Source organism: Emys orbicularis, chromosome 13, assembly GCF_028017835.1.
Source record: "Emys orbicularis isolate rEmyOrb1 chromosome 13, rEmyOrb1.hap1, whole genome shotgun sequence".
NCBI lineage: Eukaryota > Metazoa > Chordata > Testudines > Emydidae > Emys > Emys orbicularis.
The window spans coordinates 37,225,466-37,286,413 of NC_088695.1; the positions used below are offsets into that span (position 1 = coordinate 37,225,466).

The 60,948-nt window shown below is 50.4% G+C and overlaps 2 protein-coding genes across 2 annotated transcripts; both read left to right on the top strand.

Moving 5' to 3' along the window:
* The first annotated feature begins 4,864 nt into the window (after window positions 1–4,864).
* LOC135888389 (CMRF35-like molecule 5) lies at window positions 4,865–21,796 on the top strand. The gene is made up of 6 exons (XM_065416197.1): window positions 4,865–4,904; window positions 7,224–7,559; window positions 9,634–9,838; window positions 11,963–12,078; window positions 18,920–18,963; window positions 21,641–21,796. Exons 1-6 carry the CDS (start codon window positions 4,865–4,867, stop codon window positions 21,794–21,796), a joined length of 897 nt encoding a protein of 298 aa, XP_065272269.1.
* Window positions 21,797–42,533: 20,737 nt separating this feature from the next.
* On the top strand, window positions 42,534–50,071 carry LOC135888391 (CMRF35-like molecule 1). Its single transcript, XM_065416199.1, has 6 exons — window positions 42,534–42,573; window positions 43,498–43,833; window positions 45,627–45,774; window positions 47,511–47,632; window positions 49,202–49,245; window positions 49,916–50,071. Exons 1-6 carry the CDS (start codon window positions 42,534–42,536, stop codon window positions 50,069–50,071), a joined length of 846 nt encoding a protein of 281 aa, XP_065272271.1.
* Window positions 50,072–60,948: the final 10,877 nt, after the last annotated feature.

Genomic DNA, 60,948 nt, shown 5'->3' on the forward strand with positions numbered 1-60,948 from the left:
ACTGGCAACGATGCAGAGCTCTCCAGCAGAGATGGCCATGCAATCCCAGAATAGAAAGAGGGCCCCAGCATAGACTGATCGGGAAGTCTTGGATCTGATCGCTGTGTGGGGCGATGAGTCCGTGCTTTCCGAGCTGCGCTCCAAAAGACGGAATGCAAAGATCTACGAGAAGATCTCTAAAGCCATGGCAGAGAGAGGATACAGCCGGGATGCAACGCAGTGCCGCGTGAAAATCAAGGAGCTGAGACAAGGCTACCAGAAGACCAAAGTGGCAAACGGACGCTCCGGATCCCAGCCCCAGATATCCCGTTTCTACGAGGCACTGCATTCCATCCTAGGTGCGGCCGCCACCACTACCCCACCACTGACCGTGGACTCTGAGGATGGGATATTGTCAACGGCCGGTTCCTCGGACATGTTAGCGGACAGGGAAGATGAGGAAGGAGATGAGGAGGACGAGGCAGTCGACAGCGCTTACAACGCTGATTTCCCCGACAGCCAGGATCTCTTCATCACCCTTACAGAGATCCCCTACCAACCGTCCCCAGCCGTTAACCCGGACACAGAATCAGGGGAAGGATCAGCCAGTAAGTGTTTTAAACATCTAAACATTTATTTTTAACAGAACAGGAATATTAACAATAACAACAATGGGTTTCTCATGATTAGTGTGCCCTAGGCGCTTAACGTTTCAGTCCTGGGCAGTGCAACTATTGAAAAAAAATCTAACAATGTCCGGTTTAGCATGATTGTTCTGCCCAAGCCGCTCTACTGTTTAGTCCCTGCCAGTGCAGCTACAGTAAAATGCGGTCTATATGTCCGGGAATAGAGCTGAAATCCTCAATGGACATCTCCACGAAGCTCTCCTGGAGGTAATTGGAAAGCCTTTGCTTCAGGTTCCTGGGGAGAGCGGCCTTATTGGGTCCTCCGTAATAGCAGACATTTCCGCGCCAGGAGACAAGCAAGTACTCCGGGATCATTGCCCTGCAGAGCATGGCGGCATACGGCCCTGGTCTTTGCAGGCTTTCCCGAAGCATTCTTTCTTTTTCCGTGTCTGAGATCCTCATCAGGGTGATGTCGCTCATGGTGACCTGCTTTGAATTAGGTAGGGGAATGTTAGTATTGGGACTGCTTGCCCGTTCCTTTACAGAACTGTAACCGGCGGTTTACAGCCAGGCGGTGGAGGCGGGAGAGGAGCAGCATACAGGGATCTTTCCCTGGGACAGCCGCGAGGGGGTGGGACAGGGGCAGAGTTCATGCTTGCCGGATTGCTGGCAGCAGGGACTGGCATTGCTTTCAATGTGAAAGGAGGCCAGTGCAACTATTAAAGTTTTAAGCAGCCACAAGTCTACGGCTTACCATGTCGGCCTGCTACACAAATTCCGGTGTCCTGCCCCGCTTCTCTGATCTGCACTGCAAGACCCCAGGCACTGAATGCGAAGGCCGAAAATTCGACCTTGTCCTGAGTGCGCATGTGATAGGTGCTGTGCATGGTCTTCTTTACAGAGAAAGACTATGTTCTTTGTTCACAACTAAATTTATCTTTGAGGAATTCACTCCCTTTTTCCCATTCCCACAGCTGTGACTGTCTCCCAACGTAGCCTGGCATCACACTCCCAGAGGCTAGCGCAGATTAGGCGTAGGAAGAAGAGGACACGGGAGGACATGTTCTCGGAACTTATGGGCTGCTCCCGAGCCCAGGCAGCACAGCAGACCCAGTGGAGGGAGAACTTGTCCCAAATGCACCGTTCACACATGGAACGGGAGAAGAGGTGGCGGCAGGAAGACCAGCAGGCGACTCAAACGCTGCTTGGACTAATGAGGGAGCAAACGGACACGCTCCGGCGCCTTGTGGATGTTCTGCAGGACCGGAGGCAGGAGGACAGAGCCCCGCTGCAGTCTATCTGTAACCGCCCTCCCCCGCCACCAAGTCCCATACCCCCCTCACCCAAAGTCCAAAGAAGGGGGGGCGGCAGAGTCCGTGAAAACTCTCACTCCACCCCTGCAGACTGCTCTACTCCTAGAAGGCTCTCATTCCCCAAAATTTGACAAGTCCTTTCCTTCCTGCCTCACCCAAGCCCCCGTCCAAGTTTCACCCCCCAGTTTCATGTGTAGTTGCTAATAAAAAATACGTTTCTGTTCATTACTGTTTCCATCATGTTCTTTAGAGGAGAGTCTGTCTGAAGGGGGGGAAGGGGGTTGGTAATTGGACAGGACAGTCACCTTTACCAGGGTACAGAGGCGGGGGCAGGTTCAGCAGCAGGGCACACATACATTGCAGTCACTAGTTACCCTGGTCAGTCTGGGAGGTGGTTTTAGTGTTCTGTGGGGGGTGGGGAGTGCTCTGTGACTTTGTGGCAGGGGAGGGCAGTTACAGATCTTATGCAGCGGTCCTTATCCTGGATCACAGAGCCACGCAGCAGGGGATCTGTAACGGTCCTCCCCCTGCCACAAAGTCACATAGCCCCCACACACACAGAGTCCCGAACAGGAGGGGTGGCAGGGTCCATTGAAACCACCAGTCCACCACTGCGGAGCCTGTCATTCCTGGAGTTTGGAAGCATCATTTGCATCACTACACTACACCCGCTCCCCACCACAGTCTGCGTCCCAGGTTCAACACTTTCCCACGAAAACAGTAATAAAGAAAACGGTGTTCATTAACAAAATTCAAGTGATTTTATTTTTAAACGTGTGTTGGAAGGGGGGGAACGGGGTATGTAACTGGAGAGGATACTGAACATTTAGTGGGTAAAGAAACGGGGGCAGGTTCAGCTTCTCTGTACACAAACTGAAAAGTCACTGGTTACCCTGCTCACTCAGGAACCTAGCTTTCAAAGCCTCCCGGATGCACAGCGCGTCCCGCTGGGCTCTTCTAATCGCCCGGCTGTCTGGCTGGGCGTAATCAGAAGCCAGGCTACTTGCCTCAACCTCCCACCCCGCCATAAAGGTCTCCCCCTTGCTCTCACAGAGATTGTGGAGCACACAGCAAGCTGCAATAACAATGGGGATATTGGTTTCGCTGAGATCACAGCGAGTCAGTAAGCTTCTCCATCTCCCCTTGAGACGGCCAAAAGCACACTCCACCACCATTCTGCACTTGCTCAGCCGGTAGTTGAAGAGTTCTTTTTCAGTGTCCAGGGCGCCAGTATAGGGCTTCATGAGCCAGGGCATTAGCGGGTAGGCTGGGTCCCCGAGGATGACTATAGGCATCTCCACATCCCCAAGAGTTATTTTGTGGTCCGGGAAGTAAATACCTTCCTGCAGCCGTCTAAAGTAAGACCTGAGTTCCTGAAAACACGAGCGTCATGAACCTTGCCCGGCCATCCAACGTTGATGTTTGTAAAACGTCCCCTATGGTCCACCAGTGCTTGCAGCACCATTGAAAAGTAGCCCTTTCGGTTGATGTACTGGCTGGCCTGGTGGTCCGGTCCCAGGATAGGGATGTGAGTTCCATCTATAGCCCCACCGCAGTTTGGGAATCCCATCGTGGCGAAGCCATCTATGATGGCCTGCGCGTTTCCCAGGGTCACTACCTTTGAGAGCAGTACCTCAACGATTGCGTTGGCTACTTGCATCACAACAACCCCCACGGTAGATTTGCCCACGCCAAAGTGGTTCGCGACTGACCGGTAGCTGTCTGGCGTTGCAAGCTTCCAGAGGGCTATGGCCACTCGCTTCTGGACAGTAAGGGCTGCTCGCATCCGGGTGTCATTGCGCTTCAGGGCAGGGGACAGCAACTCACAAAGTTCAAGGAAAGTCCCCTTCCGCATGCGAAAGTTTCGCAGCCACTGGGATTCATCCCAGACCTGCAGCACTATGGGGTCCCACCAGTCCGTGCTTGTTTCCTGGGCCCAGAATCGCCGTTCCACAACATCCACATGACCCATTGCCACCGTGATGTCCTCGGCGCTGGGTCCCGTGCTTTCTGACAGGTCTGTGCTACTCTCAGACTTCAGGCCCTCACCGCGGTGCCGTAGCCTCCTCGCCTGATTTATCTGCATCTGCCTCTGGGAAAGGTGGATGATAAGCTGTGAGGCGTTGACAACGGCCACAACTGCAGCGATGGTCGCAGCGGGCTCCATGCTCGCAGTGCTGTGGCGTCCGCGCTGTCACTGACCAGAAAAGTGCGCGAACTGATTTCCCGCCGGTGCTTTCAGGGAGGGAGGGCGGGAGTGACGGTTGGATGACAACAGTTACCCAAAACCACCCTCGACACATTTTTTTCCCCAGAAGGCACTGGGGGCTCGACCCAGAATTCCAATGGGCAGCCGGGACTGCGGGAACTGTGGGATAGCTGCCCACAGTGCACCGCTTCCAATGTCGACGCTTGCCCCGTTAGTGTGGACTCACAAAGTCGAATTACTGTCCTTAGTGTGGACACACACGTTCGACTTTGCAATATCGATTCCACATATTCGATTTAAGTAAAATCGAAATACCCTCGTAGTGTAGACAGACCCTGAGAATATTTGCGTGTTTAAAATGAAGGGTTTGATGGTGGAAATCCACAGAAATGTCAGGAACCCCTTGCTACTGCAGGTTCAATTTCCCACCAGACCCTGTAATAGGCCATGGTGCTTGCAAACAAAATCACCAAACAAAAACAGAAACACCCACAGCAATCAAACCACCATGGACTGAGTCAGACACCAGGCACTTCCCCCTTAGCGTTTCCCGAGGGAAGTGAGGTAGCGTAGATAAGAGGAACCCTTGCAGTGAAAGAACTAGTTAGAGAGGCTGTTTCATTGCAAACGCCTACAGGAGAAACCCGGGGCTTCCTAGGAACACAAAGGAAGGATTTTCCTGGAGAGAGACTCCCCTGGAATCGACGTCCCACCCAGCTGTGGGGAGAGGCAGAACAATGAGGATTTTCCCCATTCTGGGTTGGATGCTTTTCCCAGGTAAGGCAGCAGTGAGCGGCGTATGCCCCAGCAGAACCAGCCAGCGTTGTTCCTCGGGCCCGTCGCACACCCACGTGTGTGTTATCGGCTAGCAGCTGCTGAGAAGAGATTCCAGGAACGGCCCCTGAGCCTGCAGGACCCCAGAGCACCGCTCCCGGAGACTGGGATTTTGTGCCTTTGCTAAAGTACCTGCCTCTCGCTCGGGGCCTGTATCATTTGAACGGCTCCTCGCGGTTTGTGTAGCTGCTCAGTCAATGGGAGCTTGTTTGCAAAGCTCCCCGGTGGTAAAGCTACTGCAGGTTGGTGCTTTACATTTGTAAGTGACCAAAAACTTCCCAGCCGAGAAGGGGACAACGGGACTGTCCCAGAGTCTCTCTCTGTGGCCATGAAGAGTCTGTGTAAGGTACATTTGCCCCCACATTTTCCCGTGACACTCTGTCAGGGGGTTACGGGGGGTCCAGACTTGCAGCAGCCCCTATGATCCTGCAAACACGTTTTCTGCTGTGGTTTATTCTGAGCGCCAGCCGCCCTCTGCGCTTCCTGCAGAGCGGATCCTTTTCCCTGCCCCGGCTCAGGAACTGGGGGAGGGGAAACTCCCCTGGGGGGGGGGGTGTCTCCCCGGGAGTTAGTGATGACAGGCACAGCACGAAGGCAGGGGACCAGGGATCCCGCTGACCCAGTTTCACGTCATGGACTCTGAGAGGAGGGGGAGTTAGCGGAAACCTGCCCCTGTCTGGGGGGGAGGGGGGATTGTTTGTGTAAGCGGGGGAATGGTCCCGCTATTGTGGGGAACTTTCCTGGCTTCTGCACTACCCCGGTGAAGTGGGCTAGCGAAAGGATCCGAGTCCTCGCTCCCACTTCCTTTACCCAGAGGCCTCCCTGCCCTTGAGGACTCCCCTTCCACTCTCCTGTCTGGCAGAGTCCTCGTAAACCCCGACAAGGCTGGGCCCAGGATTCCTGGGGGGCTTGACCCCCAACCCTGCTGTGGTCACCTAGGACAGGGGCTAGGGTGTCCCCACTCCAGGGTACTCTCTCTGCACTGGGCACCTCCCTGACCCACTGATCATTTTATACAATTTAAAGCAAATACAAGTTGTTTAATTAACAATTACTTTTAAAAAAGAATAAGGAAAAATGGGAAAGGTTAAAGGAAAACCCATCACCCTGCTCTGTGGCAGGGATCATCACAAGCAGTGTCTCTGGAATGTCAGGGCAGGTCACAGTCTGTTCCTTGTAGGTCCCAGGCCTCCTTCTCAGGCCCTGGCTGTGTTGCAGAGACGCTGCGGGTTGGACACTTGCTCTGGTGATGGCCACACGCTCTCAGGCTCTAGGTGGCAGGACCCTTCTTCCCAGCGTCGCCCCCGCCCTGTCAGGGTTACGATCCCCCTCCAAGTCTGGCCTGCAAGGCCTCTTGGCTGAGGTATCTCCCTGTGCTGGGCCCACTGCCAGGGTCCCCCTCACTCTCCCCAGCTGCTCACCGCACCCGGCTCCGGACTGCTCCAGCCCCAGCTCCAGCCCCAGCTCCACTCTGCCTCAGCACGGCTGCTGCTGCTGCTCTGCCTTCAGCTCCCTGGGCTGCTTCTCTGGCCCCTCTGGCTCTGGTTGCTACAGCTCTGCCCCCAGGACAGGTCTGCTCTGCAGGCTGCTTCTGTGACTCTGCTCCCAGCTCTGACCTGCTTCCTGGCTGCTTGTCTGGCCCCTCTGGCTCTGGTTGCTGCAGCTCTCCTCCCAGGGCAGGTCTGCTCTGCAGGCTGCTTCTGTAACTCTGCTTTGGGGCTGCAGCTCTGCTCCCAGCAACTTAGCTCAGGCCCCTGCTCTCTCTGGGCTGTGCTCTGGCTTTGGGGCTGCAGCTCTGCTCCCAGCAACTTAGCTCGGGCCCCTGCTCTCTCCTTAGCTCGGCCCCACTCTGTCTGACTCAAGCCATTCCAGCTCACACGGAGGACGGGACCCCCCTCGCCTCCTGACTCCCTGATTAGCCTGCCCGCCCTGTCAATCAGGCTGATCTGGAGCATTGGCCTCTCCCCATTGTTCCTGGGGACTGTCAGTCTCAGGCTCCTGATTTGCCATCGACCCTTCCCCTTTTAGTGCTGGGAGCTAGCCAACCAAAACACCCCCACTGAATGTTAGTAAGGGGGCAACAGTCCCCTTACATTTGGGGGTTATTGCCCGGCCGGCCATGAGGCGGGTCCCTCCATCTCTCAGCAGTGCCCGGCTCCTCTCCTCGGGTCACGTGTCAGAGACTCAGGTGGCGCTGGGGGCATTTTGTGTTTGTTCAGACGGAAACGGTGCCCCGGGTCTCACTGGCTCTGTCTCTCGCAGGCTGCTGGGCGGTGACGGGCCCCGGGGCAGTGCGCGGCCCCCCGGGCGGCTCGGTGGCTGTGCGGTGCCGGTATGAGACGGGCTATGAGCGTTATCAGAAGTTCTGGTGCCGGGCAGGAGGTCGGTTCTGTTCCAACTGGCGTCACATCGTTGAGACCGATGGGTCGGAGGCCAAGGTGAAGCGGGGCGGAGTCTCCATCCGAGACAATCACACCCAGCGCGTGTTCACTGTGACCCTGGAGCACCTGACACGGGCAGACGCCGGCACGTACCACTGCGGGGTAGGGAGGACTGGACTTGATCTCAGGGCCACTGTGGAAGTCACCGTCTCCCCAGGTAAATCCCGGCGCCGCTCTTCAAGGTAACGCGGGAGTGCGGGGCCCGCAGCCAGGCAGGCCGGTGTCCGGCGCCCTGGGCTCTGCGGGGCTGCAGCACTGGACACGTGTGTGCGGAGCGGAGTGGGGGAGCACCGGGGTGTCAACCAAGGCGCTGCCCTGGAGAGTCAATTTTAGATCCAGGCCAGTTTCCTAGTGCCCCGCCCAGCGCTCGCCCCAGGGAACACGGTGAGCGCCCCTCACCCAGACCTCCTGGTAACACCTGTAAATAACACAGCAGGGCAGTTTCTCCGTGCACTGGGTCGTGTCCCGCGTTGGAGGGGGGGTTGCAGCGGGGGGAGGGGCTCTGCTTTCACCCTGGGCTGTTCTCATCATAGATTGTGTGTGTCCGGCCCTCGTCTGGAGCCTGCAGATTAGTGTTACTCACTGAGTTCCCAGTCACTCGCTCGGGTTTAAGGGGGAACCTTGATGGGTGATGTGGCTTTGGTTCCCGAGGGTGGGGCTGTTAGTGCCCTGTGGGACTCCTCCTGAACCCGGAGAGGACAGGAGCTGGCAGCGGTGGGGTCTGGGTATCACTGTTGCTGACAGGAATGGGGATGTTCCAAGTGAATAAAAGACTTGCAGCGTCGACCTGTGGAACTCCTTGACAGAGGATATTGTGAAGGTCAACACCATAACAGGGTTAAAAAAAGAATTAGATAAGTTCATGGAGGACAGGTCCATCAATGGCTATTAGCCAGCATGGGCAGGGATGCAACCCCATGCTCTGAATGTCCCTAGCTTCTGTTTGCCAGAAGCTGGGAATGTGTGACGGGATGGATCACTTGATAATTACCAGTTCTGTTCATTCCCTCTGAAGCACCAGGTATTGGTCACTGTCAGAAGACAGGATACTAGGCTAGATGGACCATTGGTCTGACCCAGTATGGCCGTTCTTATGTTCTTAGGAGAAGGTTGATGTTTTGTGGGGACCAGCCCCCCCTCTTTATGCCCTACCCCACTGGTTAAGGGGAAATATAAATATTGGCGCTGCCATTTAACCCCCCCCCCCCCCCCATACACAAATCTCACATTCAAAAAGAATTCCCATTGGTGGAGTCCAGTTCCAGCCCTGAAATCTACATGGATTGACTTGTGATCCTCGATCCTGCCAGGTTGCACCCCCCCCCAGTGCAGACAGTCCCCCCAGGAAGGAGCATAGCTAGGTGCATTGTTTACTTACTGTGGCAGGGAAATCAGTAACCAGTGTCTCTTCCAGGCAGGAGGCTCTGCCCTGATTCAGCATCTGGACGCAGAGACTCCTCACTGCACTTAAACCAGATAAAGGGGCGTGAGCGAAAACCAGAGACAGTTTACACATTTTCTAAAAAGCTGTCGATTCTGGCAGCTTTTGCCAGCCGACGCCCTGTTCCCTGGCTTCTTTCATCTTGCAGCCGCTGCTGTGGGGTACCAGCCAGAGAGAGAGGGGCAAAGAGAACAGCGAGGGTGGATGTACTAACTCTGTTGCTGGAGTGCTAATTCAGCAAAGCATGGGCTGGCCAGAGGTGAAGAATCTGTGGATAAAATTCTGTACTCTGCGTCTGGGTGGCGCACCCTGGAGGAGGGGGACAAAGTTGGCTTTAAGTCACCCTGGCATCTTCCCAGTTCTGAGCTGTCACATGCAGTAGGCAGAGGAGTGGCTGCTCTAATTTCCCACAACCTGCCCCCATGGGCTCCCCCAGGAGCAGAGAGTTTCTATGGCCCTGAGTGACAGAGCGAGACATGCCCCCCCCACCCCCCACCCCAGTCTGGCATACCCCATGCCAATGTTTTCAGTGAAGGGAGGCAGCATAGGCCCATTTGCAGCCTGATGCAGTTCTTATGCTGGGGCAATTCTGCCCTGGTGACTGCAGGGCTTTCAGGGCCCCTCTACTCGATGGGAGCAGCCTGCAGGGGCCTCCGCAGAGAGGAGAATCCCTCCCCTGTGTCTCTTGAAGCCTAAACCTTGTTTTTAGGAACAAGAATGTTTAGTGCCATTGAGAAAATGGCATTTCGTCCCGGGGGATCTGATTTACTGAGTCTGTTTTTATCCACAGCTACTTCTTCCCCACCCCCAACAGAAAGGTCATCATCAGCAACATCATCAGCGACAGCTAATTCTTCCCCTAATTCAACAGAAAGGTCATCATCAATGACAGTGCAACCAGCTTCTTCTTCCACGTCAAAATCTACTTCCATCTCCACAACTGCTGAGAAAGGGAAATCCAGCTTCTCCACTAACCAGGACAACACTTCCCCTGTGTGAGTACCAGTGCTCCAGCCAGAGTCACTTATGGGTGCGTCTACACTGCAGCTGGGTGCGAGCGCCCAGCCTGGGTGCACAGACTTGTGATCGTGGGGCTTGCGATAATGTGCTAAAAATAGCTGTGAAGACATTGGGGCCTGGGCTCTCAAGCTCACCCCTGACCCCTAGGCGTGATGACAGCACAAACCACAAAGTCGAAGCAACAGCTACGCAACTACATTTAGGACACTAGGGTGAGCCCCCACTACACAAGGAGATCTGCCCTGGCTGGAAGGATCACTCCCTATGGGCTGCCAGCTCACTGGAACCAGTGCAACGTCAGGGTGAATATACCCCCTTATTCTTCCTTCACAGTTCAGTATTGCGTTTCACCCGGCATCATGTCTGAGCCCGGAAAAATCACAACTTGTGTCTGCCTCTGCACAGGAGCTCTCTGATCTGTGAGGCCAGGACACTAAACCCTGCTCCTCTGTCTTCTCTCATTTCCCCCCTACAGCCTAAACCATGAGCTGTCTCCATAGGATGTGGTGCTGCCTGGGCTAAATCCTACAGAACGGTCAATTCTGCCTGGGCTACAGCTCGGAGGAACAAGTGAAGCTGTTCTGGGGTATAACCGTGATCCCTCCTCCTTCTCTGCAGTTCAGTGGGACTGCTCATGTGCTTAAAATGATGCACGTGCTTAGCTCTGTCAGGTCACATCTGATTACAACCCTCCCCCATTAAACCACTAAGATGTGCCGATCCCTGCTGAGTGAGCCATGTGGTCATACTACTGTAACCGTCCCCCTTCCTCATTCATTTCCCTCCTTACAGCTTGTTTCTCCCACTTCTTGCACCACGCCTGAGAGTCTGCCCCTGCCAGCACATAGGCACATGAGCCATTTGAGTCACATGACTAGTCCCATGGACATCTACATCCTGGTCTATACGATCTATTCCTGACAAGGAGAGTCAGCAAAGGGTGCGGCCGAATCAGCGCTGAACAAGCTCCAACTAGACAAGCTGCAAGATCTAGAGCCAAAATATTTCAAACTAAGAATTTTAAAAATCGAATGATCTTTTCCCCCGTATATTTTGTTCGCTTTTTGAGCTCTGTGCATCTTCCAGAATGAAAGCCGACTGGTCAGTTTCACTTTTGCTTCTAATTAGTTCCACTCCAGCCCATGCACTGACTAGCATAATCCTGCCAGGTTTGGGTTGCCAGATGCCAGCGCTGCAAGTGGCATCCTTACTTACTTACATTGGAATTTAAAACAACGCATGGAAACATCTCTGTTGGTCTTTGGTATGATCTGACGCTGTCCCTTTAAACAAAATAAGATTTCTATCGGCTAAAATTAGAAGTGGATTAAAACTCCAGAATCCCTGGCACCAGGAAAAAACCTAAAGGAAACCAAAATGTCGAAGGTCTTTATCCTGCAAACCCTTCCACATGCTTGCTTAACTTTAAGCATGTTTAGAACATTAAGTATCTGCTTAAAATGTTTGTAGGATTGGAGCTGAAAATACCAAAGAATTAACAAACGTCACCACAAGTGAGTTAAAGCTCATATTTATCAGCTGTACCAGAGAGGCTGCTGCTCATTTCTGCTCATCTCAAAGACAAGACTTAAAAAAGGGGCAGAGGAAGTTAGTTAAGTAGCTGGCTATGCACATTCCCATGCAGCGTGAGATAGTGTCCAGATAAAACACTGTGCATGAGAAATGAGCCATGAGATGGGGGAAATCACCAGACTAACACAGCTTTGGACATCCTTAAACTTGCCCCACCCAGCATCAGCTACAACATTAGTGTCAGCTGGGCAGGAGGGGGTGGCTGGGTGTGACCAACCCACCGGCGGGGATCCAGACAAAGCTTCACCCTCAAAGTTTCTATGACCTGGGCAGACAACACGTGCACAGGGCACAGACCGTGCCTGCTGCATCAGACTCTTCCTACAGACTGCACCATCTTGCTGGCTACTCACGTTTGTATTTGGTGCAGGTGACCTGAGTTAGCCCGGACTAGGATATTAATCTGCTGGACCCCGTGGGCCTGGTGCACAACACACAGTTGCTCCTGGCTGAATTAGCAGTAGAAGGAGAAAGTGGGAAACAGACATTCTCTCTTTTTCCAACAGGCCCCGAGACTCAGAGATTTTCTTCTACATCCTGATACCATGCGTCCTGCTGGTTCTCATTTTGTTTCTGCTCGCTGCTGTGATGTTGGTGAGACTGTCCAAGAAGAGGAAAAAAAGTAAGTGAAATCCTGCATGTGTCCTCCAATGAGTCATGTTTCTGATCCTTGCTTCTTCTCTCCCTCCCTCCCTCTTCCCAAACAGGGAAGTCCAGAACTCCACTAAGCACAGGAGCTGGAAATAGGGGCGCTGCCACACCCCTGGCTTGAAGTGGTTTCCATCATATATGGGGTTTACAGTTTGGTTCAATGGCTCTCAGCACCCCCACTATACACATTGTTCCAGCGCCCCTGCCACTAAGGCCTGGTCTACACTACGAGTTTAGGTCGACTTTAGCTGCGTTAAGTCGACTTAAGCCTGGACACGTTTACACGACGAAGCCCTTTCTTTCGACTTAAAGGGCCCTTTAAACCCGTTTCTTTACACCACCTCGACGAGGGGATTAGCGATAAAATCGGCCTTATGGGGGTCGGAATTGGGTAGTGAGGACGGAATTCGACATTAGTGGCCTCCGGGAGCTATCCCACAGTGCTTCATTGTGACCGCTCTGGACAGCACTCTCATCTCAGATGCACTGGCCAGGTAGACAGGAAAAGCCCCGCGAACGTTTGAATTTCATTTCCTGTTTGCTCAGCGTGGAGAGCACAGGTGACCATGCAGAGCTCATCAGCACAGGTAACCGTGATGGAGTCCCAGTCCCAGTCTCAGGATCGCAAAAGAGCTCCAGCCTGGACCAAACGGGAGGTACGGGATCTGATCGCCATCTGGGGAGATGAAGCAGTGCTGGCCGAACTCCGAAACAGTAAAAGAAATGGCAAAACATTAGAAAAGATCTCCAAGGCCATGAAGGACAGAGGCCATAACAGGGACGCACAGCAGTGCCGCGTGAAAATTAAGGAGCTAAGGCAAGCCTACCACAAAGCCAGAGACGCAAACGGAAGGTCCGGGGCTGAGCCGCAAACATGCCGCTACTACGAGGAGCTGCATGCCATTCTAGGGGGTGCAGCCACCAGTAGCCCAAGCGTGTGCTATCAGTCCCTCTCTGGAGACAGGGAAGCGGGTTCGGCGGACGAGGAAGATGAGGATGGAGAGAACATCATAGATAGCTCACAGCAGCAAGGAAGCGGAGAAACCAGTTTCCCCAACAGCCAGGATATGTTTGTCACCCTGGACCTGGAACCAGTAACCCCCGAACTCACCCAAGACCCTGTGGGCACACAGGGGACCTCTGGTGAGTGTACCTTTGTAAATATTACACATGGTTTAAAAACAAGCGTGTTTAATGATTAATGATTAATTTGCCCTGGCAATCGCGGCCAGTACAGCTACTGGAAAAGTCTGTTAACGTGTATGGGGATGGAGCGGAAATCCTCCAGGGACATCTCCAGAAAGCTCTCCTTCATGTACTCCCAAAGCCTTTGCAAAAGGTTTCTGGGGAGGGCTGCCTTATCCCGTCCGCCATGGTAGGACACTTTACCACGCCAGGCCAGTAGCACGTAGTCTGGAATCATTGCATAACAAAGCATGGCAGCGTATGGTCCCGGTGTTTGCTGGCATGCAGACAACATCCATTCCTTATCGCTCTTTGTTATCCTCAGGAGAGTGATATCATTCACGGTCACCTGGTTGAAATGGGGCGATTTTATTAAGGGGACATTCAGAGGTGCCCCTTCCTGCTCTGCTGAACAGAAATATTCCCCGCTGTTAACCACGCGGTGGGGGGGAGGGGTGAAGTGACCAACCCAGAGAATTGGGTGTGTGGGGGAGGGGAGTTAGTTGGGTTTGTGCTGCATGTTAAACCTTAAACCTCAGCCCCTCCTTTTACATTGCAAACCCATTTTAAATGGCCAACCCAACGGGTGCTTGGTATGGTTAATGAGAGCAGTACTGTTTTAAACCATCCCCACTTGTTAACAAGGTTAAAAAAGCCCAAAGACTGTGTCTTACCATGGCTGCCTGCAAGCTGAAATCTGTGGCCTGGCACTGCGTGAGTGATCTCTCACACCAAACCGGCAGTCCCTCAATATAAGAGGAAAAATGCGACCTTGTAACGAAAGCACATGTGCTGTGTGATGTGAACAGCAAAATCTAACGTGAAAGAGTGTACCCATTGTTCTCAAAAATGTATCTTTTTTAAACAACTCTCCCTTCTCCTCCACCAGCTGCAAATGTTTCACCTTCACAGAGGCTAGTGAATATTCGAAGAAGGAAGCGAAGGACACGTGACGAAATGTTCACTGAACTACAGACTGCCTCCCACGCTGACAGAGCACAGCAGAATGCGTGGAGGCAGTCAATGACTGATTTTAAAAAAGCCCAATATGAGCGAGAGGAGAGGTGGCGGGCTGAAACGCGGGCTGAAGAGGAGAAGTGGCGTGAGCTTGTACTCAGAAAGCAAGAGTCGATGCTCCGGCTGCTGGAGCATCAAAGTGATATGCTCCTGCGTATGGTTGAGCTGCAGGAAAGGCAGCAGGAGCAGAGACCGCCGCTACAGCCCCTCTGTCAGCAGGAGCAGAGACCGCCGCTACAGCCCCTCTGTAACCAACAGCAGGAGCAGAGACCGCCGCTACAGCCCCTCTGTAACCACCAGCCCTCCTCCCCAAGTCCCATTGCCTCCTCACCCAGACGCCCAAGAACACGGTGGGGGGGCCTCCGGCCACCCAATCACTCCACCCTAGATGATTTCCACAGCAATAAGTTTTAAAGTTTTAAAGTGCAGTGTGTCCTTTTCCTTCCCTCCTCCCCCACCCATCCCGGGCTACCTTTGCAATTATCCCCCTAGTTGTGTGCTCAATTAATAAAGAATGCATGAATGTGAAGTAACAATGACTTTATTGCCTCTGCAAGTGGTGCTTGAAGAGGGGAGGGTAGGGGAGGTTGGGGTGCTTGGTTTACAGGGTAGTAGAGTTAACCGGGTGCGTGGGGGGGGGCTGCGATTTCATCAAGGAGAAACAAACAGAAGTTTCACACCAAATCCTGCCCAGTCACAAAACTAGTTTTCAAAGCCTCTCTGATGCGCACCGCGCCCTGCTGTGCTGCTCTAACCGACCTGGTGTCTGGCTGCGCGTAATCAGCGGCCAGGCGATTTGCCTCTACCTCCCACCCCGCCATAAATGTCTCCCCCTTACTCTCACAGATATTGTGGAGCGCACAGCAAGTAGCAATAACAATGGGGATATTCTTTTCACTGAGGTCACAGCGAGTCAGTAAGCTGCGCCAGCGCGCTTTTAAACGCCCAAATGCACATTCCACCACCATTCGGCACTTGCTCAGCCTGTAGTTGAACAGGTCCTGACTCCTGTCCAGGCTGCCTGTGTATGGCTTCATGAGCCATGGCATTAAGGGGTAGGCTGGGTCCCCAAGGATCACGATAGGCATTTCAACATCCCCAATGGTTATTTTCTGGTCCGGGAAGAAAGTCCCTTCCTCCAGCTTTCGAAACAGAAGAGAGTGCCTGAAGACGCGAGCATCATGTACCCTTCCCGGCCAGCCCACGTTGATGTCGGTGAAACGTCCCTTGTGATCCACCAGGGCTTGCAGCAGCATTGAAAAGTACCCCTTGCGGTTTATGTACTCGGTGGCTTGGTGCGCCGGTGCCAAAATAGGGATATGGGTTCCGTCTATCGCCCCACCACAGTTTGGGAATCCCATTGCAGCAAAGCCATCCACTATGTCCTGCACGTTTCCCAGAGTCACTACCCTTGATATCACCAGGCCTCTCATTGCCCTGGCAACTTGGATCACAGCAGCCCCCACAGTAGATTTGCCCACTTCAAATTGATTCCCGACTGACCGGTAGCTGTCTGGCGTTGCAAGCTTCCACAGGGCTATTGCCACTCGCTTCTCAACTGTGAGGGCTGCTCTCATCTTGGTATTCTGGCGCTTCAGGGCAGGGGAAAGCAAGTCACAAAGTTCCATGAAAGTGCCCTTACGCATGCGAAAGTTTCGCAGCCACTGGGAATCGTCCCAGACCTGCAACACGATGCGGTCCCACCAGTCTGTGCTTGTTTCCCGGGCCCAGAATCAGCGTTCCATGGCATGAACCTGCCCCAGTAACACCATGATTTCCACATTGCTGGGGCCTGTGCCTTGTGAGAGGTCCATGTCAATTTCCTCATCACTATCGTCGCCGCGCTGCAATCGCCTCCTCCTCCTCAGCTGGTCCTCCTGGTTTTGCTTTGGCATGTCCAGGCTCTGCATATACTCCAGGACAATGCGCGTGGTGTTCATAGTGCTCATAATTGCCGCGGTGATCTGAGCGGGCTCCATGATCCCAGTGCTAGCTATGGCGTCTGGTCTGAAAAAAGGCGCAAAACTAGTATCTAAAGACCAGGGGAAGAAGGGAGGGAGGGAGGGAGGGAGGGAGGGGCGGGCGACTGACGACATGGCGTACAGGTACAGGGAATTAAAATCAAGAAAGGTGGCTGTGCATCAGGGAGAAATACAAACAACTGTCACACAGAATGCCCCCCCCCCGAGATTGAACTCCTAAGCCTGGGTTTAGCGGGCCGTTGATTTGACGGAGGGAGGGGGGAAGGAAATGAATAAAACACAAATCTATTTTTTACATCTTAAGACGACAGTGCAGCATGACTGATAGCCCTCGGCATTTTCTGGGTGCTTGGCAGCCAATACTTGGCAGCAAATAGTATACTACGACTGGTAACCATCATTGTCCAACGAGGACGGTTAAAGGCAAGGGGTTGCTGCTGTGTAGCAATGTAGCCCCACGTGTGCCAGCCACATGTCTGCCAGCACCCAGATCGCCCTCGGCCTTTTCTGGGTGCTTAGCAGACAATACTTGGCAGCAAATAGTATACTACGACTGGTAACCATCATTGTCCAACGAGGACGGTTAAAGGCAAGGGGTTGCTGCTGTACAGTAGCCAGAAGGATCGGTAAAGGCGCTCAGGCTACAATAATCTATGAGCATTTCAGGCAACCTCTAAATTTACTTGCTTTCAGACCTGAGGAAAGCTCTTCTTGCAGATCTGCTGAGCACCCAGATCGCCCTCGGCCTCTTCTGGATGCTCAGCAGACAATACTGACAGGACGGTTACCAGTCGTAATAAACCATCTACTGCCAAAAGGCAAGGGGCTGGTGCAATGCAGCCCTACGGCTGCCAGCCCCACAGCTACCAGCATCCCGAGCGCCGATGAAGGCTACTACTCATGCTGCACCGTCTACCGCCAAAAGGCAGTAATCTGCTGCTGCTGTTTAGCAATGCAGTCCCACGTTTGCCGGCACCCGGAAGACATATGGTGACGGTGAGCTGAGCTGAGCGGGCTCCATGCTTGGCGTGGTATGTTGTCTGCACAGGTAACCCAGGTAAAAAGGCGCGAATCTATTGTCTGCCGTTGCTGTGACGGCGGGGGAGGGGCGTGATGCAATGTACCCAGAACCCCCCGCGGCACTGCTTTGCATCATTCGGGCATTGTGATCTCAACCCATAATTCCAATGGGCGCCGGAGACTCCGGGAACTGTGGGATAGGTACCCATAGGCACCCATAGTGCAATGCGCCGGAAGTCGACGCTAGCCTCGGTACTGTGGACGCGGTCCACCGACTTCATGCACTTAGAGCATTTTATGTGGGGACACACACAGTCGGCTGCATAAAACCGGTTTCTATAAAACCGGCTTCTATAAATCCGACCTAATTTTGTAGTGTAGACAAGCCCTAAGTGACTTCTCTGCTTATTGCACCCTGCTGAGCTCGACAGAGCACATCTGAAATGCATGAGAGACCCACGGGCAACATTGTCCAAAACTGCAAATAACTCTGGTTACGGTGTTTGTGCTACATCTCGGTTGGAGCTGGGCAAAGTTTTACCACCAAAACTATTTTTCAGAGAAAAATGCAGACTCAGCAATACCAATATTTGGGTTTTTCAATTTGAAACAAATTCTTGTTTCGAAAAGTGTGTAAAAACCAATCAAATGTTGAAAACGGTCAAAACTGAAGAGAAACGTTTCAATTTTATCTAAACAAAACGTTTCATTTAACCTTAAAAAAAAGTGATTTCAATGTTTTGAAGTTGCCAGCTCCCCATCCGTTATTTGCCCAGCTCTAAACTGCATATACACACACATCCCTCATGCTGTGTAGCTGCTTACTCCATCACTGAAATCAGTGGGACTCCCTGTGGAGTAAAGGTGCTACCCTAAGTAAGGGTATCTGAGTCTGACCCTAAACACCAAGGTCTCCTTCCTTTTCACTCACTGTGTCACTACGTGGGAGCGTGGCTTGAGAGCTCAGGTGAGCTCTGATCAGTCCAGGATCTGGCGGTGTGTGGACAGTGATGGATCATGTCAGGGTCAGTCAGTTCCACAGGATCAGCTGTTAACTAAAAACATTACAGAACTCTCCAGACAATGGAGCGCAGCTGTTGTCAGCTGTGGCGTTTTGGACCATTCCTGCAGAAGAGACCATTTTCATGTGGGAGCTTTTGCTAGCACTGAAGGATCTTTTCAAGTTTGGTTGTATTGTTTGAATGGATTTATGCTGATGTGCCCCTGTTTGGTTTGGTTCAGTAGGCTAGGTCCGCACTGAGTCTAAAGAGAAGCTGGAGTTTGGTTCAGAGGGCTGTATTGTGCAGGTGATGGAAAGCGGTCACTGACTGGTGCAGTCGGCCGGATCTCCATTAGCACCTAGAGAATAGACCCATTTCCTTTTGGATCAGTGGCAGGGCAGCACGGAGTTAACCTAGACTCAATGGGCTGGATTTACTGTGGCATTTCTGGTCTTCTGAGCTCAGTGTGTGTCCCCCCTGAAACATAGTTACAGGTCAGCCCTGCAACTTAAAACTGCAAAACTGTGAGAGCCGCAGTTACCCCCTTACTTGTTGCTGTAACTTGGCTCTAATTTGATCTCTTTTCTGTCTCATCCAACGCTTTCAGGAGCATCTGTGCAGAGGGACAAGAAAATCAACCTGTCAAATTTGGTAAGGCAAATCATAATATGTCCTGGTAACATCACCTCTTAAATCTGTCCTAGGGAGGTGTAATATCACAGGTGCGGGGAAGGGCCCAGAGAATGGGCCTTCAAGAGGGACCATTCTCAATAGACTGACTCAGACTTTACTGAATTGCATCAGAGTGACCTATGGTCTCATTTCCAAAAAAGAGAAACTGCAGAAATGGGGAATCTCAGAATTCACACAGGAAACTGATTTGGTTATTCAGATCCATTGGCAACAGGAAAACTAAAACAGAACAATGAGCCACAATAGGTGGTTGCAATGGGGCTTTTGCCACAGACTGTGGGTGTGTCAATGGTTTCATGCTTTCATTTCCCAGTAGCTCATTGATCTGTTCTCCATTGTGGCTTATTACAATTAGAATATGGATGAAGTTCATGTATCTTTCCACTAGAATAAGTAGTTCATGGGAAATAAAGCAACAGGAGCTACAAACACTTATTGTCCACTCACACCAGTGTAAATCCAGAGTGACTCCACTACAAATGAACAGGCCAGATTCTCTCCTGCACTCGGACAGCGCTGCACCCCTCTACCAGAGCAAAGCTGCCCCAAAGTCAGCATATCCGGCCTTCAGAAAGTCACCCCAGCATATGGGAAATCTTGGGTGGTGTGGAGTTGCCGGTGTGGCTCTTACATCAATTTACAGCTCTCCTTGAGATTTTTAGCTTCCACCAGTAACATTTCTATCCACATGTTAATCATCCTGGGCTGGATTTTCCAAACCCCAGGACCCCTAGGCTGTTCACATCTTCATGCCCCATTTGCACAAGCACTTACACCAATTGTGCGCACAAATCACATCATAGATTATTTGTACAGGCAAGTATAGCCTGGCAAGTGTAAGTCAGGTGCAACGTTGTACATCTAGTTTTGCACATCAATCAGCCCCAGCAGGTGGAGGGATGTTTATTTTTTCTGAGCGGGATGAGATTCTAGGCCCACCCTGCTGGAAATTGTGCATGGCTGTGACATCATTAAAGTGCCGCCCCTTCCCTCCAATCCAGTCAGACTGTGGTGACAAGAGAATGGATAGAAATACCCAGTTCCAATGGGCAGAGCCGTATTTCTTTGTTAGGTGTGTACAAATCTATGCACATGCCTCATTGAAAGTCAGCATCTTTAGACCCAGGACCTGCTGACCCCTTAGATCCCATGTCCATGTTCCCAGGCTGTGACTCCAAATGACAGTGTTTTTATTACACTAGGATAGAAGCAAATTCGTTGCCTTTAAAATCTCTTGCTCTGGGTCACTGGCAGCTTTTAATCATCCTCAGCAGGTGAGGAGATCCCATGACAAGAGGTGCTTATTTCCACCCGCGCTGCCATCCCAGTAGCTCCATTGTCAATTTGACTAAGATACGGAGCCCTCGTGTATCTCCTTGCGCTGAAGTCAGCTCATCTTTGTTTCAGGCGGTTGGGAACAATGCAGCATACGGCAGCCCAGAGTATGCGGTTATAGATTCTCCCGCAGCCACTGACCAAACAGGACTTTACAGCAATGTTGAGATCCTTCCTAACTCAGTGAACCCTGACGGCAGTTATGTGGGAATCCAGCCCCACTGTCAGGTAGGAAGAAAATGCAACAGCTGCCGTGAGGAGCTCAGGGCTGCAGCTAAGTCAAGATCACCCACTCAGGGCTCAGCGGGAGACACTTAACAAGCAGGGAACTCCCCTCCCTGCCAGCTCTGCAGACTTAAGATAAACTGGACTTATTTAACACTGGACTCAAGACTGCAGCCCTTACTCAGACAAAGAGTCCCAAGCACTTCAATGGGGGCTACCTGCATGAGTGAGAGTTGCAGGGTAGACCCACAGCATAGGAAGCAGTCTGGTGTTAGCATCTGGGTAGGCTAGATGAGCTAGTCGGTTTTTCTAGAAGAACGTTTCTTTCCTCCACTCTCTACTAGAGCCACTCCATACACCTCAGAGCCTCCTGCATCTCCCTTCAGTCACTCAGGACAGGGGCCAATAGCAGAAACACAAACAATTCTTTAGAGTGCTGTGCAGGCCACAGGGCCGGCTCTACTGCTTTTGCCGCTCCAAGCAGCGCGCCAAATTGCCGCCGGAGATGCTTGGAACGCTGCTTGGAACGCTGGTGCCTGGAGCCGGCCCTGGCAGGCCAACACCAAGCTACCAGACAAACACATCCCCTTTGAGAAGCCCCCCAACTAACCCCAGCCAGCAGAGTTTCTAGTTTCCTCAGTGTTCCAGGAAGGAAGTTGGTCTTTTCCCTAGACACCAGCTCAGGAGAGGAGCCACAAAGCCCAGTTCACAAGGCCCTTACCTCAGAGCCCTGACTTAGAACAAAGCATCTAGGGCCCAGCTCAGACTAGCCACCTAGGGCCTGCAGTTGGGTTTCAGTTCCCTGGTCTCACCCTTGCTTCCTTTTCCTGTTTATTTAGCTCAACCGCAGGGCAGGGCTTCCCGATTGCACCCAGACTGCTCTGGCTCAAAGGGGTAATACACCCATCCACATATACTTTAGGGATCTCAGCGATAAGTCCTCAATACACAGCCCAGACAAGTCACTTGGTTAAAGGGACCCACTGAAGTTCATGAAGCCAGGGTCTGCTCAGCTGCAGATACTTGGGCTCCTATTCTAGCTTCTTCCCTCTGATCAATGAGGTTTTTATTTCAGGGGTCAGAAGAGGTTTCTTATGCCACTGTGGCGATTTCCACCCCCGACCAGCAGCCCATCTATACCAACGTGGAGCAGCGCCCCAAGACAACACGCCCAGCCAAGCCCCCTGAGGAAACCCTGTACAGCCCTGTGAAGCAGCCGCCCAAACACTAACCCTGGATATGAGGTGGAGTGGGGATGGGGGGCTCCATAGTCCTTATCCAAGCTGCTTGATCCCTACCTGGCAAAATTTGAAGTAACCGGGTTTAGAAGCAAATCTGACCTGTACAAACTCCGGCAGCTGTTGTAGGCAGAGGACTTACGGACACACTCAGCCTGGAACTGGAGTCTATGGCTTTGTCCGATGGACAGGTGGCCTGATGGAATTAAACAGTTGCTGTTCTCTTGTGAGGAGTGAGTTCAAAGAGCCAATGGCCGGAGTTAGACAATGAAACTCCCCAGGATCTGTTCAGCAGGACAAGAGAGATTCGTGGCTCTGTGGTTAAGGAGTTGTCAGATGTTTTCAGTTTCACAGGAGTTTTAAACCTTTAGTTTTTCAAATTCTCACTGAAGTGGCAAAATCTAAAATCCAGAACATGAACTTTGAGCATCATTTGAATTGTCCCTGGTCTGATGAAAAACGTACCCATTTCGCAAGAAATCTACAACACTCTGGGCTCTGTCCTTTGGCCACATTGTTGCTTCACAGATGGTAATTACCCAAAGATCAGTTATACAGGGGGTATTTGCCTACAGAATAGTTTGTAACTTTCTAGTCATAACTCTGTCGAGAGGAGAACCCCACCCGTTGGTGATAGGTTGTGTCTACACTGAAGCGCTACAGGGGCACAACTGCACCAGTGCTTTTGCAGCCTTTCAAGTATAGACAAGTCCCCAGTCACTGTCTCCAACCATAAAATCTTAACAAGCACCTGGCTGTGTTAAGGCAAAAGGAACTTTCCCAGTGCATGGGCCATGTGACAGAGGTGGTGAGCTCTTGGTAGAAATGCATATGAGGTCACTGTTAAGGTTTTGCATTAGGGTGCAAGTTTGCTGACATTGGGTACATGTTGCTTTTGGTTGTTTAGAAATGGAACTGGAAGCCTTGAGGGCTGAAGTGCAGAACTCCCAGCCCTACTGGCAATACGGACGTGGGAAGGAATCCCAAAGTCTTTCCTCTTAACTTTCTATTTCCATGTGTTAACAGTTTTGGATGGAGGCGTGTGTGGGGGTGTAACCTTGGCTGCCATTGTTTTTGCTAATTATTTCTAGCTCTGCCATACCAAGAGGGCTCAATAGAGATCAGGGCCCAGTTGTGCTGGGAGCTGTACAAATACAAAATTAGAGACTGCCCCTGCTGCAAAGTGTTTCCAATCTAAATTGGGACAAGAGACATGCCAGTTGTGGGTAGGACAAAGTGGAGCTGGTCAGAAAACAGACATTTTTCTCTATGAGAAATTACCAAAGAACAAAATTAAAAAATCTGTGTTCAAAAATTCATTTGAAAATTTTTAGGTTTCCCAGAAGTTTTCAACTTATTAAAAACAAGAGTTTTCATTTTGAATCAACTTTTTGATTTGACTTAAGTATTGTTTCACTTCATTTTTCCCCCCAAAAAACCTAAAGGAAGCAATCCATGTCAAAACAAAACTAACATTTTCATTTCATTTTGAAACACTGATTCAAAGTAAAAAAAATTCATCTCAAATTTGCCTGCAGGAAAACAAACACATTTTACTGGAATTTTCCCACAAAGCTTTCAGTTTCAATTACACATTGTTCAGCAGCAGGAAAGCTTTCCACACTAAACCTTTCAACCTGATCTAAGAACAAAGTTAAACGTTAAGAGACATGTGGTGCCACTGGATGGGTTCATTTTCTGCGGCTGTTATTGCTGTTGGAGTCTATTTTCTTTAAGGCTATGCTGGGTCCCTGGGCAGCAGGGAGTTGGTTTACACACTGCCCAGGGCAGATCTGTCAAATAAGTTTAACCCTTCTGTCCCTCTGAGTTGGCAGCAACAAGGGCCGGATTCAGTATCTAGGGGTTTCGTTTCAATAACGCAATGCGAAACCGGCTCAAGCCCCCACCCAGTGACCTGGGACAATTACATACCACCCCCCGGATGCCTCTAGGAGGCAATACTTCCCCTCTCGCAAGCACGGAGTCTGAGTGTAGCAAAAGCCTTTTAATAAAGGAGGGAAACAATGCGGCATTATCTTGGGGGAACACCACAAACAGGATTCATAACACAAACCATGAGCAAAAGACCCACCTCCAAGTAAGTTTGGCAGTGTCCTTTTCCCCTCAGGGTCTTAAGTCCAATCACCCCAAAGTCCAACAACCCAAAAGTCTCTGTCCCTGGTCAGTGCCGCCCCAGAGTTCAAAAGTTTATCTGCAGAGTTTTACCCCCCCAGCCTTGGTGGAAATAGGGGGGACACACATGGTGTTAAGGGGCACCTTACGTGGTCCGAGGCCAACTGCCCCGCCTCTCTGTGGAGTTCTGCTGCAGCCTTCACCACGAACGGCTCTGCTCTACCAGCTGCGCCGCGCCACGCCGCTCCTCTCCTCTCCTCCAGACGTCCCGTGAGCCGCTCCAGCCATCCCCGCAAACTGCTCCGCTCCGCTCGCTGTTCCGTGGGCCGCTCCAACCGTCCCACAAACTGCTCCACTCCACCAGCCGTCCCATGAACCGCTCCAGCTGTCCCCGCAAACTGCTCAGCTCCGCTCTCTGCTCCGTGGGCCGCTCTAACCGTCCCGCAAACTGCTCCACTCTGCCAGCCACTTAGCAATAGATCTTCAGGCTCCGCCACTAGTTAACACAGCACTCAGTGATCTCAGCTCAGTAATTTTAGCTCTTTTAGTGATTTCAGCTTGGGCGCCCCAGTGCTGGTGCTCCATTGGCCCAAAGTGAATTCAGCTCAGCAATCTCTAGCTAGATTCCTAATGGAATCAAAATTAGCTCTGCTATTTAACAGTGGAGAGAGGAGGCAGTACAATTGGTGTTCCAGACCCTCAAAGGGTACACATACCTGCTCCCAACCTCTCTCCATTCACTAGGCATTGGAACCCATGTCCCTTGTCTAGCGAGTGCTACTTAGGTGATGGTGAGACCCTCTGTCATAAAACAGTTTCATTGTCCTTGATTCACATAATCAGGGTAACAACATTTTATTCCTCCTGCCCCAATAACAGAGAAACTGGGGATCCCACAGCTGCCAAAGTGACCATTTTGGGCTGCCGTGGGCTCATGCTAGGCGGGGTGGGTGTGCCTATGCAAACAAGATCAGAACCTGAAGTTCTTTTCCACACTCGCCATAATTCACCACCAGAGGTCAGGGTAGAGCTCATCCTGACTCTGCTTACATCAGAGAAGCTGGGAATATTTGTGTGTTTAACAGATTTAAAAATTTTATTAAGATGATGTTAAAAAAAATAGTGAACAGAGTTTGAGCATAGAAGTTTCTGATTATCAGGGAATAACATACAGATTATTGAGGGTGCAAAGTTTGGTTTAAGATCAGGTGGCATGAGCAATACATAATCTGCAATATCCCCGATTGGGGGTAAAAGGTTGATGGGTCAAAGTACAGACATTGAGATATGAGGGTATGAAGTTCATAGAGTGGTTGTGTTCGGGTGTGGAATATAATGAGTGGATATGATGATGAGGATGGATTGACCCTCATTTGGTGAGATTTAATGTTTAGGGAGTTTATGGTTCCAGTTCATATGATCCAATGGAGAAGGTCAATTGGTCCCTTTCTCGTAGTGGGAGAACGATGTCACTCTGGCTCACGCCTCCTGGTACTGTCGGTGGCCGGTGATGTGCTCGTTGTAGATGTCCCTGGACCATCGGATGGCGTCTGAGACCATAAGGCGCCGCATGAGACGTGCGTAGCGTCGACCGATCCCGCAGGTCCGCAGCACACGCTCGTTGCAGGGGTCCCAGGCGCCCAGGGCTCCGACAATCAGGGCGTCCATCTGCACCTCATAGCCCTTTGCTCTCAGGGACTCAGCCAGGGGGGCGTACTTTTCCAGCTTACGAGCTCGGGCTTCGCAAAATGCTGGAGTCCTGTTCTCAAAGGAGACCGTGACGTCGATGAGGATGATCTTTTTCTGGGCCTCGTCGGTGACGACCACGTCAGGTCGTAGCTGGCTGTTGGTACCGGGGATGGTGCAGTTCACGGAGATCTCCCCCAGGCGTGGCGCGATGGCTTTCACCAGGCGGCTCTGGATGGCGTTGTGGCGCAGCTGCCAGGCTCTGGAGTGCGGTTTGCAGCTGCACAGGACGTGGGGCACTCTAGACACACAAAGCCTCTGGGCTCTGCAGGGCTGCAGCACTGGACACGTGCGTGTGGAGGGAGGTTGGGGGACACCAGGGTGTCAACAAAGGCGCTGCCCTGGAGAGTCGATTTTAGATCCAGGCCAGTTTCCTTCCTAGTGCCCTGCCCAGCGCTCGCCTCAGGGAACACGGTGAACGCCCCTCACCCAGGCCGGCCGGCAGCACCTGTAAATAACGCGGCAGGGCAGTTTCTTCGTGCACTGGGTCGTGTCCCGGGTGGGGAGGGGGGTTTGCAGTGGGGGAAGGGGCACTGTTTTCATGCTGGGAAGGTCTCATCATTGATTGTGTGTATCCGTCCCTCATCTAGAGCCTAATGACTCGTGTTTGCTCACTGAGCTCCCAGTCACTCGCTTGGGTTTAAGGGGGAACCTTGATGGGTGACGCAGCTTTGACTCCTGAGAGCGGGGCTGTTAGTACCCTGTGGGACTCCTCCAGAACCGGGAAAGGACAGGAGCTGGCAGTAGTGGGGTCTGGGTATCACTGTTGCTGACAGGAATGGGGAAGTTCCAAGTGAGTAAAAGACTCACAGTGTCAACCTGTGGAACTCCTCGCCATGGGATATTGTGTAGGTCAACACTATAACAGGGTTAAAAAAAGAACTAGATAAGTTCATGGAAGAAAGGTCTATCAATGGCTATTAGCCAGGATGGGCAGGGATGCAACCCCATGCTCTGGATATCCCTAGTCTTTGTTTGCCAGAAGCTGGGAATGTGCGACAGGGGACGGATCACTTGATAATTACCTCTTCTGTTCATTCCCTCTGAAGCACCAAGCACTGGCCACTGTTGGAAGATAGGATACTGGGCTAGATGGACCATTGGTCTGACCCCTGTGGCCGTTCATATGTTCTTAGGAGAGGGCTGATGCTTTGTGGAGACCAGCCCCCTCCCCCACTTTATACCCTACCCCACTGGTTAAGGGGAAATACAAATATTGGCCCTGCCCTTTGGTCACCCGCCCCCATACACAAATCTCACATTCATAAAGAATTCCCATTGGTGGAGTCCAATTCCAGGCCTGAAATCTACATGGATTGACTTGTGATCCTCGATCCTGCCAGGGTGCACCCCCCAATGCAGACAGAGCCCCCAAGAAGGAGTGTAGCAAGGTGCATTGTTTACTTACTGTGGCAGGGAAATCAGTAACCAGTGTCTGTTCCAGGCAGGAGGCTCTGGACGCAGAGACTCCTCACTGCACTTAAACCAGATAAAGGGGCATGAGCGATAAGCGTAGGTTTTTGTAAACATTTACAAATTTTCTCAAAAAAACTGTCGATTCTGGCATCTTTCGCCAGCTGATGCCCTGTTCCCTGGCTTCTTTCATCTTGCAGTCGCTGCTGTGGGTACCAGCCAGAGAGAGAGGGGCAAAGAGAACAGCGAGGGTGGATGTACTAACTCTGTTGCTGGAGTGTTAGTTCAGCAAAGCATGGGCTGGCCAGAGGTGAAGAATCTGTGGCTAAAATTCTGTGTTCCGCCTCTGAGCGGCGCACCCCACGGGGAGGGGGGCAAAGATGGCTTTAAGTCACCCTGGCGTCTTCCCAGTTCTGAGCTGTCACATGCACTAGGTAGAGGAGCGGCTACTCTAATTTCCCACAACCTGCCCCCACGGGCTGCCCATGTACTACTCTGCATCCCCCAGAAGCAGAGAGTTTCTATGGCCCTGAGTGACAGAGAGAGAGACATGCCCTCCCGCCTCCAGCCTGGCATACCCCATGCCAATGTTCTCAGTGGTGGGAGGCAGCATAGGGCCACTTGTTGCAGCCTGATGCAGGTCTTATGCTGGGGCAATTCTGCCCTGGTGACTGCAGGGCTTTCCTGGCCCCTCTACCCCACCGGAGCAGCCTGCAGGGGCCTCAGCAGAGAAGAGAATCCCTCCCCTGTGTCTCTTGAAGCCTAAACCTTGTTTTTAGGAACAAGAATGTTTAGTGCTATTGAGAAAACGGCCTTACGTCCTGGGGGATCTGATTTACTGAGTCTGTTTTTATCCACAGCTACTTCTTCCCCACCCCCAACAGAAAGGTCATCATCAGCAACATCATCAGCGACAGCTAATTCTTCCCCTAATTCAACAGAAAGGTCATCACCTAACCAAGACATCACTTCCCCTGTGTGAGTACCAGTGCTCCAGCCAGGGTCGCTTATGGGTGCGTCTACACTGCAGCTGGGTGCGAGCTCCCAGCCTGGGTGCACAGACTTGTGATCGTGGGGCTTGTGATAATGTGCTAAAAATAGCTGTGCAGACATTGGGGCCTGGGCTCTCAAGCTCACCCCTGACCCCTAGGCGTGATGACAGCCCAAACCACAAAGTCGAAGCATGTGCCCTTCCTGCTGGGAAAGCCATGTGGTCACACTGCTGTAACCATCGCCCTTCCTCATTCATTTCCCTCCTCACAGCTTGTTCCTCCCACTTCCTGCACCACGTCTGAGAGTCTGCCCCTGCCAGCACGGAGGCACATGGGCCATTTGAGTCACATGACTAGTCCCATGGACATCTACATCCTGGTCTATACGATCTATTCCTGACAAGGAGGGTCAGCAAAGGGTGCGGCTGAATCAGCGCTGAACAAGCTCCAACTTGACAAGCTGCTAGATCTAGAGCCAAACTATTTCAAACTAAGAATTTTAAAAATCGAATGATCTTTTCCCCTGTATATTTTGTTCGCTTTTTGAGCTCTGTGCATCTTCCAGAATGAAAGCCGACTGGTCAGTTTCACTTTTGCTTCTAATTAGTTCCACTCCAGCCCATGCACTGACTAGCATAATCCTGCCAGGTTTGAGTTGCCAGATGCCAGCGCTGCAAGTGACATCCTTACTTATTTACATTGGAATTTAAAATAATGCATGGAAACATCTGTTGGTCTTAGGTTTTTTTAAACATTTTTACAACATCTAAATTTGGGGCCAAATTTGAGCTGACGCTGTCCCTTTAAACAAAAGAAGATTTCTATCGGCTAAAATTAAAAGTGGATTAAAACTACAAAATCCCTGGCACCAGGAAAAAACCTAAAGGAAACCAAAATGTCTAAGGCCTTTATCCTGCAAACCCTTCCACATGCTTGCTTAACATTAAGCATGTTTATAATGTTAAGTATTTGTTTAAAATGTTTGTAGGATTGGAGCTGAAAATACCAAAGAATTAACAAAAGTCATCACAAGTTAGTTAAAGCTCATATTTATCAGCTATACCAGAGAGGCTGCTGCTTATCTCAAAGACAAGATTAAAAACAGGGACAGATGAAGTTAGTTAAGTAGCTGGCTATGCACATTCTCATGCAGTGTGAGATAGTGTCCAGATACAATACTGTGCATGAGAAATGAATCATGAGATGGGGGAAATCACCAGACTAATGCAGTTTTGGAAATCCTTAGTGTCAGCTGGGCAGGAGGGGGTGGCTGGGTGTGACCAACCCACCCATGGGGATCCAGACAAAGCTTCTCCCTCAAAGTTTCTATGACCTGGGCAGACAACAAAGGGGTGTGTGTTTGGGGGGGGGGGGAAATAATATTATCTATGAATAAAGGCGCCGATACAGCTAGAGCAGGTCAAAAATAAAAGTGACATTTATCTCCTCCAATGCACCAAGCCCTGGCCTGTGTCTCGCTCCCCCACATGCACAGGGCACAGACCATGCCTGCTACATCAGACTCTTCCTACAGACTGCACCATCTTGCTGGCTACTCACATTTGTATCTGATACAGGTGCCAAACTCATTTGATAGGTGACCTGAGTTAGATTTAGCCCGGACTAGGATATTAAACTGCTGGACCCCATAGGCCTGGTGCAAACAAACAGCTGCTCCTGGCTGAATTAGCAGTTGAAGGAGAAAGTGTGGAAACAGACATTCTCTCTTTTTCCAACAGGGACCCGGATCCAGACTCAGACATCCTCCTCCGCGTCCTGCTACCATGCGTCCTGCTGCTCCTCATTTTGTTTCTGCTCGCTGCTGTGATGTTGGTGAGACTGTCCAAGAAGAGGAAAAAAGGTAAGTGAAACCCTGCATGTGTCCTCCAATGAGTCGTGTTTCTGATCCTTCTGCTTCTCTCCCTCCCTCCCTCTTCCCCAAACGGGAAAGTCCAGAACTCCATTAAGCATAGGGGCTGGAAATAGGGGCACTGCCACACCCCCTGGCTTGAAGTGGTTTTCTTCATATACAGGGTTTACAGTTTCGTTCAATGGCTCTCAGCACCCCCACTCTACACATTGTTCCAGCGCCCCGTCACTAAGGGCTTGAGTACATTACCCACTGGATCAACAGGCAGCCATCGATCCAGCGGGGGTGGATTTATCGCGTCTAGTATAGAATTGACCACCGCACGCTCTCCCATCGACTCCAGTACTCCACCAGGGCGACAGGCGCAGGCGGAGTCGATGGGAGAGCGTCAGCCATCGACTTACCGCAGTGAAGACACCTGCGGTAAGTCGATCTAAGTACATCAACTTCAGCTACGTTATTCACATAGCTGAAGTTGCATAACTTAGATTGATTCCACCCCACCCCCAGTGTAGACCAGGCCTTAATGATTTCTCTGCTTATTGCACCCTGCTGAGCTCGACAGAGCATGTCTGAAATGCATGAGAGACCCACGTGCAACATTGTCCAAAACTGCAAAGAACTCTGGTTATGGTGTTTGTTCTACATCTCGGTTGGAGCTGGGCAAAGTTTTACCACCAAAACTATGGCTAGGTCTACACTACCCGCCTGAATCGGCGGGTAGAAATCGATCTCTTGGGGATCGACTTATCGCGTCTCGTCAGGACGCGACAATCGATCCCCGAATCGACGCGCTTACTCCACCAGCGGAGGTGGGAGTAAGCGCCGTCGACTGGGAGCCGCGGCAGTCGATTTTGCCGCCGTCCTCACAACAGGGTAAGTCGGATCTGATACGTCGAATTCAGCTACGCTATTCGCGTAGCTGAATTTGCGTATCTTAAATCGACCCCCCCCCGTAGTGAGGATGTAGCCTATTTTTTCAGAGAAAAATGCAGACTCAGCAACACCAACACATTTTGCCAATTCATGTCAAATTGTTTCAGGGGGGAAAAAACCAACCATACGCATCCAAAAAAATTGATATATTTCATTTAAAAAGGTCAAAACTAAACATTTGGGGTTTTCAATTTGAAACAAATTCTTCTTTCAAAAATTGTGTAAACACCAATCAAATGTTGAAAATGGTCAAAACATTTCAATTTTATCTAAAGAAAACGATTAATTTAACCTGAAAAAAAAAGTTTTTTCAGTGTTTTGAAGTTGCCAGCTCCCCATCCGTTATTTGCCCAGCTCTACACTGCATATACAGAGACATCCCTCATGCTGAGTAGCTGCTTACTCCATCACTGAAACCAGTGGGACTCCCTGTGGAGTAAAGGTGCTACCCTAAGTAAGGGTATCCAAGTCTGACCCTAACCACCAAGGTCTCCTTCCTTTTCACTCACTGTGTCACTACGTGGGAGCGTGGCTTGAAAGCTCAGGTGAGCTCTGATCAGTCCAGGATCTGGCGGTGTGTGGATAGCGATGGATCATTTCAGGGTCAGTCAGTTCCACAGGATCAGCTGTTACTAAAAACATTACAGCATTCTCCGGTGATTGCCTCAGACGATGGAGCGCAGCTGTTGTCAGCTGTGGTGTTTTGGAACATTCCTGTTGAATAGACCATTTTCATGTGGGAGCTTTTGCTAGCACTGAAGGATCTTTTCAAGTTTGGCTGTATTGATTGGGTGGATTTATGCTGACGTGCCCTGTTTGGTTTGGTTCAGTAGGCTAGGTCCGCACGGAGTCTAAAGAGAAGCTGGAGTTTGGGTCAGAGGGCTGTATTGTGCAGGTGATGGAAAGCGGTCACTGACTGGTGCAATTGGCCGGATCTCCGTTAGCACCTAGAGAACAGACCCATTTCCTTTTGGATCAGTGGCAGGGCAGCACGGAGTTAACCTAGACTCAGTGTGTGTGTGTGTGTGTGTGTCCTGAAAAACAGTTACAGGTCAGCCCTGCAATTAGAGAGCCGCAGTTACCCCTTTATCTGTTGCTCTAACTTGGCTCTAATTTGATCTCTTTTCTGTCTCATTCAACGCTTTCAGGAGCATCTGTGCAGAGGGACAAGAAAATCAACCTGTCAAATTTGGTAAGGCAAATCATAATATGTCCTGGTACCATCACCTCTTAAATTCTGTCCTAGGTAGGTGTAATATCACAGGTGCGGGGAGGGGAGTGTGACGGGATGGGTCGCAGAGACCCCTTTGGGACTTCCACCTGATGTGCTGAGACTACCTCTGAGCCCGTTTTCCTGCCAGCTTGGGGCTTCAGCACCCTGTCTTGTTGATCCAGACATACTAGCCTGCTGCAAACACAGACCTAGGTCTGTACCACATCCCCCAAAAGCTGCAGGCTTAACTGGAAACAGCTTAAGAAGTACTCCTGTCTCCAGCACCCAGACACCCAGTTCCCAGTGGGGTCCAAACCCCAAATAAATCCGTTTTACTCTGTATAAAGCTTATATAACACTTATAGAGAGATATGCACAGCTGTTTGCTCCCCCAGGTATTAATTACTTGCTCTGGGTTAATTAATAAGCAAAAAGTGATTTTATTAAATATAAAAAGTAGGATTTAAGTGGTTCCAAGTAATAACAGACAAAACAAAGTAAATTACCAAGCAAAATAAAACAAAAACATGCAAGTCTAATCCTAATACAGTAAGAAACTGATTACAGATGAAATCTCACCCTCAGAGATGTTCCAATAAGCTTCTTTCACAGACTAGACTCCTTTCTAGTCTGCCACCCCCTTTGTTCCGTTCCACCCACCTATATATCTTTTGCACAAGGTGGGAATCCTTTGTCCCTCTCTGGGTTCCCACCCCTCCTTCTCAATGGAAAAGCACCAGGTTAAAGATGGATTCCAGTTAAGTGACATGATCACATGTCACAGTAAGACTTCATTACCCACTTGCCAATACACACATATACAGGAAGACTTACAAGTAAACAGAACCATTTACAACCAATTGTTCTGGTTTATGGGAGCCATCAAGATTCCAAGCCACCATTAATGGCCCACACGTTGCTTAAATACAATAGGACCTCAGAGTTATATTTTATATTCCTAGTTTCAGATACAAGAATGATACATTGATACAAATTGGATGACCACACTCAGTAGATTATAAGCTTTGTAATGATACCTTACAAGAGACCTTTTGCATGAAGCATATTCCAGTTACATTATATTCACACTCATTAGCATATTTTCATAAAATCACATAGTGTGCAACGTCACAGGGAGAAATAAAGCAATTAATGGTCTGCAGATACTCAAACTTTTAAATTAATTTACTTCAACCCTGTTGGTGTCCCTTTAGCATTTGCTTTCTGCAAATACCCTAGGGATCAAGTTTTCTACCAGCAGGAACGCTTCACTAAACAGTGAATTTTAAGCAAATGTTGCAGAATATTCACAGAAAAGCACATTTTGAATTTGGAAGCATGAGTATTCCCCAGGGGAATCAATGCCATGGAGCATGCTCACCAATTGAGGAGTAGAATTGTACCATGTGACCCATTTATCCAATCATAACAGCTCAAACTTTTAAACTTGCAACAAATTGCTCATGAATAAATTACAGACCAGGAATTTTTCACAGAAGTTGTTCAAATAATTTCTAATAATGAACTTGGGGGGAAAAAAAAACCCAACAACCCTGATCTCTTCATGGAAGACAGGCCAAGCTAACGAAATAAATGCCTCAGTAGAAACTTTTAACCAAGCCTCTCATGGTCCTTCAACACACTAAAGCAGTGGTAGGCAACCTGCGGTCGCGGGCCACATGCAGCCCATCAGGGTAAGCTGATTGCCGGCCACAAGACATTTTGCTGACATTGACCGGGGCCTGCCGCTTCCCACAGCTCCCAATGGCTGGGAACAGCGAACTGTGGCCACTGGGAGCTGCGGGGGTCCCGTGCCTGCCGATGGTCAACGTCTGCAAAATGTCTCGCGGCTCACATTCAGCTCACCCTGATGGGCCGTATGCAGCCCAAAGGTTGCCCACCACTGCCCTAAAGGGTAGAGATAGGAAAAGATTCTGCTCAATTCAGAGGCAGAAATTTTTCAAATCTACTTCATTGAGGGCAGTGAGCAGATCCAGACTGGAAAATATAAATTTTGTCATGCCGCCACCAGGACGTGGGACTGTGTTTCTCCGTGCCAGAACAGAAGCTAGTTACCAAACCATTGTGATGTCTAAGTCAGTTCTCGCATAGCTAAGAAGCACATGTACATGGGGCTCTGAACACATCAGCCCACAGGGTCTATTCTCAATAGACTGACTCAGACTTTACTGAATTGCATCAGAGTGACCTATGGTCTCATTTCCAAAAAAGAGAAACTGCAGAAACGGGGAATCTCTGAATTCACACAGGAAACTGATTTGGTTATTCGGATCCATTGACAACAGGAAAACTAAAACAGAACAGTGTTCTAGGAGGGAAGTTGGTCTTTTCCCTAGTAACCAGCTCAGGAGAGGAGCCACATAGCTCAGTTCACAAGGCCCTGACCTCAGAGTCCTGACTGAGAACAAAGCATCTAGGGCCCAGCTCAGACTAGCCACCTGGGATAGCCAGCGTACAGTTGGGTTTCAGTTCCCTATTCTCCGCTTTGCTTCCTTTTCCTCTTTATATAGCACAGCTGCAGAGCAGGGCTCCCTGACTGCACCCAGACTGCTTTGGCTAAAAGGGGTAATACACCCGTCCACAGATACTTTAGGGATCTCAGAGATAAGTCCTCAATACACAGCCCAGACAAGTCACTTGGTTAAAGGACCTGCTGAAGTTCATTAAGCCAGGGGCTGCTCAGCTGCAGATACTTGGGCTCCTATTCTAGCTTCTTCCCTCTGATCAATGAGGTTTTTATTTCAGGGGTCAGAAGAAGTTTCTTATGTCACTGTGACGATTTCCACCCCCGACCAGCAGCCCATCTATGCCAACATGGAGCAGCGCCCCAAGACAACACGCCCAGCCAAGCCCCCTGAGGAAACCCTGTACAGCGCTGTGAAGAAGCCACCCAAACACTAACCCTGGATATGAGGCGGTGTGCATATGGGGGGCTGCATAGTCCTTATCCAAGCTGCTTGATCCCTCCCTGGCAAAATTTGAAGCAACGGGGTTTAGAAGCAAATCTGACCTGTACAAACACCGGCAGCTGTTGTAGGCAGAGGACTTACGGACACACTCAGCCTGCAACTGGAGTCTGTGGGTCTGTACGATGGACAGCTGGCCTGATGGAATTAAACAGTTTCTGTTCTCTTGTGAGGAGTGAGTTCAAAGAGCCAATGGCTGGGCTTACAGACAATGAAACTCCCCAGGATCTGTTCAGCAGGACAAGAGAGAAACCTTGTGTCTGTGTTTGAACATCATACATGTGGTGCAAAAAGGGAGCTTAGCAGGACCACGAAGCAAACCTGCCTGCAGGAGGAGTTTCCTCCAGATCAGGAGAGAGGGTAGTTCCCCCTGTCACCACCTCTGACAGCAAGTTAAACTGGAAACAGACCCAGGCATCGGAGAGAAGGATAGAAAGATAATTTATATGCTCACAGGTGTCCTTGTGATTAAATCTATCAGGCTCTGGAATCAAATCAGGTCAGGCACCTACATCCCAGCCTGCTTTCATACAGGAACTTAAAGCCTTCTAACCCCCGTCTTTCCCTCACCCTGCAGTATGGATTGATGGCATGGAAATTGTATTTATTTTTCTTGCAAATTTAAGCCTCTTTCTTCTTGCAAAAGGAATTTGTGACCATCCAGAAACAATGGATTATTATAAATAATCTTTCAGTGGCATCAGTCATTTATACTGCATGACCAGTGTTAATCAGGCTTCCTACAGAAAGCCCAATGAGGGTGAGAGGGTCGAAAAGCAACTGAACAGTGCTGCCCTTCTTAATAAATATCTGGAGCCAGCCATAAATTTCATGCATTGCTGTGAACCATGGGAAACAAAGGACCCTGGAAACACAAAGCATAATAAAAAGGAAGATCTGGCTAGTGTTTGAGGTGCTGAGCTAGGGTGTATAAGATCTAGATTCAATTCTCACCTCTATCACAGATTTCCTCTGTAACTATGGGCAAGTCACTTATCTCTTTGTGCATCAGTTCCTCATCTACAAAACAGAAGTAATACTACTTCCCTACTTCACAGGGATTTTGTGAGAGTAAATTAATTAATATCTGTGAAACGCTCACTTACTATAAGGAGTAGGGTTGTAACAGCATCAGCACCCATCTCTTGTGAGCGCCCCCTTCTGGCTGATGCGTGCCTGCAATTACTCAGTTTTTTCATGGGACAGCACCTGCCTCTCAAAGGCACCCACTTTTTAGTTGGGTTAACAGTGTTATCCTCATGTTACCCCTTTTAGGAATCTGATTTGTCTTGTGTACCCCAAGTTCCACCTCACCTAAAAACTACTTGCTTACAAAATCAGACATGAAAATACAAGTGTCCCAGCACACTATTCCTGCCAAATTGCTGACTTTCTCTTTTTTACCATATAATTATAAAATAAATCAACTGGAATACAAATACTGTACTTATAGTCAGTGTATAGTGTATATAGAGCAGTATAAACAGGTCATTGTCTGTATGCAATTTTAGTTTGTACTGACTTCACTAGTGGTTTCCATGTAGCCTGTTGTAAAACTAGGCAAATATCTAGATGAGTTGATGTACCCTCTAGAAGTCCTCTGAGTACCCCCAGGGGTAAGCAAAGCCCTGGTTGAGAACCGCTGGTTTAGAGAAAAAAAGGTCCCACACTTTACCCAGAGAAGCAAAGAATACTCACATCCTTGGTGATAGGGTCCCACAGAACAAACTAACATAGGGACCTTGTGGGGTTAGATTCCTTGGCAGGAAGCTAGCAACTCTTGTTGCAGGGTGTGACAGGCAGAACAGTCCCGCACTGGTACCGCAGGAGTTAACCCTTCCTTCCTAGCAGAGGAAGCCACGCCCCAGAATCTCTGCTGGGCATGCTCCAACTGGAGAACAGGTATAAAAGCCTGCAGAGCAGCTCAGTTGGGACTGACCACCGGAGAAGAAGGATGCACACTGCTAGCTCCTGAGGAGGGAGAGCCTGCGTTCCAGGATCCCAGAGTCTGTCAAGCCGAAGCACTACCTGAGACCCCGACGGAGGACGTCACAGGAGAGGAACAGACCGGAGGACCCTCCGCCGCAGATGACCAGGTATTCATGGTAGGAAGTGACCCAGGGGAACTCTAGAGACAAACGGCGTTAGAGCTGCATTGACGTTCGGCGTGTTGCGGGCGGATCCCCGCCGAGCAAGTGGCAAGGAGAGCTTGCCACTACCAGGGCCCTGGGTCGAGGCTCGGTGGAGAGGGCAGGCCCGAGTCCCCCTACCCCCTCACCCTCTCACCATGAGGGATCCTAGAGACTCCGGCCTATCGGCCACACTACCCCACTCGTGAAGGGAGATTGTATGGACTTTGGCCGCTAGGCTGCGCTACCCCGCTCGTGAAGGGGGATTGTATGGACTCTGGCCGCTAGGCCACGCTACTCTGCTTGTGAGAGGGGATTGTATGGACTCAGGCTGCTAGGCCATGCTACCCCACCAGACAGAGGTGATAGTGGGGAAGAAGGCCAAGAGGCCGTAACCGACCCCTCGCAGAGAGACGGCCGCAAGGACTGGAGAGTGGTGAGGTGCTGACACCCCATCCTACCCCTGCCACAAAGGGGTGCTGCGGTGCCAGGCCCACCACACGGGGAAGCACTGGACAGGGCCTATCTGGATCCAATCACTTCAGGGTCTAGATGTCTGGATGACTGTCCCCTGTGGGTCAAAGGCAGTGGTATGAATTGGGGGATGTCCTAGCAAGGGAGGGTGCTTTGACCTGTGTCCCTCTCTTCTCCTTCTTCATACTGTCACCCTCAGGCAGAGCAGCCAGGGAACGCTCAGTTGGGAGCAGTCAGATCATATCTACAGGGTTTCACAGCTTCTACTTACTCTCTCCTCCATAGATCCCAGCTCAGCAATGTCCATTTCTTGGTCTTGCTCATCTGGAAAGTGCCCATCTTTCTGTGCATCATCTGGGTGAACATACGGTACAGGAAGAACTCCAGGGAGATGCCAGACAGACCTGGTGAGACTGAGCCTCCAAATTTCACACCTTGGGCTGACACATTCCATCTAATTATGCTCAGTCCTGTTTCAATCAGCAGCCCTCCCTCTCTGACTGTGTGTGAGTGTGTGTGTACATGGTGGACATCCCTTCCTCACGCATGCAGGAGAACAAACATGCTCCATGATGGGTATGAACAAAAAGATACTAGTACCAAGCATGTCTCCTCCACTAGCTGGTGCTTTCTGGATTTTTTGTTGTAGCTCCTTCCTAGTTTAGGAATGGCTCGGAACCAGCAGAAGAAAGATTGAGCTCCCAGCTCTGCACAGCAGCTACTCCCACCTAGAGCCCACATGGATCTGTGTAAATGAAATCCTGTAACAGTCAGCCCTGCAGAAGGGTTCAGTGGATCCAGAGCCTACTCCAGAGTGAGGAGAAAGGAGGGGATGAGCCCCAAGGGGCACAGTTCCCCATCATGAACATAGAGGAAACATAAGGTGTCAGAGCCTGAGAGCTGGAAGAAGAGACTCATCCCCTTCCCGCAGTTTGCTTTTGGCTCTTTGCAGCTGGATTGCACTTTCTACAGCTCCTTTTCCGTCATTCATCTTCACCCCTCTGTCTCTTCTAGCAAACTCCTGGGAATGACTTAAACATAATCACAGACATGCACACAGAGAGGTTAGCCTCAGATTGTATCTCGAAAGTGGTCATCTCACTTACTGCTAACCTGTAACACACGGCACCAATGAAATGTGTTTTGCAATAAAGCTTTTTCCTCGTGTTCTGCAGAGCGGCTCTCCTGGAGACATCTGTCTGGCTCTCTGCCCCTGTGGCAGGCAGGTATCTGAATCCTTAGCACTTACTGGTGTCCGAGAGAAAAATCCCTGCTGAAAACTGCATGAGTGTGACAGGAGAGTCCTACTGAGAAGAACAAGGGAGAAAGAGCTGCCCATGGGAGAGAGGGTGGGAGAACAAAAAGCCAAAGTCACTGCAGGCATAAGCCACTGTTTGTGGCTCCAATGCAGAGGCGAAAGTAAGCTGGTATGTCCAGTACGGCGTACCGGTAAGAAAGCCAGTACACAGCCGACTGTACCGACAGGGCTGCTGATGGGGGGGCAAAAGGGGCAGCTGCCCCATGGCCTGGTGATTAAAAAGGGCCCAGGGCTCCCGGCAGCGGCCAGAGCCCCGGGCCCTTTAAATTGCCGGCAGAGCCCCGGGCAGCGCGGGCCGGGCAGCGCTGAAGGGCTGGCTAGGAGAGTCTGGCCCCAGCCCTGCCCCTTCCACCCGAGACAGCGCCCCTTCCGGGGGCCCAGAACCGCCCCACCCCCATCCAGGACCCCAGCCACCCTGCATACCGGTAAGTCCGTTAAGTTACTTGCACCTCTGCTCCAATGACATCAAGCACCATATTGTCCCCTCTGGTCTATCAGTGCTACCCTGTGTAGTGTGGAAAGACTTTGTCTCCACATTTTATAAAGTGCCCCAGCACCACTGGAGTGTTTGGTTTCACTCTTGCCTTGGGTGAGAACATGAGCGTTTCAGTGGTCTCCAGTAGGCTTCCTAGTGGTAGTAATTACAGTGGTGCTGGCCCTGGCTCTATGGTTACGGAGTTGTCAGATGTTTTCAGTTTCACAGGAGTTTTAAACCTTTACTTTATAAAATTCTCATTCAAGGGGCAAAATCCAAAATCCAGAACATGAACTTTGAGCATAATTTGAATTGTCCCTGGTCTGATGAAAAACGTACCCATTTCGCAAGAAATCTAAGACACTCTGGGCTCTGTCCTTTGGCCACATTGTTGCTCCTCAAATGCTAATTGCCCAAAGATCAGTTATACAGAGGGGGTATTTGCCTGTAGAGTATTTTGTAACTTTCTAGTCATAACTACGTTGACAGGAGAACCCCTCCCGTTGGTGATAGATCGTGTCTACACCAGGGGTGGGCAAACTGTTTCGCGGCGCTGGGAGGGAGGGAGGGGGGAGACGCAGGACACGGCGGCGCGCTTGCAGAGGAGGCGGAGGTGAGCTGGAGCAGGGGGGCGGGGAACTGCTGGTGGGTGCTGAGCACCCACCAATGTTTTTCCGTGGGTGCTCCAGCCCCGGAGCACCCACGGACTTGGCGCCTACGAGCATAGAGTCTTATCATCGGACTGAGCTAGCTAGCTACAGTGTTGAGTTAACCTGTTCTCTGCTCTCTTCCTTCTTCCCCCTCTGGCCTCTCGCGACCTGCAAAGGAATCTTCCATTCCACACTCACTCAACCTTTGACCCTCCCCCGAAATGCCTTGCGATGCTTGCGACCGCGTTAGGAACACACAATGCTGATCTGCCTCCCCATGGGACCCCCTGAGGGAGGGAGTCCTTGGGCCTGTGATACAGGAGGGGTGTGAGGTGCAGGCAGGGGGCTTAGGGCAGGGAGTTGGGGGGCGGGGTGCAGGAGGGGTTCGGGCTCTAGCCTGGAGCTGCTTACCTAAAGCAGCTCCGAGGTGGCAGTGGCGCGCACTGGGGCCAGGGCAAGCTCCCTGCATGCCTGCCTTGGCCCCATGCCGTGCTGCTCCAGGAAGGGCTGCAGCCCCTGGGGGAGAGGGGGAGGAGGGCTCCGCGTGTGCTGCCCTTGCTGCGCCTCCAGGTACCTCCCCCAAAGCTGCCATTGGCCGCGGTTCCCCGTTCCCGGCCAATGGAAGCTGTGGGGGGTGGTGCCTGGAGGCAAGGGCAATGCACGGAGCCCTCTGCCCCCCGCCCCCCACCCGGGGGCCGCAGGGAAGTGGTGCCGGCAGCTTCTGAGAGCGTCGCGGGGGCCCGCGGTGCAGGGGGAGCAATACCACTGGCCAAATCCAAAGCCCTGAGGGGCCGGATCCGGCCCGCGGGCCGTAGTTTGCCCACCCCTGGTCTACACTGAAGCGCTACAGGGGGACAGCTGCACCGGTGCCGTTGCAGCCTTTCAAGTGTAGACAAGCCCCCAGTCACTATCTCCAACCACAAAATCATAACAAGCACCTGGCTGTGTCAGGGCAAAAGGAACTTGCCAAGTGCATGGGCCATGTGACAGTCAGAGGTGCTGAGCTCTTGATAGAAACGCATAGGAGGTCACTGTTAAGGGTGCAAGTTTGATGACGTTGGGTACATGTTGCTTTTGGTTGTTTAGAAACGGAAGTGGAAGCCTTAAGGGCTGAAGTGTAGAACTCCCAGCCCTACAGCCAATACGGACGTGGAAAGAAATGCCAAAGTCTTTCCTCTTCACTTTTTATTTCCTTGTGTTAACAGTTTTGGATGGAGGCGTGTGTTGGGGTGTAACCTTGGCTACCATTGTTCTTGCTAATTATTTCTAGCTCTGCCGTACCAATTGGGCTCAATAGAGATCAGGGCCCAGTTGTGCTGGGAGCTGTACAAATGCCAAATAAGAGACTGCCCCTGCTGCGAAGTATTTCCAATCTAAATAGGCAGTAGGGACAAGAGACATGACAGTTGGGGGTAGGACAAAGCGGAGCTGGTCAGAAAACAGACATTTTTCCTTATGAGAAATTACAAAAAGAAAAACAAAATTAAAAATCTTTGTTCAAAAATTCATTTGAAAATTTTCTGGTTTTCCCACAAGTTTTCAACTTATTAAAAACAAGAATTTTCATTTTGAATCAACTTTTCGATTTGACTTAAAAGTATTGTTTCATTTCATTCCCCCCGCCCACCAAAAAAACCCCCACAAAAAAACAAAAAACCTAAAGGAAGCAATCCACGTCAAAACAAAACTAAAATTTTCATTTATTTTTGAAACATTGATTCAAAATTTAAAAAAAAAAATCATTCTAAATTTGCCTGCAGGAAAACAAACACATTTCACTGAAATTTTCCCACAAAGTTTTCAGTTTCAATTACACATTGTTCAGCAGCAGGAAAGCTTTCCACACTAAACCTTTCAACCAGATCTAAGAACAAAGTTAAACGTTAAGAGGCATGTGGTGCCACTGGATGAGTTCATTTTCTGTAAGGCTAGGCTGGGTCACTGCACAGCAGGAAGTTGGCTGCCCAGGATCTGCCAAATAAGAGAAGCTGGGAATATTTAGGTGTTTAAAATGAAGGGTTTCATGGTGGAAATCCACACACATTTCAGGAACTCCTTGCTACTGCAGCTTCCATTTTCCACCAGACCATGTAATAGGTCCTCGTACAAGTATCACCAAACAAAAACAGAACACCCTAACCACAGCAATCAAACCACTATGCACTGAGTAACACACGAGCCACTTCCCCCTTTTAGTCTTTCCCGGGGGAAGTGAGGTAGCGTAGATAAGAGGAACCCTGCAGTGAAAGAACTAGTTAGAGAGGCAGTTTCATTGCAAACGCCTACAGGAGAAACCCGGACCCGGGGCTTCCTAGGAACACAAAGGAAGGATTTTCCTGGAGAGAGACTCCCCTGGAATCGACGTCCCACCCGGCTGTGGGGAGAGGCAGAACAATGAGGATTTTCCCCATTCTGGGTTGGATGCTTTTCCCAGGTAAGGCAGCAGTGAGCGGCGTATGCCCCAGCAGAACCAGCCAGCGTTGTTCCTCCTCGGGCCCGTCGCACACCCACGTGTGTGTTATTGGAGAGCAGCTGCTGAGGAGGGATTCCAGGAACGGCCCCTGAGCCTGCAGGACCCCAGTGCACCGATCCCGGAGACTGGGATTTTGTGCCTTTGCTAAAGTACCTGCCTCTCGATCAGCCATTTGAACGGCTCCTCGCGGTTTGTGTAGCTGCTCGTCCAATAGGAGGTTTTTTGCAGAGCTCCCCTGGTGGTAAAGCTACTGCAGGTTGGTGCTTTACATTTGTAAGTGACCAAAAACTTCCCATCCCAGAAGGGGACAACGGGACTGTCCCAGAGTCTCTCTCTGTGGCCATGAAGAGTCTGTGTAAGGTACATTTGCCCCCACATTTTCCCATGACGCTCTGTCAGGGGGTTACGGGGTGTCCAGACTTGCAGCAGCCCCTATGATCCTGCAAACACGTGTTCTACTGTGGTTTATTCTGAGCGCCAGCCGCCCTCTGCGCTTCCTGCAGAGCGGATCCTTCTCCCTGCCCCGGCTCAGGAACTGGGGGAGGGGAAACTCCCCTGGGGGTGGGGTTGTCTCTCCCCGGGAGTTGGTGATGATGGACCCAGCATGAAGGCAGGGGACCAGGGATCCCACAGACCCAGTTTCACGTCATGGACTCTGAGAGGAGGGGGGAGTTAGCGGAAACCTGCCCCTGTCTGTGTGGGGGGGGGGAGGGATTGTTGGGGGGTTATTGCCCGGCCGGCCATGAGGCGGGTCCCTCCATCTCTCAGCAGTGCCCGGCTCCGCTCCTCGGGTCACGTGTCAGAGACTCAGGTGGCGCTGGGGGCATTTTGTGTTTGTTCAGACGGAAACGGTGCCCCGGGTCTCACTGGCTCTGTCTCTCGCAGGCTGCTGGGCGGTGACGGGCCCCGGGGCAGTGCGCGGCCCCCCGGGCGGCTCGGTGGCTGTGCGGTGCCGGTACCGGACGGGCTATGAGCGTTATAAGAAGTTCTGGTGCCGGGCAGGAGGTTGGTTCTTTTCCAACGGTCACATCGTTGAGACCGATGGGTCGGAGGCGGAGGTGACGCGGGGCGGAGTCTCCATCCGAGACAATCACACCCAGCGCGTGTTCACTGTGACCCTGGAGCACCTGACACGGGCAGACGCCGGCACGTACCACTGCGGGGTAGTGAGAACTGGGCTTCGTGATCTCAGGGCCACTGTGGAACTCACCGTCTCCCCAGGTAAATCCCGGCGCCGCTCTTCGAGGGAACGCGGGAGTGCGGGGCCCGCAGCCAGGCAGGCCGGTGCCCGGCGCCCTGGGCTCTGCGGGGCTGCAGCACTGGACACGTGTGTGCGGAGGGGGGTGGGGGGACACCGGGGTGTCAGTCAAGGCGCTGCCCTGGACAGTCGATATTAGATCCATCCCAGTTTCCTAGTGACCCGCCCAGCGCTCGCCCCAGGGAACACGGTGAGCGCCCCTCACCCAGGCCGGCCGGCAGCACCTGTAAATAACGCGGCAGGGCAGTTTCTTCGTGCTCTGGGTCGTGTCCCGGGTGTAGAGGGGGGTTTGCAGCGGGGGAAGGGGCTCTGCTTTCACCCTGGGCAGTTCTCATCATAGATTGTGTGTGTCCGGCCCTCGTCTGGAGCCTGCAGATTAGTGTTACTCACTGAGCTCCCAGTCACTCGCTCGGGTTTAAGGGGGAACCTTGATGGGTGACGCCGCTTTGGTACCCGAGGGTGGGGCTGTTAGTGCCCTGTGGGACTCCTCCTGAACCGGGAGAGGACAGGAGCTGGCAGCAGTGGGGTCTGGGTATCACTGTTGCTGATAGGAATGGGGAAGTTCTAAGTGAATAAAAGACTCGCAGTGTCAACCTGTGGAACTCCTCGCCAGGGGATGTTGTGAAGGTCAACACCGTACCAGTGTTTAAAAAAAAACAAGATAAGTTCACGGAGGACAGGTCCATCAATGGCTATTAGCCAGCATAGGCAGGGATGAACCCCATGCTCTGGATGTCCCTAGCCTATTTGCCAGAAGCTGGAAATGTGTGACAGGGGATGGATCACTTGATAATTACCTGTTCTGTTCATTCCCTCTGAGGCACCAAGCACTGGCCACTGGTGGAAGACAGGATACTGGGCTAGATGGACCATTGGTCTGACCCATATTGTCATTCTTGTGTTCTTAGGAGAGGGCTGATGTTTTGTGGGGACCAGCCCCACCACTTTATGCCTTACCCCACTGGTTAAGGGGAAATATAAATATTGGCCCTGCCCTTTAGCTCCCCCATACACAAATCTCACATTCATAAAGAATTCCCATTAGTGGAGTCCAATTCCAGCCCTGAAATCTACATGGATTGACTTGTGATCCTCGATCCTGCCAGGTTGCACCCCCCAGTGCAGACGCAAAGAGATCAGCGAGGGTGGATGTACTAACTATGTTTCTGGAGTGTTAGTTCAGCAAAGCATGGGCTGGACAGAGGTGAAGAATCTATGGCTAAAATTCTGTGTTCCGCCTCTGAGCGGCGCACCCCACGGGAAGGGGGGCAAAGTTGGCTTTAAGTCACCCTGGTGTTTTTCCAGTTCTGAACTGTCACATACACTAGGTAGAGGAGCGGCTACTCTAATTTCCCACAACCTGCCCCATGGGCTGCCCATGTCCTACTCTGCATCCCCCAGAAGCAGAGAATTTCTATGGCCCTAAGTGACAGAGAGAGAGAGAGAGACATGCCCCCCGCACCCAGCCTGGCATACCCCATGCCAATGTTTTCAGTGGTGGGAGGCAGCATAGGGCCACTTGTTGCAGACTGATGTAGTTCTTATGCTGGGGCAATTCTGCCCTGGTGACTGCAGGGCTTTCCTGGCCCCTCTAGCCCAGGGGAGCAGCCTGCAGGGGCCTCGGCAGAGAGGAGAATCCCTCCCCTGTGTCTGTTGAAGCCTAAACCTTGTTTTTAGGAACAAAAACGTTTAGTGCCATTGAGAAAACGGCATTTTGTCCTGGGGAATCTGATTTACTGAGTGTTTTTATCCTCAGCTAATTCTTCCCCAACCCAAACAATAAAGTCATCATCAGCGACAGTGCAACCAGCTTCTTCTTCCCCCTCAATACCTACTTCCCTCTGGACAACTGCTGAGAAAGGGAAATCCAGCTTCTCCACTAACCAGGACAACACTGCCTCTGAGTGAGTACCAGTGCTCCAGCCAGAGTCACTTATGGTGCGTCTACACTGCAGCTGGGTGCGAGTGCCCAGCCTGGGTGCACAGACTTGTGATCATGGGGCTTGTGATAATGTGCTAAAACTAGCTGTGCAGACATTGGGGCCTGGGCTCTCAAGCTCACCCCTGACCCCTAGGCGTGATGACAGCCCAAACCACAAAGTCGAAGCATGTGCCCTGCCTGCTGGGAAAGCCATGTGGTCACACTGCTGTAACCATCGCCCTTCCTCATTCATTTCCCTCCTCACAGCTTGTTCCTCCCACTTCCTGCACCACGTCTGAGAGTCTGCCCCTGCCAGCACGGAGGCACATGGGCCATTTGAGTCACATGACTAGTCCCATGGACATCTACATCCTGGTCTATACGATCTATTCCTGACAAGGAGGGTCAGCAAAGGGTGCGGCCGAATCAGCACTGAACAAGCTCTAACTGTAGACAAACTGCAAGATCTAGAGCCAAACTATTTCAAACTAAGAATTTTAAAAATCGAATGATCTTTTCCCCCGTATATTTTGTTCGCTTTTTGAGCTCTGTGCATCTTCCAGAATGAAAGCCGACTGGTCAGTTTCACTTTTGCTTCTAATTAGTTCCACTCCAGCCCATGCACTGACTAGCATAATCCTGCCAGCTTTGAGTTGCCAGATGCCAGCGCTGCAAGTGACATCCTTACTTATTTACATTGGAATTTTAAATAATGCATGGAAACATCTGTTGGTCTTAGGTTTTTTTAAACATTTTTACAACATCTAAATTTGGGGCCAAATTTGAGCTGACGCTGTCCCTTTAAACAAAATAATGTTTCTATCAGCTAAAATTAAAAGTGGATTAAAACTACAGAATCCCTGGCAGCAGGAAAAAACCTAAAGGAAACCAAAATGTCTAAGCCCTTTATCCTGCAAACCCTTTCACATACTTGCTTAACTTTAAGCATGTTTATAACGTTAAGTATTTGCTTAAAATGTCTGTAGGATCAGAGCAGAAAATACCAAAGAATTAACAAAAGTCACCACAAGTTAGTTAAAGCTCATATTTATCAGCTATACCAGAGAGGCTGCTGCTTATCTCAAAGACAAGATTAAAAACAGGGACAGATGAAGTTAGTTAAGTAGCTGGCTATGCACATTCTCATGCAGTGTGAGATAGTGTCCAGATACAATACTGTGCATGAGAAATGAATCATGAGATGGGGGAAATCACCAGACTAATGCAGTTTTGGAAATCCTTAGTGTCAGCTGGGCAGGAGGGGGTGGCTGGGTGTGACCAACCCACCCGTGGGGATCCAGACAAAGCTTCACCCTCAAAGTTTCTATGACCTGGGCAGACAACAAAGGGGTGGGGGATAATATTATCTACGAATAAAGGTGCTGATATAGCTAGAGCAGGTTAAAAATAAACGTGACATTATCTCCTCCAATGCACCAAGCCCTGGCCTGTGTCTCGCTCCCCCACATGCACAGGGCACAGACCATGCCTGCTACATCAGACTCTTCCTACAGACTGCACCATCTTGCTAGCTACTCACATTTGTATCTGAGACAGGTGCCAAACTCATTTGATAGGTCACCTGAGTTAGATTTAGCCCGGACTAGGATATTAAACTGCTGGACCCCATAGGCCTGGTGCAAACAAACAGCTGCTCCTGGCTGAATTAGCAGTTGAAGGAGAAAGTGTGGAAACAGACATTCTCTCTTTTTCCAACAGGGACCCGGATCCAGACTCAGACATCCTCCTCCGCGTCCTGCTACCATGCGTCCTGCTGCTCCTCATTTTGTTTCTGCTCGCTGCTGTGATGTTGGTGAGACTGTCCAAGAAGAGGAAAAACGGTAAGTGAAATCCTGCATGTGTCCTCCAATGAGTCGTGTTTCTGATCCTTGCTTCCCTCTCTCTTCCCCAAACGGGAAAGTCCAGAACTCCAGTAAGCACAGGTGCTGGAAATAGGGGCGCTGCCACACCCCTGGCTTGAAGTGGTTTCCATCATATATGGGGTTTACAGTTTGGTTCAATGGCTCTCAGCACCCCCACTATACACATTGTTCCAGCGCCCCTGCCACTAAGTGACTTCTCTGCTTATTGCACCCTGCTGAGCTCGACAGAGCACGTCTGAAATGCATGAGAGACCTACGTGCAACATTGTCCAAAACTGCAAAGAACTCTGGTTATGGTGTTTGTTCTACATCTCGGTTGGAGCTGGGCAAAGTTTTTCCACCAAAACTATTTTTCAGTGAAAAAATGTAAACTCAGCAACACCAAAACGTTTTGCCAACTCATGCCAATTGTTTCAGGGGGAAAAAAGCCAACCCTACACATCCAAAAAAATTGATCTATTTCATTTTAAAATGTCAAAACTAAATATTTGGGTTTTTCAATTTGAAACAAAATCTTGTTTCAAAAATTGTGTAAAAAACAATCAAATGTTGAAAATGGTCAAAACCGAAGAAAACATTTCAATTTTATCTAAACAAAATGTTTCATTTAACCTGGAAAAAAAAAAAAAAGAGTAATTTCAAGGTTTTGAAGTTGCCAGTTCCCCTCTATCCGTTATTTGCCCAGCTCTAAACTGCATATACACACACACCCCTCATGCTGTGTAGCTGCTTACTCCATCACTGAAATCAGTGGGACTCCCTGTGGAGTAAAGGTGCTACCCTAAATCTGACCCTAAACACCAAGATCTCCTTCCTTTTCACTCACTGTGTCACTACGTGGGAGCGTGGCTTGAGAGCTCACGTGAGCTCTGATCAGTCCAGGATCTGGCAGTGTGTGGATAGCGATGGATCATTTCAGGGTCAGTCAGTTCCACAGGATCAGCTGTTACTAAAAACATTACAGCACTCTCCGGTGATTGCCTCAGACAATGGAGTGTAGCTGTTGTAAGTTGTGGTGTTTTGAACCATTCCTGTAGAATAGACCATTTTCATGTGGGAGCTTTTGCTAGCACCGAATGATCTTTTCAAGTTTGGCTGTATTGATTGGATGGATTTATGCTGACGCCCCGTTTGGTTTGGTTCAGTAGGCTAGGTCCGCACTGAGTCTAAAGAGAAGCTGGAGTTTGGTTCAGAGGGCTGTATTGTGCAGGTGATGGAAAGCGGTCACTGACTGGTGCAGTCGGCCGGATCTCAGTTAGCACCTAGAGAACAGACCCATTTCCTTTTGGATCAGTGGCAGGGCAGCACGGAGTTAACCTAGACTCAATGGGCTGGATTTACTGTGGCACTGCAGGTTTCATACATGTCTGGTCTTCTGAGCTCAGTGTGTGTGTCCCCTGAAACATAGTTACAGGTCAGCCCTGCAATTTAGAACTGCAAAGCTGTGAGAGCCGCAGTTACCCCTTAATCTGTTGCTGTAACTTGGCTCTAATTCGATCTCTTTTCTGTCTCATCCAACGCTTTCAGGAGCATCTGTGCAGAGGGACAAGAAAATCAACCTGTCAAATTTGGTAAGGCAAATCATAATATGTCCTGATACCATCACCTCTTAAATGCTGTCCTAGGGAGGTGTAATATCACAGGTGCGGGGGAGGGGAGTGTGACAGGTTAGGTCACAGAGACCCCCTTGGAACTGCCACCTGATGTGCTGAGCCTACCTCTGAGTCTGTTTTCCTGCCACCTTGGGACTTCAGCACCCTGTCTTGTTGAGCCAGACACGCCAGCCTGCTGCAAACACAGACCTAGGTCTGAACCACATCCCTCAAAAGCTGCAGGCTTAACAGAAAACAGCTTAAGAAGTGCTCCTGTCTCCAGCACCCAGACACCCAGCTCCCAATGGGCTCCAAACCCCAAATAAATCCATTTTACTCTGTATAAAGCTTAGTCCGCCTAGTGACCTTGGGCCTGGGATAGCCAACGTACCTTTGGGTTTCATTCCCTCTTCTGCCCCTTGCTTCCTTTTCCTGTTTATATAGCTCAGCCGCAGGGCAGGGCTTCCTGATTGCACTCAGACTGCTTTGGCTGAAAGGGGTAATGCACCTGTCCACAGATACACAGCCCAGACAAGTCACTTAGTTAAAGGGACCCACTGAAGTTCATGAAGCCAGGGTCTGCTCAGCTGCAGATACTTGGGCTCCTATTCTAGCTTCTTCCCTCTGATCAATGAGGTTTTTATTTCAGGGGTCAGAAGAGGTTTCTTATGCCACTGTGACGATTTCCACCCCCGACCAGCAGCCCATCTATGCCAACGTGGAGCAGCGCCCCAAGACAACACGCCCAGCCAAGCCCCCTGAGGAAACCCTGTACAGCGCTGTGAAGCAGCCGCCCAGATACTAACCTTGGATATGAGGCAGAGTGGGGATAGGGGGCTGCATAGTCCTTATCCAAGTGACTTGATCCCTACCTGGCAAAACTTGAAGTAACCGGGTTTAGAAACAAATCTGTACAAACTCCGGCAGCTGTTGTAGGCAGAGGACTTATGGACACACTCAGCTGGAACTGGAATCTGTTGGTTTGTCCGATGGCCAGGTGGCCTGATGGAATTAAACAGTTGCTGTTCTCTTGTGAGGAGTGAGTTCAAAGAGCCAATGGCTGGGCTTACAGACAATGAAACTCCCCAGGATCTGTTCAGCAGGACAAGAGAGAAACCTTGTGTCTATGTTTGAACATCATACACGTGGTGCAAAAAGGGAGCTTAGCAGGACCACGAATCAAACCTGCCTGCAGGAGGAGTTTCCTCCAGATCAGGAGAGAGGGTAGTTCCCCCTGTCACCACCTCTGACAGCAAGTTAAACTGGAAACAGACCCAGACATCGGAGAGAAGGATGGAAAGATAATTTATATGCTCACAGGTGTCCTTGTGATTAAATCTATCAGGCTCTGGAATCAAATCAGGTCAGGCACCTACATCCCAGCCTGATTTCATACAGGAACTTAAAACCCATAGAACTGAATTTTGAACTGGCTGGACACAGGGCGATCACCATCTGCAGAGAGGAGAAGTGCCTGGGGAGGAACATGGGCCTCGGGGCTGTATCTATGCATTATTGGGGGGATGGTATTATTAAGGTTGCCTCCCCAACACTTCCCATTATAAGACCCTGTTTTAACTTTGCTTTTAACTTTGCCAAACTTGAATTTTCCATTTTCCAGGCCAGGTGTCTACCTCAGAATGATTTGTTTTGTTTGTTGTTGTGTTTTAAGTTTCAACCAAACTGTTCAGATATTTCTGAGAACAAGGCCAGGGATAAATATGCTGTGTTGCAATGTTAACAAACATTCTCTCCACCTTTTCTTTGAGAAGCTCTAGTGCCTCCACACTTTGGAGCCGGGACTTGAAATCTGGCAGATGGTGGTCTGTGTGTCAGGGACATGCCTTTTGCATTGCTGTGAAAATCCAGCCAAATTTGGCCAATTTAAAAGCCTTTGAAAAATCCGTATTTGCACATGCTCAGTAAAAACTTCTTCCAATTGCACAGACCACCTTAATTCCAGCATCTCCGAACTTTTCATTGCTTGATTTTGCAACCTTAATATTCTTTTAATGTATTTTTTGCATGTAACATGTTATGCAAGGAGGGCCTTCTAACCCCCGTCTTTCCCTCACCCTGCAGTATGGGATGATGGCATGAAAATTGTATTTATTTTTCTTGCAGATTTAAGCCTCTTTCTTCTTGCAAAGGGAATTTGTGACCATCCAGAAACAATGGATTATTATAAATTATGTTTCACTGGCCTCAGTCATTTATACTCCATGACTAGTGTTAATCAGGCTTCCTACAGAAAGCCCAATGAGGGTGAGAGGGTCAAAAAGCAACTGAACATTGCTGCCCTTCTTAATAAATATCTGGAGCCAGCCATGAATTTCATGCATTGCTGTGAACCGTGGGAAACAAAGGACCCTGGAAACACAAAGCATAATAAAAAGGAAGATCTGGCTTGTGTTTGAGATGCTGAGCTAGGGTGTAGAAGACCTAGATTCAATTCCCACCTCTACCACAGACCTCGTCTGTAACTATGGGCAAGTCACTCACCTCTTTGTGTGTCAGTTCCTCATCTACAAAACAGAAGTAATACTACTTCCCTACTTCACAGGGATTTTGTGAGAGTAAATCAATTAATATCTGTAAAATGCTCACTTACTATAAGGAGTGGGGTTGTAACAGTGTCAGCACCCATCTCTTGTGAGTGCCCCCTTCTGGCCAATGCATGCCTGCAATTACTCAGTTTTTTCACAGGGCAGCACCTACCTCTCACAGACACCCACTTTTTAGTTGGGTGTGAACCTGCTTTTCTTTGGGTTCTGGTGGCACCTGCCTCTCACGAGTGCCCCCCTGGCCGCTGGTTGTTCAGCAGGTCTTCAGCAACTCAGCCCTCCGGCCAAGACACACACACCATTCCCTCTCCCAGGGTATACAATCTCTCCTTCTCCTGGTCCTGGTATGGGGCCCTAGCACCATGGCTTCCTCCCCAGAGGCACTGCCTTCTTTAACAGCCCAACAGGGGCCCATCTCAGTACCTACAGTTGGTGTCCTTACGGCAGCCCTCGCCTAGGCTCAGTCTTCAACCAAACCAGCAGGGCCCATCACGGTACCCTCGCCTGGTCTGGCTAAATCAGGGGTCTCAAACACATGGCCTGCGATCCCCCCCCCCCCCCCCGCCCTCCCCCAATGTTTACCAGAGTGGCTCCAGCCGGACATGCACTGGGAGCAGGGCAGGCTCCCTGCCTGCCTGCCCTGCCCTGCCCTGCGCAGCTCCGGGAAGAGGCTGGAACGTGGGGAAGGGGGGGTGGAGGGGTTGTGTGTGGCTGTTGCTTCAGGCAGCGCCCCCGGCAGCTCCAATTGGCCGGGAACGGGGAACCGCGGCCACTGGGAGCTGCTGGAGGCAGTGCCTCAAGCAACAGAAACACACAGCCCCTCCGCCCCCCCTTCCCCATGTTCCAGCCTCTTGCAGGGGCAGGGCAGACAGGGAGCCTGCCCTGCCCTGCCCCCGGTACGCGCCGGGCCAGATTCTGCCCCCCAAACCCCTCCTGCAGCTGAACCCCCTGCCCTGAGCCCCCGCCGCACCCTGCACCCCGACCCCCTGCCATACCCTGCAGCCCTCCTGCATCCCAACCCACTGCCCTGAGCCCCATGCCACACCCATCCTGCGCCCCGACCCCCTGCCGTACCCTGCACCCCTTCTGCACCCTGACCCGTGCCACACCCCGCACTCCTCTTGCACCCCAACCCACTGCCCTGAGCCCCCTGCCGCACCCTGACCCCTTGCTGTACCCCTCACCCCTCCTGCATCCCACACCCCAACTCCCTGCCCTGAGCCCCCACCACACCCCACACCCCTCCTGCCCTCCCTGGGGGCAGAGTTGGGGTGGGGATTTTGGGGAAAGGGTTGGAATGGTGGCAGGGAAGGGGTGGGAAGAGGCGGGGCAGGGGCAGGGCCTCATGGAAGGGGTGGAGTGGGGGCGGGGCCGAGGGCGGCAGCGGGGGAGGTGTCAGTAATGCCACCCTCGGGCCAATGTACTAGTCCTCATGTGGCCCTCATGGTCATTTGAGTTTGAGACCCCTGGGCTAAATTCTGGGCTAGTCCCCTGAGTTCAGCCTGTCCACAATGACCTGTCCATGGTCCTGCTGCTCTTCCAGGCACCCAGTCCTCCATCTTCAAGCTCCAGGCAACAGACTGCTCTACCTCTGCTGCTCCCTTTTTTTAATGGCCCTTCTGGCCCCTGGTTGGTTGCTCCAGCAGCCCTCTGATTGGCTACTTCTCTGCAGCCACTTTAGGCCACCTGGAGGACTTCTCTGCTTTTTGGGGGGGGGAGGGAAGGGGGAGCAGGGGGAGGCAGGCTTATGAGGTCTTCAGCAGGGGTCCTCCAGACCTAGTCCACCCCATCACAGGAGTCAATAAAAGTATCTAGATAGATAATTTGCATGCCATGAGGGATTAAATTAGTTTCTTAAACTAAGAACCCCCTCAGCAGTGTTAAAGCAAAAATAACTTCTCAAGTGCATGGATCATGTGACAGTCAGCAATGCTGATCTCTTGATACAACCTGTTAAAAAAGAAAAGCATATGAGGTCTCTTAAGGTTTTGCATTAGGGTACAAGTTTGATACATATCACCTCTTTGGTACCTCTTGGAGATGGAAGTGAAAGCCTTATGGAGTGTTGAAGTGCTTTATTGACAGTGTTCTAGGCAATGTGAAGGTGGAAAGGAATGCAAAAAGACATCTTTTTATTTCCACGCTTTAAAAGTTTTGGTAGGAGGGGAGGTGTCCTGATGCAATATTACCTGCCACTAAATATAATTTTTCTTTGCTAATTATTTCTAGTACAGCAGCACTCAGAAGCCGAAATCAAAATAGGGCCCGGATGCGCTGAAAGTTGTGCAAATACAAAATATGAGCCTGTCCCTTCTCCAAAGGGCTTACAATCCAACTATGAGCAAGATGTGATAGGTGGACGTAGGGCAAAGCAGTGCTGGTCACAGAACAGACATTTTTCCCCATGAAAAATTTCAAACAGACTTTGTCTGAACTTCTCCAAATTTCCCACAGAAAGCTTCAAACTGCTTGAAAACAAGAATTTTCATTTTCAATCAATCAATCAGTTTGTTCAACTAAAAGTGTTATTTCTTTGGTTTTTTTGAAAAAAAAAATCTAATTAAAATGACATTTAAGTAAACGCAAAACTAAAATTTCTCTTTTCTTTTGAAATGTCCATTCAAAGTCAAAAAATTTCATTTTGAATTTTACTGAAGAAAGCGAAACCTTTCATTGGAATTTTCCTGTTACAAAACAGGATGTTAACAGAACCCACAGCCATCTTGTCTCCTTAGGCACTATAAGCTGGAAGTGAGGACACCACACAGTCAGGAATAATTTGACCTAGCTATAAGCAGAGCCGACAAAACAGTTGCACAGCACCAGTGTTGGTGAGTGAGGATAAGAAAGTGACAGGTTCATAGGACTGAAAGGGAGTGTGAAGAACTGATCTTGGCTCAGGTGACCAGACAGCAACTGTGAAAAAACAGGACAGGGGTAATAGGCACCTATATAAGAAAAAGTCCCCAAAAACGGGACATCTGGTCACCCTAATCTTGGCTCTAGGTGTCTGTGATTATAAGTTTTGTTTTTTGCTGAGAGCTGCTTTACTGATAAGAAATGAGGGTTTTTTTAAATAAACTGTTGCTAGGGAAATGGTCAGCCTATTCGAGATTTTCTGAGTTATTCCCCTGAAGTAACCAATAAAGAGATTAGTCATTGACAAAAAAAATCTTCCCAGTGGCTAGGAGGAAGGCTGGCCACTGGAGACCTGCTACCAGGGCCGGCTCTAACGTTTTTGCCACCTCAAGCAGCAAAAAAAACAAAACACAAAACCCACGATCGCGATTGGCGGCAGCTCTACCGCTGCTTCATTCTTCGGCGAGAATTCGGTGGCAGGTCCTTCACTCCCAGAGGGAATGAGGGACCCGCCGCCAAATTGCTGCCGAAGAGCCAGACATGCCACCCCTCTCCGTTGGTTGCTGCGCTGGTGCCTGGAGCCAGCCCTGCCTGCTACTGCCACTGGACACCACCTCAGACTTTGGGTAACTATAGCTGGGGTGCTCTCAACTATTGCTATTTTGTGTGTGTGCTGTAGACTCAATAAAAATAAGGCTTTGGGGATGAAAGCACTTGTTTGTACCAATCATTTATCAGACAGAGGAGCTGTGTCCCCATTGATTTATTTCCTGCCAAGTGGATTTTTTCCTCCACAAGAGGTGTAGTGCTTATGTCAATGTAGTTAGGGTGATGCCGTATCTGTGTAGACACTGCGTTACTTACATCGGCTGTCAGCTCTGAATGGGGCTCATAACTTGAGCCCTTCCCCCACCCCCAGCGCTGACAACCTGAGCAGTCCACCAGGCTCACAGCTGTGAGCCCCTGCCCTGCCACTGACAGCAGGGGGCAGGGGAGGTAGCTGTGAGCCCTGTACCTACAACTGAGGCAGTCAGCCCCAGGGCTGCAGGGCTCCAGCTGTCAGTGTCCCACAATGCCCCACTTCAGTCAGTGGAAGTGCTCCTGGTGACTATGTGCTTGCACCAACAGAAGGAGCACGTGTGGACATGAACCCCCGCTTTAGTTACTGCAGTGGCTGTATGTCAACTTAGCTCAAGTTGACTTAATTTTGTAGTGTAGATAAGCCCTCACTCAGAGTTACTGCCCTCCCAGCCTTTCCCAAGAGAAGAGAGGCAGCTGAGACACTGAGAACCCTTACAACGAAGTAAGTGGTTAGGCAGCCACAGAGTTTCATTGCAAACTCCTACTGAAGAAAGAGGGGCCCAGTTCTTCCTAGGAATACAAATAAAGAAGATTTTCTTGGAAGGAGACTCACCTGGAGTTGACGTCCCACCAGGCTGTGGGGAGAGGCAGAACAATGAGAATTTTCCAAATTCTGGGTTGGATGCTTTTCCCTAGTAAGGCAGCAATGCGCTCCATATGCCCCAGCAGAACCAGCCAGCGTTGTTCCTCCTCGGGCCCCTCACACACCCACATGTGTGTGTTATCGGAGAGCGGCTGCTGAGAATGGAAGAGGGATTCCAAGAATGGTCCTTGCGGCTTCCAATAAACCTGCAGGAGCCCCAGTGCACTGCTTCTGGAGACTGGGAATTTGTACCTGCATCTCTGGTGGGCCATGTATCATCTGAACCGCTCCTTATGGTTTAGGCAGGAAATAAAGCTGCTCATTCAGTTCGGTCAGTTTGTTGATGTTTGGCCTCAGTGACTGAGCAGTTGAAACCTTCAGGATTGCAGCCAGGTGTGCGTCAGGTAGTTGTGTTCGGTATTTTGACTTGTTTATATTCATTGTGGAAAAAAGTGATGCTGTCTCCATGGCTGACTCTGCCCAGCAACTAGTGATGGTATCTCTGTCCCTCTCCCCCAGCCAATGGGAGCTGCGAGGGGCAGCGCCTGCAGCAGACATTGCTGGCAGCGTGTCTGCATGCGTCTCTCCTCTGTGGGCCACAATGGGGAGGTTCTCAGACCGCAGATGGCCTGTGGGCCGGGACTTTGAGACCCCTGCTCTAGAGTACTGTGCAGTAATTTCCCCAAATATTCCAGCACAGCAACTGTAAGCTGTGGTGCATTGGACCACTCCTGTGCAATCGGGCAGTACATTTCCTATGGGCGATTTTGCTGACAATGAAGGGTCATTTTGAGTTAGGCTGTTGTGCCAGGTGGTTGGATTTAGCTGCTGTTCCAAGTCAGGTTCCATTCAGAAGGCTACATCTTCAGTAAGTTTAAGGAGAAGAACAAGATTAGTTTAAAGGGCTGTGTCTGGGAGGCAAGGGAAAATTGTCACTTACCAGATTAATAGAAGGGGTTTGGGTTGGTATCTAGAGTTACAGATGAGTCCTACAATTTAGATCTGGGTAGCTGTTAAATCAGCAATTGCCTCCTTACCTGTTGCTGTAACTTTGTTCTGATCTATTTTCGGTCTCATCCAGCTCTTGCAGGAGAATCTATGCAGAGGGACAAGAACATCAACCTACCAAGTTGGTAAGGAAGATCATAGTAGGTCCTGTTACTGTCCCATCTTAAATTCTGTCCTAGGAAGGTGCAATGTCACAGGTAGAACTGGGCAAATAATGTAACCAATATTCTGCAGATACTCATTCAAACTTTTAAATTATTTTGCTTCAGCCAGGTGAAGCAATGGAATGGGTTACCTAGGGAGGTGGTGAAATCTACATCCTTAGATGTTTTTAAGGCCCAGCTTGACAAAGCCCTGGCTGGGATGATTTAGTTGGGGTTGGGGTTGGTCCCGCTTTGAGCAGGGGGTTGGACTAGATGCCCTCCTGAAATCTCTTCCAACCCTAATCTTCTATGATTCTATACTCATGTCTCTTTAGCATTTGCTTTCTGCAGATATTCCAGGGATCAAGTTTACTACCAGGAATCTTTGACTAAAGAGTGAACTTTAAGCAAATGTTGCAGAATAGTCACAGAAAGCACATTTTGAATTTGCAATCACGACCACTCCCCTCAGAAAAACACGGCAAAGGCCATACTCGTCCAGCCAAGGAGTAGAAATGTACAAGGTGACCCACCTGTCCAATCAAAATAGCTAAAATTTTGAATCGTTGCAACAAATTGCTCATGCATAAGCTACAGACCAAGCGTTATCCACCAAAATTATTATTAGAAAATATTTGATGAACAATTTTTTAAAAAAAACCACCAATCTAGTCATGGAAGAAAGGCTAAAGTAACTAAACAAATGATTCAGGAGGAATTGTTCACCCAGTTCCAGGCAGGGCCGGCTCCAGGCACCAGCTTAACAAGCAGGTGCTTGGGGCGGCCAAGGGAGAGGGGCGGCACGTGCGGCAATTCAGGGGCGGCAGGTTTCTCACTCCCTCTGCCGATCACAGCTTTTTTTTTTTTTTTTTGCTTGGGGCGGCAGAAATGCTGGAGCCGGCCCTGGTTCCAGGTTCATTTGCTTCCCATGTTCTTGCAGCAACTACAGCCATCTAAAGAGTGACAGTGAGATAGAAAAGGATTCTGCTCTGTGGAGACTGGAGGTAGAATGTCTCAGATCTATGTCAGGGATGGTAATGAGCACTCCCAGACTTGCACCATGCACCCACCAGGATACACAACGCTGGATCCTTGGCAACACAGAACCTGGTCACCAAACCATGGTGAGGTCTAGGTCAGCTCTCAAGTCACTAGGAAGCGCGCCAGATATCTGCGCTTGTAAACAAACCATGTCCCAGGGGCTCTCAGCCCAGCAGCCCGCAGGACCTCACATCATGTGAGAGATGCTGGAGAATTCAACAGGGAACATTTCCCCATAACTTCACTGAATTGCATCAGAGCACCCCACTGACCCATTTCCAACAAGAGAAATTGCAGAATGGAGACGCTCAGATTCACACGGGAAATAATTAGGTTCCTTGGCAACAGTAGGTGTAAAACAGAACAGCAAGCCACAACAGGGTGCATGTGGAGGCTACTTCTGCACACATGTTGAGCGTGTAACTGGTTTCATACTATCAGCTGCCAGTAACTCGCTGATGTAGCCCCCACTGAGGCTTATTGCTATTACCAGTCCACAGGGAATGTACCTTTCTATTGTAAGAAGCATGCACTAGGGACTAAACACTGTAGGCTCAATGCTCCACTCACCCCAGTGTAAATTCAGGGGGACTCTATTAAGATCAATGGGCAAGAGTCTCCCCAACAGTATGGGATCTTTGTCCTCCTCCATCAGAGCAAAGCTGCCCCAAAGTCAGCTGATCTCGCTATTGGAAGGTCATCCCAGCACAGGGGAATTGTTAGATGATGTCAAGCTTATACTGAAGTGTGCTTATATAGTGGCCCTGTAACAGCTCTCACCTGGCGGTCTGATTGGGGAGCATGACCTAGTAGTCATGACTGCAACCCCTGACTGCCAAGGGCGTTGTGGGGAGGGGAGCCCAGGCCCCTCCCACTCCACTGGGCTCCAACCCAGGGCCCAGGTCACCAGTAGTCTAGCAACCAAAAATTAAGGCTGTCCCTCTGGAGCCTCTTCCCCTCCTGGGGTCAGCTTAGTTCCAGGCTTTCCCCTGGTGGGGAAATCCAAACCAAAATAAGTAAGAGGAGGTTACCAATGTCCAAGGTCCACAGGATACTTCCCTCTTGGGTTGTCTCTGGGGTGGGTCCTCCCTGAGGAAAGGGAGGACCCCTACGGGCAGCTATGCCAGAGCCTTTTAGGCTTTGCCCTGCTGGAGCTGTGAGCTGCAGATCTGCTTACCTCTAGTTTTGGCACCCAAATAAACTAATTTGCTGTCTTTTAATTCCTCCAGCAGATGGAGCATTTGCTACAGGTGTGGCAGGGCGGGGCTGACTGAGCCCAAAATAATCCCTTAACCCCTTGTTGCCCAGTGTGGGGGTTTTACACCCCATCACAGGCTCTTATGTCAGTTTCCCCCCATCTCATTGGCATTTTTATCAACCTATGAATCACAATGGACTGGACGTTCCAAATCTTCCTGTGGAGTTTGCCTGAACAATACAGCAATTGTGCACACAAATTAGGTACATGCATGAGCAACTGTTGGATGCTTTGTGGAAGCAAGCGCAGTACGGCAAGCACAATTTAAATGCAAAATCATGCCTGCATTTTCATGTGTGTGCTGCCCGGAGGATTTAACCGTCAATCAGACCCACAGGGGGCAGGGATTTAGGGGTTCTTTGAGGATGGTGAGATTCTAGGCCCACCCTGCTGAGAACTGCTACATGGCTGTATCTTCACTCAGAAGGCCAATCCACTCAGAATGTGGCAATGCAGGGGGATGGATAGAAATACCTGAGTCCTATGGGCAGATCCATATTTATTTAAGCTAGGTGTGTAAGAACCGATGCACATGCCCTTTGCTGCGAATCAACCCCTAATGACCCAGGACCAGCTGCCCTCCAAACACGTGTCTTTATTATACTATGATATGAGGAAATTCCTTGCCTTTAAAATCTCTTGCAGGTTTTAACTGCCCATATCAGGTGGATGGGTCCCATGAGGATCACTCGTTTCCCGCCCAGCATCCCTCTCAACAGCAGCGCTTATAGTTTGATTAAGGTGAGCTCTGTAGTGTGTCTATCTCTTTGTACTGAACTCAACTCCTCTTTGTCTCAGGCGGTTGAGAACATTGCAGCAGACGGCAGCCCAGAGTATATGGTTATAGATCCTCCTGCTGTCACTGACCAAACCCACATCCTTCCTAATTCCGTGAACCCTGGCAGCAGCTACAAGGAAATCCAGCCCCACAGTTGCGTAAGAAGAAAATGCAAGAGCTGCAGTGAAGAGTTCAGGACTGCAGCTAATTTAATATCACCCACTCAGGGCTGGAGGAGTCTAACACTTACTGAGGGTATAGATGGAGGTTTCTTCCTGGTGGGACACTGCATTGCAGTGAGGGATGCGATCACCTTTAGCCCTGCAGTGAATACTTTGCAAAGCACTTGGACTGGTTCTTTGGATGTTAATATGCAGCCCTGGGAGGTCTCTCTCAGAACAGCTTCTCTCTTATGCTGCAGATGCCCCGTGTTCAGGGCTCCCCCCACCCCTCGCACTATAGACTCAGGCAATACGATCCTCGCCTGGATATCATCTCTGAATTGTAAGGTGACCAGGTGTCCTGGTTTTCTGAAGACAGCCCCATTTTTCAACAGTCTGCCCCAGAAACATGTAGCCCTCAAAACG

Coding starts and splice junctions, on each gene's coding strand:
- LOC135888389 (XM_065416197.1), top strand. CDS start 4,865: ATGAGGATTTTCCCCATTCTGGGTTGGATGCTTTTCCCAG. Junction 4,905..7,223: donor GGGTTGGATGCTTTTCCCAG/GTAAGGCAGCAG, acceptor TGTCTCTCGCAG/GCTGCTGGGCGGTGACGGGC. Junction 9,839..11,962: donor CAGGACAACACTTCCCCTGT/GTGAGTACCAGT, acceptor TTTTTCCAACAG/GCCCCGAGACTCAGAGATTT.
- LOC135888391 (XM_065416199.1), top strand. CDS start 42,534: ATGAGGATTTTCCCCATTCTGGGTTGGATGCTTTTCCCAG. Junction 42,574..43,497: donor GGGTTGGATGCTTTTCCCAG/GTAAGGCAGCAG, acceptor TGTCTCTCGCAG/GCTGCTGGGCGGTGACGGGC. Junction 47,633..49,201: donor GTCCAAGAAGAGGAAAAACG/GTAAGTGAAATC, acceptor CAACGCTTTCAG/GAGCATCTGTGCAGAGGGAC.